The 70,217-nt window shown below is 51.8% G+C and overlaps 2 protein-coding genes across 2 annotated transcripts; one reads left to right on the plus strand and one right to left on the minus strand.

Moving 5' to 3' along the window:
• The first annotated feature begins 6,064 nt into the window (after positions 1-6,064).
• RGS5 (regulator of G protein signaling 5) lies at positions 6,065-37,296 on the plus strand. Its single transcript, XM_016210479.2, has 5 exons — positions 6,065-6,169; positions 23,962-24,090; positions 30,348-30,409; positions 35,204-35,370; positions 37,135-37,296. Exons 1-5 carry the CDS (start codon positions 6,126-6,128, stop codon positions 37,294-37,296), a joined length of 564 nt encoding a protein of 187 aa, XP_016065965.1. The 5' UTR covers positions 6,065-6,125.
• Positions 37,297-58,864: 21,568 nt separating this feature from the next.
• RGS4 (regulator of G protein signaling 4) lies at positions 58,865-64,875 on the minus strand. Its single transcript, XM_016210477.2, has 5 exons — positions 64,798-64,875; positions 62,208-62,312; positions 61,876-61,937; positions 61,328-61,494; positions 58,865-61,033 (listed from the first exon to the last, which is right to left on the minus strand). Exons 1-5 carry the CDS (start codon positions 64,839-64,841, stop codon positions 60,794-60,796), a joined length of 618 nt encoding a protein of 205 aa, XP_016065963.2. The 5' UTR covers positions 64,842-64,875; the 3' UTR covers positions 58,865-60,793.
• Positions 64,876-70,217: the final 5,342 nt, after the last annotated feature.

Genomic DNA, 70,217 nt, shown 5'->3' on the forward strand with positions numbered 1-70,217 from the left:
GAGTGTTTAGACATTCCTACCCGACAGTTTCGGGGTCTCACCTGGGAGTCCCTGAGGAAGGGTTTCTAGGTGGGGACGGAGTTCGAGAGATGGGTGTCTGCTGAGGTACGATGATTATCTTAACAGGTTACTTGAGCCATGAATCTTGTAGAACAGGAGGTAGTGTTGGAAAGCAGAGGGTGTGGATTTGAGATTTTGGGGGGGGTACAGTTTCCGGTTTTGACAGAATCCTGAGTGATTTCTTGATGGAGAGACAAAGCAAATTAGAAATGAGTTGAAAAAACCTTTCTGTGTAAACCAGGACTAGGCCCCTCACCCGATACTGATGTCACAGTGAATGGTGGCAGGAACTAGGGCACAGAGCTGAGGAAAATGGACCCTGCAGTCAAAGTCCTGGGGGACCAGGAGGAGAAACCTTCCCCGCCCACGTGGGCCAAGTACACGAGGGTCCCATTTTCCTCCCACCTCAGGGCATCTGGATGGCGTGCTCCGTCTCTCTCCTCTAGACCAGCTTTGCCTGAGGCTTCGGTCCTCACACTCACTGCCTCCTGGTTACCAAGACCCAGTGCCCACAGCCAAGGCTGTCACTGTGGTCAGACGGAGGGCAAGGAGGGGACAGAGCTCCCGCCGTGCTACCCAGTGGTTTCTGCCCCCTCCACTTGTGATAAAACCACGTGACCTCACTGATCGCAGCTCCAAGGGAAATTTAATTTTAATTTTAATTTTATAAGAAGCTGGGCATGTATTGCGGTGCCATTCAGCATCAGATTCTGTTTTGGAAAGAAAGGGTGAGTGACACACAGGCAGCAAGCAGCATCCACCCGTGTTCTGGGAGGGATGCGCGCTGGAGAGAGCAAGGACTTGCATTCACCTCGAAGAGAGAGTGCAGGGCAAAGCAGAAACCCACAGAACCCCTGGTCCCGAAAACCTCAGGTATGAGGAAACAGAGCAAGAAGGGGAAGAACCCTCTCATTGGAGCCATCCTGTTTCAGGGGAGTGCAGGGAGCGAGAGAGAAGCAGCTGAAGGTGGGAGCGCAAGCTGGGGTGTCAGACAGAGCCCCGGGCGGTGACCTGGGGGAGGGCAGAGGACATGGGGTTAGGTGGGAACCGAGGTTCTGCTTCTCCAGGCCCGAGGTACAGAGACTGAGGCAAGGTGATGCTGCTCCCTAAGGAGGGTGTGTGTGTGTGAGTGTGTGTGAGTGTGTGTGAGTGTGTGTGTGTGATGTGTGTGTATGTGGTGTGTGTGTGTGTGTGTGTGTGGTGTGTGTGTGATGTGTGTGTGTATGTGGTGTGTGTGTGAGTGTGTGTGAGTGTGTGGGTGTGTGGTGTGTGTGTGATGTGTGTGTATGTGGTGTGTGTGTGTGGTGTGTGTGTGTGTGATGTGTGTGGTGTGTGTGTGTGATGTGTGTGTGTGGTGTGTGTGTGATGTGTGTGTGATGTGTGTGTGTGTGTGTGATGTGTGTGATGTGTGTGTATGTGTGTGTGATGTGTGTGTGTGATGTGTGTGTGTGGTGTGTGTGTGATGTGTGTGTGTGTGTGGTGTGTGTGTGTGTGTGATGTGTGTGGGTGATGTGTGTGTGTGGTGTGTGTGGTGTGTGTGTGTGTGTGTGATGTGTGTGATGTGTGTGTATGTGTGTGTGTGGTGTGTGTGTGATGTGTGTGTGTGGTGTGTGTGTGATGTGTGTGTGTGTGTGATGTGTGTGTGATGTGTGTGGTGTGTGTGTGTGATGTGTGTGTGTGGTGTGTGTGTGATGTGTGTGTGTGTGATGTGTGTGTATGTGGTGTGTGTGTGATGTGTGTGTGTATGTGTGTGTGTGGTGTGTGTGTGGTGTGTGTGTGTGGTGTGTGTGTGATGTGTGTGTGTGTGTGGTGTGTGTGTGTGTGTGTGATGTGTGTGGTGTGTGTGTGTGATGTGTGTGTGTGGTGTGTGTGTGATTGTGTGTGGTGTGTGTGTGTGTGTGTGATGTGTGTGATGTGTGTGTATGTGTGTGTGTGGTGTGTGTGTGATGTGTGTGTGTGGTGTGTGTGTGATGTGTGTGTGTGGTGTGTGTGTGATGTGTGTGTGTGTGTGATGTGTGTGGTGTGTGTGTGTGTGTGATGTGTGTGGTGTGTGTGTGTGGTGTGTGTGTGATGTGTGTGTGTGTGATGTGTGTGTGTATGTGGTGTGTGTGTGATGTGTGTGTGTATGTGTGTGTGTGGTGTGTGTGTGATGTGTGTGTGTGTGATGTGTGTGTGTATGTGGTGTGTGTGTGATGTGTGTGTGTATGTGTGTGTGTGGTGTGTGTGTGATGTGTGTGTGTGTGTGATGTGTGTGGTGTGTGTGTGTGTGTGATGTGTGTGGTGTGTGTGTGATGTGTGTGTGTGGTGTGTGTGTGATGTGTGTGTGTGTGATGTGTGTGTGTATGTGGTGTGTGTGTGATGTGTGTGTGTATGTGTGTGTGTGGTGTGTGTGTGATGTGTGTGTGTGTGGTGTGTGTGTGATGTGTGTGTGTGTGTGGTGTGTGTGTGTGTGTGTGATGTGTGTGGTGTGTGTGTGTGATGTGTGTGTGTGGTGTGTGTGTGATGTGTGTGTGTGGTGTGTGTGTGTGTGTGATGTGTGTGATGTGTGTGTATGTGTGTGTGTGGTGTGTGTGTGATGTGTGTGTGTGGTGTGTGTGTGATGTGTGTGTGTGGTGTGTGTGTGATGTGTGTGTGTGTGTGATGTGTGTGGTGTGTGTGTGTGTGTGTGATGTGTGTGGTGTGTGTGTGTGATGTGTGTGTGTGGTGTGTGTGTGATGTGTGTGTGTGTGATGTGTGTGTGTATGTGGTGTGTGTGTGATGTGTGTGTGTATGTGTGTGTGTGGTGTGTGTGTGTGGCCCCATCTAGATGCTTCCGTTACTGGCCCTGTGGCTCCCAGGGGAGCTGTGAGTTTGAGACCTCGAGCTGTTCCCTTGGGTCGCGTGCAGACCCGTGAGGCCCATTCTCAAGGTTCACGGGAGGCTGCAGTCTGCACATGAGCACGCGGCCAAGAACGGGGGCTGGGTGACACTCAGCCAGGGCTCCGCCAGTTAGGCAGGTCGGTGTCGGTCTGTTCCCTTGCAGGCGGCACCCTTGAGCAGTGACACAATGTCTGGCCGCGGGCCCTTTGCTGAATGACCTCGTTTACATCGTCAGTAGCCGAGGGGGACTGACCGAGGCCCTCCACCCCGCGCCGGGGCAGAGAGCTACGGCAAGCTGTGGGTTTAAGGCACAAATCGCTGCGACCCCCTGGAATCGCAGCCCAGCACGTTAGACACGGGAGGGACTCAGAGGTGCCCCGACCCCCTCCTCAGGTGTGGGAGCCAAAACCGAAAAAGATGGAGGTCAAGGGTCGGAAGACTAACGCGCTGTCCGCGGGCGCTCATTCTCTGGAAGGGAGTTCAGCCTGAGGCATGTTTGGCTCACAGAGATCAAGAAAGGCTTTGTTTTTAAAATATCCTCCAGTGCTGCGTTGGATGATACTTGTAGTGAGAACGGGGACTACAGAATGTTCTTCCAACAGAAATTATTTATCTGGGAGGACACTGCTCTCCCGGGCGCGGGGCGGGCTTCTCACCAGCACGCTGACCTTGAGGACAAACACAGCGCTGGGCAATTACGCCAGGGCCGCCTCAGAACGGAGCTGCCTGTTCCCTCCGAGACGGGGAGGACTCCTTGTCTTCAGCACCTTCGAGAAGAAAAATCATGGGGTCTGGACCCGGCCCGCCCGACGTCTGATCTCACGCGCGCAGCGAGAGGCTCCGGGACGCCCACGGTGTCATCTTGTCCCGCGGCTGAGCGGTGTTTGGGTACAGGGGCCATCCCTGGAAGGAGTGGGAGTGTCTCCACAGCTTCCCCGCCTTCGTCTCCTCAGCGGAGAAGATGGAGGCCACCACGCCTCCCGTCTCCTGTCCCCATCTCTGTGAATCCCCTCGGAACCCCCATCCCGTCGTTCACCCCCCTCCGTCTCAGCTGGGCCTGGCCCTTCCCTAGCCCTGGCCGCGCCTCTGCTCAAGCCCGCGCTTCATCGCTCTCTCCCAGTCACCCCGAACTTCGGAAAGAGTCCTCTTTACTCACCTTCCTCCACTCCCGTTCACTAGCAGTTCTTACAATTCGAGTTCTGCACCCACAGTGTCATAGAGATTGTCATCTTCAAGCCACCCTCTCGGTCAACTGGCTGGAATGAAACCGCAACAAAGTAACAAAGTGTGCCCCCCCCCCCCCCCGCCTCAATTCAGAAACCTGGCGCTTTAGCCTGGGTCTTCCGGGGCACAGTCCGGGTTTAAACTGCTATTCCCCATCCCACCCTGCAGGTTCCAGCCAGCTGTCCTGCACAGTCACAAGCCTGACCATCACACAGCCCCTGACTCTCAGGACACGCCTGGGAGAAAACTCCCACAGGAGGTAATTCCACAAAACGTAAAATCCCTGACAGGGTGAAGACCATGAGCAAATTCAGTGTCGTAGAAAACAAATTAAAGCAAAAACAAGAGGTAATTTTGATAGTGAATCTTCCACCAGTGCTTCCCAAACAGCATGGGTGCGAACACTTAATGGCCACCATCTCCTTTAAGTCTCACTTTGCAAAAAGCATTGAGCTGCTGGAATTTTAAGGACTTTGCCCAGCGTCAGTTAGCGGCAGAGCTACCGCTTGGAGGAGGCACTCTATGTCTCCCCAGCCTGTGCTCAAAACCACCATGTCACACTGCCCTCCTGAAAGGCTACTGACATCCTTAAAATACAGTCAGTGTTGTTAAAAATGCTAAGGCGCAGTGATTCCACTTCTGGGTATTTGTCCAAAGAAACCTAAAACACTAATTCAAAAAGATATATGCACCCTTATGCTCATTGCAGCGCTATTTACAACAGCCGAGCCATGGAAGCAGCCCAGGTGCCTGTCAGCAAGCAGCCTGACAAAGGAGCAGCACATACATGCAATGAACACAGGGAGCAACAGGTATTGCAGAATTTTTTTTTTTTTATTTTTTTAAAATATATCTTTATTGATTTCATAGAGAGGAAAGGAGAGGGAGAGAGAGAAAGAGAGAGAAATAGAAACATCAATGATGAGAGTCATTGATCGGCTGCCTCCTGCACGCCCCCGACTGTGGATCGGGCCCGCAACCTGGGCATGTGCCCTGACCAGGATTCGAACCCCTATCGCCTGGATCCTGGGTTGATGCTCAACCGCTGAGCCACACCCGGCCGGGCTATGTAGAATTTTTAAAGATACAATGATCATAACCTTGTAGGTACCTAACAATAAAGCTTCAAAATGTACAAAGCAAATACTATGTCAGTTACTAGAAGATTTTGAAAAATCCATCTCACATTGAGAATATTAAAGCATTTCCATCAGGAACCAAGAGATAGACATAAAAAGTAAGTGTGGAGAAGATTTGAATAAAATAAATAGTCACAATAGTTACAGATGTGCAGAACCTTGCCTATATCTAACAGAAAGAAAACATGCTTTCTCAAGCATATAAGGAATATTTACCAAAAAACTAATAAACAATAAATTTCAAAAGAATTTAAAATTTCCAGACCACATCATCTTGACTAATGCAATTAAATTACAGGTCCACAGTGAAAAGTCTTACTTTAAAATTATACTTTCAAAAGTACAAAATCAAACAAAAAACCCCACATCTCTTAGTAATTATGGGTTAGGAGGATACTATAACGAAAATTACAAAATAGTATCCAAGTGTTGCTACATTCGTCTCAATATTTATAATTCATCCCCCGGAATCTCGGAATCTCTTTCCTCGAGGCCCTTGAAGTGCTATCAGCCTGGACCTGGATGTATCTGAGCCCGTCCTAACTGCTTCATGGCAAAGCCCACAGCTTCAGGTGGGCTCCAGATCCCCAGCGGGAACAGGTGGCCCTGCAGGTGGAGCCGCAGCCCTGTCCTCTGGGGCAGCCAGAGCCAAGGCGACTCCCAGCCCCCGGCCCCTCCTGGCCCCTCCCAGCCCCTCCTGGCTCTGGATTGGCCACCAGCCCCTGACCGGGGGCAGGGCCTCCTTATAGTCAGCCCGGGGAGCCTGCCCAGACACTCCGAAGTTCGTTAGCAAAGACTCACCCTGCTAAGACTGTGCTCACAGCTGAAGAGTCAGTTGCCAATATGTGCAAAGGACTTGCAGCCCTGCCCCACTCCTGCCTGGAAAGGTGAGAACTAGCTTGGCTTAAGCAGGGGAGATGCGGGAATCTGCTCAGGGAGGGTGCCCAGAGGGCCCTGCAGGTCTGGGGAAGCAGGTGAGACCGGTACCCCATCGCAGAGTGGGAGCTGCATCCCCCCCTATGAGCCACACAGAGGGTGTGAGAGAGCTGAGACAGAAGACAGACGCCCCAGGGGGCCCCATGCTTCCCGGAGCATCTTCTGCAGATGCCTGAGCCTCTGTGTGTTCAGTCTAGAGCACGACTCCACATCACTCTGCCCGGCTCCAATCCTGGCTCCCCTGCTTTCCTTCTTCGTGAATCAGGCACTTTCCTTAGTCTCTCTGCGCCTCAGTTTCCCTATCTGTAAACTGGAGCCAAGCGCGCCTACCTCCAGGCTGGTTGTGAGGATTCGTGGCTGTTCAGGAAACATCAGAGCACCGTCTGGCGCCCGTTCTGTCGGCCTCAGCCTGCGTCAGTGTGTGGGCTGCAGGAGGCAGGCGGGCTTGCGCTCAGGCACAGGGGCTTCTCGCTGTCCTTGGCTTGACCCCATTAGAAGGGCTCAGGGGGATTACTGGACAGAGAAAGCCCTTGGGCCACAGAGGTTATTTATTGGCTGCCATTCTTTTTAGGTGGATGGTGGCTCCTTGGACAGTGTTCTGGGGGGACCCTAAGTGTCTGGGCTCAGCAATTAGAACACATCTGATTTGTTGGGAAATTTAACTCAACAATCCTAGCCAATGTAGAAAGGACAAGAATGGATCTGATTAAATGTGGGCCGAGCCTTCGTTATATGAAGGAAATGAAGGTGACCCCTGAGCATCCCCACTCCGTCCCTTAAGGCAGGGCAGTGTTAGCCTGAGAAGGCTGTGCCTTCCAATGGGCAGCTAGGGCTTCTCGTCTCACAACCTCGAGTCTGCTTTTTGATGACTTTTACCCTAGAAATAACCTCCAAATCATGTTTACAGAGATGCGTTATAGCAAAGGGATTTGTCTCCAATGACACTGGGACTGAAAATAATCTGACTCCCTGTTGTCAGAAGCATGGATTATTTTTAAAAGATACACATAACAGCAACTAGTTAAGTCATAATAGCTAGACTGTAACTAGGGGGTGATGTTGGCTGTTGGACGGGCCTGGGGGGGACAGGTGTTAATGGGTGTTAATGCTGGCTGCTCTCAGCCTGTCCCTCTCTCCTTAGAAAGCCTGGGAAACAGGCGAGAGGCACCCAGGGTTCCCTGAATGTGAGGGTGCCTGATTAGTTCCCTCTCCAGTTTTGCAACTCTGGGGATTCAATCCACCCCTCTCGGCTTTAAGGGATGCCTGTAGCCCACGTGTTGTTGAAATCGTCCTGTACTTTCCTGTAGTGGATGGATGGATGATGGATGGATGATGGATGGATGATGGATGGATGATGGATGGATGGATGGATGGATGGATGGATGGATGGATGGATGGATGGATGGAGTACCTTATTCTTTGGGGAACAGTGGACCCTAGAATGGTTGGGACATCAGTGTGTCAGGCATCTTGTGGTCCCGTGGCACACTACCTAGCATCCAGTCAGTCATTACTAGATGTTTGTGCAAAGTTGGGTGCTGTTACTGATTTTGCCCTATATGTTTTTGTCAATATGCATCCTGCTCACTGAGACACAGGGATGGAACATTTCCTTCGTTGGTTCCCCTCATCATTTTATACCTGATTCACTCTCAACATTAATCAGCACTTTCTGTATCTTTTAATGCACAGTCCATCCTTATGCTCCAGGACATGACTAAGGTTCACATGAAATATTATAGAGTCTGGAGGAGAAGCTCCTTGTGCATTGACCTCCGAACCTTTCGATTTCCTGGAGGGTAGCAGACTCCTGCCGACACTGTGTCCTATTCCATGGGTACATTTCTCAGTATCTGGTACACTGGGAATGGAGCCATCTTTCCAGCTGCGATGCTGCCTGAGTAGGGGGCATGGGATTGGGAGCATGGGGCTGTGAGCACAGGTGCACTCGTGGAGAGATTCTGAGACCATGATCCTAAAAGAAAATCGACATTTGAATTAATGCTTCCAGATCACACCTACCTTTCCTGACTCTGCTCTCCGCCTCTCCTCCCCACACCCCACCTTTCATTTCCTCTCTCCAAGCTCCTAAGGGAATGGGGTGTGCCTTCATGCTCGGATAAAGATATTTAAAATCCACATAAAATAAATTAGGGCAACACACAGGCATCATAAAACAACCTGTTTTTAATGGCAAGCTCTACTGAAGAGTTAAATGGCAAGTTCCTTGGAAGCAGAATTCGGTTATAAAAACCCGATTAACATGTTGTCATGCATCATAGCGGAAAGAATGCTGGTGAGGAGCTGACTCAGTTTCGTCAAGATCTAAATTTGCACCCGCGGGCAAGTGATTTCTCTCTCCCAGGATTCTGTCTCCTTGTGCAGTCAGGACTGTCGGCCTCCCAGTTTGCTAATGTTCCTTCCACTTCTAACTTTGTTTAAATAAAGTGTGATGCATTCATTTCAGTGACTAGCAAGAGATGCGATTAGAGGGAAATTTTCGTAAATAATGCCTCTCTACAAGATTCGGAGCAGAAAAGTGGATTAATGAAAACTCACCAAGAACCTATTGGTGCTGAAACCACAGCTGGGCAGAAGCCGTGGTCCCAGCGCGATTCACAAGAGAGCCCGTCTGACTCCTGGACGGGCGCCTCCTCCTGGATGTGCTCCTGCTTGTGTTTAGAGAAGCGCTAACCCAGGGCCAGCTCTGGCGCATTTAGAAAAATGATTCCTTCTTTATATATTTAGACTTTTGAGACTATTGCTTTTCAACACTCACAGTTGACCTCCCATATTTGTATATATTTAAAGAGACTAATAAAGTAAACTTTTGAGCAACAATTGGCACCACCAGCAGTTGAAACCTGTGCCAGGGGTGAACAGAGTTGAGTCACCTGAAGGTTTATTTTTGCCAGTGATTTTCAACTTCTAATTTTAGCCTTCTTTTGAAATTATTTTATTTCCAGAGTCTGAACAAGTTTAGTTTTTAAAGTGAGCGCTGATCTTTGGGAAAAGATGAGTATTCTGACCTAGGAAGTGTTATCATTAGGGTCCCTGAAATGTCACCCTAACACCGAGCAGCCAGTGCAATAATCTTTGTCCATCGGTGTTGGTAAGTCCTGGTCCCAAGTTCACGGCCTCAGCTGGCAGGGCGGCGAAGGGTAAGGACATAGCTTTGGGTAAGGACTCTTCCCTGGGGTGCTGACTGAGTGCCACAAGCCTCACCTGTGCAGGTGTCTCCCTACACCTGACTTATGCTGAGATCATACTGGCTGCTGGTGGTGGGGTGTGTGGTCCACGGTTCACACAGGCTTCTGGCTGTGTCATGTGTGGCGATGCTGGGAGTTTCAGGATCTGACCTCTGTAAATGGGGAAGGGGATGCTTTTTTTATTTTACTAAATGTTTGATCCCCCCTTCTCTGACTTATGTGGGTCTAATGTGGACAGTTAGGAGGGTGTCTATAAGCACAGCCACTACCTAATGAATCTTCTTTTAATGTTGTTAAGCCACAGAGAGGCCATGGCTCCTGGGCCTGCCTTTTCTCCAGCCATGAGCATATCCTTGGCTCAACTGCAGAGAAGAGATGAGCATTGAGTGAATTAAAGACTGTGGCCATGAACTTGAACCAATGATAGCTCAGTGAGAACGGACCTGGGATCATTTGAGAAGCCTAAAGACAAAGAGTGGCAGAGCCCTAAATGGGTTTAGGGTCACTTTCTGGAAACAAGTTTTCAGTAGCTGAGAGCCTTGTCACAAATGAAGTTGCAGATATTTCAGTGGCACTTTGTAATGTGGAGAATGTGATGAGCTGGGTAACAAAATTAGAGAGTAGTCACTTACAAAACCTTTGTTTCAATCCTTACTGATGATACAACATTGACTATTTCTCTGAGTTGCCTTGCAAACCTTCATGCTTGTCTTAGGTGTGAGGACAAGGACATTTCAGCCCAGTTTGAGAGAAAAAGAAATTAGCTCTGTGCATTGGATCCCCTGTGAAGGAACAAAGGCACCAAGGGCTGGGAAATCAAGGGCAGTGGTCCTGGGGGCTCTGGGAGCTCTGGGTTCAGGGAAAATTTTGCCGAGAGTTACAGGGGTGATGCCTACCTAGACTCAGGTTGGGCCCTGAAGGTCTGGGAAGTCAGCCAGGTCCAGGCAGAAAGGGGGCGAGCATCCGGCCCCGGTGGCCTGCTGCGCAGCCTCGGGCCTGTGCAACATCTTTGCCCGGTCCACACATCCTCTCCCCGGCCGGCCAGGGGGAGCGGCCAATTTCCCATCACAGGCCCCTCCCCGCAGCTCTGCCGATGCACGTCCACTCCTGATCTCAAGAGTCAAGAGGTTTGCTCAGGGGAAAGATTTTTATCACCTTGGCCTAAAAAATCAAATTACCAAGAAGACAACCTAAACCTGGCACGTAGCAGGCACTGGATGGTAATCGAGGGTGGCAGGCCTTCAGCTGTTGGCAGACGTCACCAGCCTGAACTGCTCCTCGAGTGAGCTGTGCTGTGTTCTCGCCAGTCCCTCCTCCTTCGGGCTGTGCTGAGTCACCACATACCCATCAGAACATGGTTAGATCCCAGACCCTGGAGTCTGGAAGGACCCCCAAAAGGTTATCTAATTTGTTTTCCTTTCTTTAGCAAGGACTATGCACTGTTATGGCACAGATGATATCTGGGAAGGTTGATGCCTCCGGGGGCCAGTGTTAATGGCTCCTGCCTTGCTGGCCGGAAGGCAAAGAACCTAAACTTTAATTAGTCCAGTCGGGATCAGTCATGAGAAACAGGAGCCAGAGTGGCTGGAGGCCAGAGGCTCCAGGTCCCGCCTGCACTGCCTTTCAACGCCACGTCCCCACAGGGTAGACAGTGAAAGCCTGGTGCTTGGTTTTTGGCTGCCTTAGAAGGTGATTCCTAAGATGACACGCGTTAGGGATGTTAAAGAGACCCGGAGTAAGGGGGTGCGGGTTTAGTCCACCCTCCGCCTTAACGTCACCGCGGGGCAGCAGTGAGGTGGAGCCAGGGATGTGGGGTGGGGGCTCGCCAGCCACTCCGCCCCTCTAGCCTCGTTCCGTCTGCAAATGAGGACATTTATCTTGTTGGGAGAGAAGCTATAAGAAATGAAATTACGATAAAACATGCTTCTTTGTTATATGCTTCTTTGTTATGCTTCTTTGTTATAACCCCATCTTTTTTAAATAACAAAGGTGAGTTTGTGAGGCCGTGCAGTATGTTCACTATTTCATCCACAACTCTTTCAGCAGTTCTCTCTTTTTAAAAAAATACCAGCTCTTTGTAAAACATGAGCAGACATTGAAAACCATGACCATACTTAAACATTAACAATTCTTTAATATCCGTAAATATCCCGTCAGCATCCATATACCTCAAGTGGTCTTTCTGCAGGTGGAGGGTTTGACTCAGGATGCACGCGGGGAGCCCATGTGTTTTCACTGCTATTAAACTTTATTATTATCAGGTTGGTAAACACTAGCCATTGACTAGTGTCCTTTCTACAATTAATTGGGCTCCAATTATGTAACTTGCAAAAGCACCTAAGGATCTGTAGGGAAAGAGAGAGCAGTGCTTTTATCTGTTCTGGGGACGCTAGCCACTCTAATTTGGAGCATTTGATAGAGCAGGTGTAGGAGGTGTCCACTGTCACTAACTGTGTGACCTGAGGGGTTTGTCCCCAGTGCTGTCACTTGCCCTTCAAGTCCCCTTACTCACTGCAGAGAGCATGTCATCGAGCCACCCCCGTTTCTCTATAGGAATCTGTTTACTTAGCTCCTTGAACCTGCCCACCCCCCAGCAGAGAGGGGACCCAGCCCTCTGCCCTGAGGTCCTGCCAACCTGGTATTCATGCAACCACTCTACCCCCAACACTGAAAGGGTGCCCCGAAGGTCTCCACCCAGGCACAGATACCTACAAACCCAGGGGCTTTGGAGATGGGTTGAGGTGAGGTGGGTTCAGTCTCTTAAATGTCCCCAAACAATAGGCACCTGTCTTTAATTTCTTCCTTCTTGCACATATTCATAGAACAGACTTCTCAGACACCAGTATAACTGGCTCTGTAAACAGGGGGACTGTCCTGAGTGGGACTCAGGAGTTTGGAGCGGGAGTCTGGCTTCTGCTCAGTGCAGAGGGCCGTGGCGGTCAGCTGCCCTGTCCAGGCTCATCGCCAATCCACAAAGGAGGTGCTCAGTGATGACCCCTGGTACCTCTCCAGCTTGTCCACTCTATTGTTCCTAATTTGGATGCCATGTATCTTGGGGAAAGATTGCATTTTTCTTCTAAATTTGTATCTCACCCACGTCCGATAGGAAGGCCAGGGAACCAACTTCAGGATGTAGGCTGAAAGTGTTGATTAAAATGTGTGCTTCTCCTCCCAGTTCTTTGGATCTCAATGAACTAAATCAGGAACTAAAGCATCTGTCTTTGAAATGCTTGTGACAAATTCAGAATCAACTCCCTGTTTGTGAAAAACATATGTTTATGTGCAGTAGAACATGACTGTTTTGTTCCAGTGAATTCCATGAAAGGAAAAGACCATCTCAGGTTCTTGTCATGCTCGAGGGTGATGTCCATCCTTTCAGATACCGTGGATTCTAATTGTCCATGATTCCTACACTCTGCTTACAGTTAACCTAGCTCCCCAATAAGAGTGTATGTTCCTTGTGGGCAGGACAAGGGTGAGGCGAGGACAGGGATATGCCGGCCCTTGGTGGCAGCTGTGTCCCTTTGTTCTCCATCCTGGAAAGGGTGGCCCACTCATGCCCAGGAGACCCATCCTTTGCCCCAACAGTGAACAAGTTCTCATCCTCGAGGCTGGAAGGAGGGGAAGCAGTGTCTAGGCATTTACATAATTAAGCAGTTTTCATGTAGCCGCTGAGCAGACCCGGCGGGCCCCACAGTTCTCCACGGGTGTGGAGACTGCTTCCGACGGCAGGAATCCACATCTGGCGTATAGAATCCCAGCAGTTTCCCTTCTCGACTCGGATGGGGACGTGTGGCTTGCCTCTGGACCAGGCTTGGGAAGTTGGCCTTCCTGGAAAATCTGTTGGGTGGTCAACACAGTTGTAGGAGGTGCGTGTCGTCAGCAGGCGATGCCCACGTGTCCCTGGCCTTACTCACCCCGACCACAGTGCTCCCGGAAATCCCCACGAGGTGTTTCTCTGCAAGGCCGTGTCAAGATAAAATAACTTGGCTTGAAATTTTATCTCCTTCCAAAAGGAAGTCTTTGACGGCTGAATGGGCTCAGCCAGGCCATCTTTGAATGCTCTGGACGGGGGATTCCTGAGAAGCAGGGTGGCCTCATGCACACAGCAAGTGAGGCTCGGATCACTCTGTCCCCCACGCGTTTTCCTTTCTCCTGCCCACTGCTTCCCAGACTCCTCTCAGCAAAACACCGAGCCCCTCTGGGCAGAATCTCGCCCACATTCACAATTCTCCATTCTGGGAAGGTGTTGGAGCTCTCCCGCTAGAACCAGAGCTGCAGCGTGAAGTAATGATCTGTGAAAGACGGTGCACTGCGCTCCGCAAGTGCTCGCGGTGGGAGTGCAGGTGCTGCTGTGGCCAGGCCACTCCTTTTTGACATTTTCTTGTGCAGAATATTTGTTTTCTGCTGAGACACTCATCTGGGGGACTCAGGAAGCTTAGAAAGAATCAGGATGTTCCATTAATAATGTAGTCGGCTGTGTTTTGGCAACTTATTTTAAGTAGTAATTTACAAGACATACTTGAGCCAGCATGATGGGGGGACCCACTAACCCGTGTCCCTGGGGCAAGGTCAACAACACAGGTCACACCAAGGACGTTCTCAGAGGAGCCGGTCATCTGAGGTCTGGGGCAGGCACTTTCCAGTCTGACTCTGCTTCCGAATCCCCCAAGTCTCAAACACAGACGTCACTTGAACACACGTGTGCATGCCCATGAGCACAGCACTCACGTGCTGAAACACATGCTCGCACGCACACGCACACACACGTGCACAACTCCACTTGATATTTTTATGACTTGGAAAAAAGATGGATTGAGACCCTCGCAGAAAATGGAACCAAGGTAAAGACGAGCCTGCGCTGAGCCTTTCGTTTCGCTGAGATGGACGCGGGTTGCGGAGGCTGCTTCCCTGCCTGGCAAACACCTGTCCTGTGCGCCGTTTGCATTCTGCATTTTCTCTGTTAGCTGCGATCGAGAGGAAGCGCTGTGAGCTGGGGTTTCCTGGACCTCCTCATTGATGGGCTCTGCCAGTGATGTCCTTTGCCCTCTGTCTAACGTGCCCAGCCCAGAGTCACAGCCTGAGGAGAGGGGCAGGTCACAGGACAGTTCCTTCTACAGGTGGAAAGCAGGTCCAGACTGTGGGCGACTCGTCCAGGACCACAGTGACAGCTGCCTCTGATTCACGGTCTCCAAATATCACCTTCACTTTATCTTATCTGATGAACTTTAATTTGTGGTTCTCCCACTGACACCATCTTTCAAAAGGTTTTGATGACCAAACTACAGTCTTCGAGAAGAAACGACTTTTCGTTTCTACATACCAGACAGATGCCTAAGCTGCTACTAGACAAGTGTCTGACCGCCTGAGAGGTGACTGTGTACAGTAATTAAGAGCCCAGGGGCCAAAATGAGATTGGGTGGGACTCCTCGCACGGTCATTTCCTGGGTGACTTGGGGAACTCCCCTAACCTCTCTGGCCCCGTGTTTCTTCTCATCGGTGAGATGGGAACAACACACACCCTGCCTCATCGATTACACGAGCAGGTCGGGCGGGCTCCGTGTTGAGTAAACCAGAGGGAGTCACCGGGAGCGAGTGCTTTCCCTTTGCGTGTGGCTTTTCTCAGTTATCTTCATGTTGGGAGACCTCGCAGCTCGGGTTTCAGAGAGGGGCCGGGGCACGGACTGGAAGTGTCTCCCTACGGAGCCAAAGAGGCGTCGGATGGACTCCAAGGAATAGCCCTGTGCGAGGGACATCGGAAAGTAAACGAGACACCGGGTGACAGGGTAGGAGAGAGGGGTACACAGCTAACCCGCTGAGTCTGGGTGACGAAACAAATGGGCTGCTGGCAGAATGTGGCGGCCGGAGGGGAAGCTTGTCTTAGGAGGCAAAGGAGACGAGCTTATTCCTGTGAACTCTGACCTGCTCCTTCAGGGATTCTCAGTTGGTGTCAGGTCAGAATCCCTTACCCTGACCTTCCTGGACAGTTTTATAGTTACTAATTTGATTTTTTTTAAAAAACCAGCTATAGCTATCATATGCAAGTCTCCAGGGAGTAACTCAGCATATGCTGCAAACTGAAGCCTGTAAATGCAGCCAACATCTGTCCCATCTGTGTGCAAATGTGAAGACTGGGGACACTGTGGATTCGAGCTTCTAAGCGCCCGCTTTGCCTTTTGGGGGCCGGGAGAGAAGGAACAGGTTAGATAAAGTAGCTGGTCCAGGGAGGGAAATGAGATCACTAAACGTGGAAAAGGAGACCTTTCAGGAAAGGTCAAAGACTGAAGGTGATCTGTTAATAGAAATTAGAATGAGATTGAACACAGGAATCAGCATGTCCTGTGGTAACCACATCGGGAAACCAAAGCTGCGGGGCAGGTGGTTTCCTATTGCTGCTGCAACAGTTGCCCCGGGCCTGTGGCTCTCAATCAGCCCAAACTGACCCCTACGCCCGGGGCCAGGGTAGAAGGGTGGGTCCCCATCCCTTCCCGAGGCTCTGGGGAGAAGCCCTGTCCTTGCACCTTCCACCACCTGAGGCCGCCGCCTTCCTTGGCTCATGCCCCACCCCCATCTTCAAACCCCCCATCAGCCAGCAGCGCCGGGAGGGAGGACGTGGGCTCACAGCCGGCCTGCCCCAAAGGGGCAGGGGGAACGTAGTTTCTGCCTTGGGACCCGCTCCTCCTCCTGTGCCTGTTTCTGTGCCTTGTAGACTGTCCTCTGTCTTCCCAGGTCGCAGGTCGTCCCAAGGGTTCAACTGGATACTTTTCCCTTTAGGAGACACTACTCTCCCTTTTCTGTGGGGTGTCCCTGGCCCCCTCTCTGGTCCTGCTCCCCAAGTCCTCAGGTCCCTTTTCCCTGGTTGCGTCTTATGTCTGCTCGTCTCCTATCAGCTGTGACTTGCGTCTATAACACGTAAAACTAACTCGCGTTCGTCTGAGATCTTTGTGTCTTCAGCCCCGGGGGCTGCTCAGCCCACAGAGCCCTGTTCACCCTCTTGCTGCCCCGGGGTGACCGTGTGCTGGGTCCCTGGACCTGTTCCCACGCCGCGCCCAGACACGCCACGCGGGGAGCCCGCGTCCCCACCCCGCTCCGGAGGTGAGGCTGCGCTGCTCACCCGAGGGAGGGAGGGAACTCGGCAAGAACACGGGCGAGAAGGCGCAGGGGGTGTGACCTGTCACAGAGGCAGGGACCCTGAAAGCGTCTTTGGAGTCTTTAGAAAATGTTAGGAAGACGTGGGCTTCTGTGTTAGGTTTGGGAAGGACCGGCGGGAGCTGGGAGGGAGCACTTGCTGTGGGACCCAAGCCAACGCCCGCTTGTCCCCTTCACTCCGTGCCGGCCAAATCACACCCCGTGTCCACCCTCAGGGGCGCTGACCCTCTGTGCTTTAACCTCTCGCAGAACTTTTCCGTCTTCCTCGTATCTCATCTCCCTTCTTGCCTGACAGTCTTCACTTTCAACTTAGGGCGGGTTCGATATGATCTTGTCCTAACCCCGAAGGGAGGCGTTGTCGGCATCACTGTGTTACCAGTGAAGCGCAGAGAAGTTAAATGTCACGTCTGGCCCGAGGCTGGACGGTCCACTCCACGCCCTGCGCTCCGGGGCGCTGCCTGCCGATCCAGGGCTCTCCCCCACCGCTGCTGGGCCCCATCCCAGTGAGCGAAGCATAGAGTCTTCTTTCTAAGAAGGAAGGCTGGAGGTCAGGAGAGGCGTCTTGTTAACTTTGTAAAACATCCTCCACTCTCTCAGGGCGGACACACAGTGGTGGCTTTATCAGCGTCTGATAAGGGAAGGACTATAGAGACAAATGCATGACGCAGTAAGTAGACAGGTCTTCAAAACAGATCTTGAGACCAAGGAGATGCTGTGCAGGACGTGCGGGCGGGAGAGGAGAGATGGTTTGAAATGTAATTCTGTCCTTCAGACAAGAAGCAGTCGTCTCGGGTCATCATTAGGATCAACAAACCCTCTTAAAAATTTGGCAGAGGTAAATGTTTACCAAGTGTCCTACTGGTTGGGGGCAGCAAGTCCATGTCTATCGCAGCAGTCCACGTGAGAGGACACTGACACTCTGGGACTTGGCTTCACTCAGAGATGTCACCCATGTCAACGTTAATTAAGGTCTCAGGGAGTTTCATTCCCCTTTCCCTCTCCTTCTCCAACACCCTTTATTTCCCTTTCCCCCCTTCTTTTGTATTATATAGAAAACAAGTTACATAAAGTAGGGCCACACAACTGGAAACTGACTCTAGAGTCCCTCTTTGTGATTTAGAGCAGGGTGACCAGGGTCTGCTCAGGGGCGGTCCTCCCAGGCCTCGGACAAGCTCCCGTGGGAACTCCTGACCCCTCCGCCGCTGGAACTCAAAATAAACCATAAATTTCTGTCTTCCTCAGCGTGAGGACCATCTTCCCACTATTCATTATCCAGCTTCCAAATTGAATTACCAAAATCCAGAAACGCTGCCAACGACATCTGGAATAAGACAGGGAATCAAAGGTCAAAGGGACAAAATGCCTCTGTCCTGTCTGTCTTGTCCCCTCGCTCTTTCCTTTGTCACCCCAGTAACCCACCCTGACTGACGAGATGTCAGGGACAGTTCATAAAACCATGGGAAACTGCCATTTCCATGGGAATACTTGTGTAGAGAGTGGCTGTGCTTGGAAAAAACAATACTCTTTACTTTTTTTTCTATTTTTAAATAGCAGCACAAGGCAGGGATGGGACAGAGGACTCTGGGCTGTGCTGGGCTCTCGGTGACTAGTCTTCTCTGTGCTTCAGGATCCATGATGGACACTGTTCCCAGGCCCCTGAAAGGAACTTATCTTTCGTGTCAGACAGATCTGCGTTGTTCTAGTCTGTTTATTTATCCGTTCAGTAAACACTTATTAACCAACACCCACATGCAAGACGCTGTGATGGGGATAGTAGGACAAAAATAACTGAGCAGTAATGGAATAGGTAACATTTACAGACTATTGACTGTACCAAGTGCTATTCTAAACTCTTTAATGCATTCACTTATTTAGCCTCATAACATCCATACACATAAGTGAGGTAGAAATTATATCATCACCATTTCCCACAGAAAAATAGAGATTTAGAATAGAAGCAACTCATCGAAGTCAGTCAGCTAGTCAGGGAGAGCTGGAATATAACCCGTGTGCGGGCTCCTGTGTCTGCCTCCCTCCCCCTCCCCCCTCCATCCCTTCCTCCCTTCCTTGTTTCGTGTTTGTCCTGCTCAACTAAAATATAAACTCCACTAGACGACCTTGTCCTTTTGTTTCACAGGGAATTTCAAAACCTATCATAGTGTCCAGCACTTGGCAAGCATTTCATAAACATATTTTTAATGTGTTGATAAATAAGTGAGCAAAAGGAGACGCTACTAAGGCTGAAAGCAGAGGTCAGGAGGTAGGTGGAGGTGAAAGGTTCTGATAGGCCCATGTGCCGGCACTTCCAGGCACGTTGGATGCACCTGCCATTGCCGATGTCATTTCTCAGTGTATTATAGTTTGACCTGGATCATTAGGTAAATAATCACCAATATGAGCAAAGGCCTAAAGCGCTTCCAGGTAATGATTTAATTGTGTTTGGACACAAAGCTGTCATTTCTAGAGTTGTATCATAATACATGAATAATAAAACCATATCAGTATTTCACATTTTCTTCACATTTCATTTATCTTTCCTGGGCATTTGTTACATTTGTAGGAGCCTAAAAAGGTCCTTTTTACTCCTGTGGCAACTGGTTTTGTGGTTTTCTGCAGAAGGCAGGCAGCCACCTGGCGCGTCTGCCCTGCCGCCACTCCCTCGCCTGCACCCCCCCCCCCCCCCCCCCCGCCCCCAGCCAGCAGGGGGCACCGGCAAGGCAGACTTCCGTTGGACTGGAGTGATGGTCCTTGGCAAGGGATGCCTGCGGACCCCTCTTTTGGGAATAGGTTGTCTAGTCCCTGCCCTAAGCTTCCCACCTTCCCTCTACCTTGTCTTCCTTCTTGACTATTCTCAACACACGTCTGGAGTCGGACGAGACCTGCCATGGCGATAGTCAAGCCTCCCAACCACAGTGCCGATCTGTGCCTTAGAGCTGCTTCTGTTTGAGTCCTGACGAACCCTGGTCCCAAGGTGGATTCTGATCTGATCTGACTCGGTGCCTCTTCCCGTCAGAGCCCGTCCTGCCTGGTGGGAGGCACCGCGGGAGCATGCTCAGTTTGAGCTCCACTGGTCTACTTTGAAACTGTAACGGACAAAAATTGAATTCAGCCGCATCAAGTCCTTGTGGTCATTTAATGATTTTGCCTGTCCCCAGCCAACCCAATTAGAGACACTGAGCTCTTGATGGCACACCCCAGTATTTCACACGCCCCGCCCCAGAATGTAGTTTTTCTATAACCTAGCAATTCAGTTCATTCATTTTATGGATTCATCAATTTTATAGAACCAGTCTTTAGGGAGGGTCAGTTCAATGCCAGGCCCTGGGCTGAGGCTGGAATTGTGAACAGAACCCATACTGACTGTGCTCTTGGGGCTGGGACATTCTCCGGGGAGAGGGCTCCAGGGCTCCAGTGAGTGCCGGAGACAGGAGGGCCGTGAGGGAAATGCAGGTGCTCTGGCCGTCCCCCTGCACGGTCTCCGTGTTATCCCACGAGTAGGCCCAAACCCCCAGAAGTCAGGCCCTGTCACCATCAGCGTATCCCATCCGCTTGTATGGATAGCCAGGAAATATCCAGCATACAACTTGCACATGTGTGTCCAATGTTCGGCTGTTGCAAGTATCTCCAAGGCAAGGGACATCTTTGTAACCTTCAAAACACCGAGCACAGGACTTTATAAATTGTTGGTTGTTGATCAATTTTGCTTGAATATAATTGTATTTCTAACAATTCAGCTGTTTCTGTTTTGAGTGATCTGGGCTGTTTTCCCATGTGCGCTGTGAGGTAATGACTTTCTCCCGTTCCTGTTAGCAAGGAGGAGCGAGGCAGCCCAGGACCTTCCAAAACGTGATTCCCGGTCAGCGTGCCCTCGCAGGGCATGGATTTAAACCTGCACAATCCTACAGTTACCCAAACCCTGTTCAATTTGAAATCAGTCACGTGGGTGGAGGGAAAGCGCTATCTTCCTCTGAACCTGTTATTAAAATTTCACCCAGGTGCTTCCAATTGATTTTATTTCAAAACAAGCTTTTCTTTGTCAACAAAAGGGTAAGAAGGTGTTGGTAAGAGGAGAGGAGATAGAAACAGTTTCTTGTTGGGAAGCATCAGTGTCGTGTGGCCAGGAACACGCCAGGCGGGTGACACCTGCCGGAGACCCAGCCAAGTCATTAGCACCTTAGACAGTTTTCTTCTCTGGATGGCATTGCTTTAACATAAAATTCCCGTCGGACGCACTCACATTTGTTTTTAAGGGGAAGATACAGTAGCCGGCCTGAGCTCCAGTTGGTTTGATCTTCCATCAGCGTGTCTCTCTCCCGTGCTCGTCAGTGTGGCTGTGGAGGGGAAAGAAGGGAAGGAGGGCAGGTCTCGGGAACTCTGGAACCCGGGAGCAGCAAAACAAATGCAGGAACACCGGGTCCTTGCAGAGGAGGGGAAAATATTTCAAGTGCTTTCGACTTCAGCTTTGGTTACCTCTTCAGCCTTTAAACCTTCCTGTCTTGTGCGATGCAATAATAATACCTGTCCTCTGTATTCTTGCAAATCCTGATGGACTCCCAATGGACGTGCTCTACCTTTTCAACGCCTGGAGTTTGAGCCTATCCTAAGCCCGGAGTTGAAGCCAGGGAGAGAAGTGTTTTCCAAGGGCTGCATTCTTCTGTCCCTATGTTCCCGCAAACATGGGCACATGGCCCCCCAGTGCTCTGAGTGTCTGCGCCCCGAGGAAGTGGGCCCTGCCTTCCTGTAGCGATGCTCCGAATGCCAGTGGGTGTCTAGATCACCCCAAAACCCATTTAAGCAGTGACACAGGTGAAATTGCTCTAGGGTCTGACTCATTCTGGGTTTGAAATGTTTCTGTGGGATGACTTGTTATGTAACCTCCATGTGCAGACACTGTTGTTACAGGACACAGCGTCCTGAAAGTGAGCCACAGAAAACTCTGGAGCAGGTGGAGCTGGTAAGAGGATGCACTCTGCATGGAAGCAGACTTTGAAGGCAGTCATCCTAGGTTTTCCTCTTTTTTGTTTCCTACCAGAATTGCTGTAGGCTGGCACCCCACAGGGGTCCCCATCACCCGCCCCTTCAGCACAAGGGGACAACACAGAATCACATGTGCATCCCTCTCAACCACGGGCACGGCCCCTCTCCTGCCCCAAAGGCCTGTCCTTCCCTGTCCCCCAGCTACTGGCTGCTCCAGCCTTGCCTCCTCTTAGAAGCCCCCTGACTTGCCCTTGTCCCCACCGGTGCTCCCTGCCTCCCAGACATCCCCCCTTGGGAAGCTTGGGGAGACTGTTTGTAAGTTGCCGACCTCAGTGGACTCCGAGCTCCTTGAAGGCAAGGACCACACCCTGCGCGTGCCCGCCGCTTACCGCGCGGTGATCGCAGGTTGACCGGTGAAGCTTAAGGATGCCCTCCCTCGTCCTCAGTGCCCTTCATCTCCAACCCACCTTTCCAGCAGCAAGTCACACCGATTCTCTCTGCCTTGTACAAAAACGGTGGTCCAAAGGAAGCTGGAGAGAAAAAGGGAAAAGAAACAGAATGGGGGGAGCAAAATGAAAACCCGGAGGACCACCAGACCAAGGCCAAGCCTGTGGGACATGTTCCGTAGCTTATCTTTCTTTAAACATCGGCCAGTAAACGCCCGGGTCGCGGCTGAACGTGAAGACAGGTGCACACCCGGGTGGCGGGTGGAGCCAGGGGAGCGGGCGTGCAAGGACTTCTTCCCCGGGGCAGACCCTGTGGCTGGCCCCAGGGAGGGATGGGCAAGGAGGCCACGTTGTCCTCACGACTTCTCTGAGGGTGAACTATGTCTTCAGCCCCAATTTCTAGGCAGAGGGAAAAACCAAATGGATAATTTAAGCAACGTGCAGAGCCTGCAAACTCATCTCGTGTTTCCCGTAAGTCAGTCCAAGCTTCAGCCCTAACGCTTAGCCCTGGAGAGGGTCCTGGGGAAAAACAGACGCAGAAGGAACTAAAAAGGGAGACAGCGTGACTTGCGAGTGACTAATTCCAAGCCATAGCTTAAAACCCTATTTATAACTCCAAAGGAAACGATGGTATGATTCAACATTATGACTCGTATACATTACACAGTCAGTTTTCTTATCTTTCCCTAATATCCATAATTGCTAATCTTACGCGTTTTATTTGCTTAAACCGTCTCCACATGGACAGATGCGGAAAGTGTTTATAGGAGCAAAACCCTCTCTGGCCACGACGGGAGTCCTGTCCCAGCTCTTTAAGACTTCGGTTATACTTGGCTTTGACCGGGAGATGAATGTTAGCACATTTGTGAGCAACGGAACCAAGATATTTTTAGTTCACTTTGGCAAATATTTTTAATGTTGACAATGTTGCCAAGCACTGCACTACACAGAGGAGTTAAAAGGTATTTAAGACTCAGTTTCCCCTTCAGCTTCTCAAACAGACACATAAATCAATGACCATAATACGATAAGCTCCGTGTTAAAGGCACTCAAAGGTGTCCATGAGTGACAGCGACGGTGACGGAGGCTTTGTGGCTCTGCCAATATACACACTTGTCTCTTGAATCGATGTCTAAGATTTGCTGGGTGCATCCTGAATTCAGACTCGTGATGAAATCATGGACAACTTCGCAGGTTAGTTTTGAAACTGGGCATGAAAACAGCCGCACCCTCTGCTGGAGCTGCGCCCAGAACTCCGACCACAGGGACTCACTGGCACGTGGAAGATGGAAGAAGCAGAAAGTGCCAGAGTCCTCCCACCAGCAGCTGAGGCTTGTCCCTGGAAGGCTCATGGCATGAGAGATGCTCCAGGGCCATTTGGGAACAACAGGCCAGGGGCTGGGGAGAATCAAACCCACGCAGATGGGCACCACGCTCCAGACAGGGTCACTGTCAGGCAGGAAAATCTAGGCTGCAGCTGGCAGTGGCTGGAGAGCACGTCTACACTGACTGCCATGTGACAGGTGAAGGAGCTGAGGTCAGGCACTAAAATTCGATTATTTTTTCAAATGTTATGCATCTAATACTGGCAAAGCTGGGGCCAGCCCCCTCGGAAGCCTGGGAGGCAGTGTAGGGCTAGCTCCCTCGGTGACTCCAGAGCCAGACAGCCCGAGGTGACCTCATCCTTCACTGACCGGGTTCTCCAGGTGAGTTATTTAAAGCCTCCATCATTCAGTTTCTTCACCTGTAAAATGGGATAATACTATAGTACCTGCCATGTGTAAAATGAAAACAGGATCAGGATGAGATAATGCATATTAACCAGGGACGTCACAAGAGCTCGATAAACATCAGTGTCCCAATGTCTACATTAGTGTCCTGTTCATTGTTTCTGACCCAGAAAGAAACGTCTATCCAGGTCTGTGTGCTCATGCCGTGTCCTCGTCCTGTCTCTTCTTTCAGGGCCAAGGAGATTAAGATCAAGTTGGGAACTCTCCTCCAGAAGCCAGACTCGGCTATCGACCTTGTCATCCCATATAATGAGAAGCCGGAGAAGCCGGAGAAGCCGGAGAAGCCAGCCAAGACCCAGAAGTGAGTCTCGAGAGTGGGCCGCACCCCTGTCCCCACAGCAGCCAGGCTCCGAGCTCAGCCCTGCCTGATTTGCAGACCCCCTCTGCTGACTCACTAAGCACGGAGCCTCACAGAGCTGCCGCGGATCAGCCTTGTCTGGACTCTCCTGAGTCTGGAGTGTAATTCTGGGTATGGGCAGGATCCTTAAAAATAGAGAAGCCCACTTTCACACCTTGTGGAGAGACAGCCAAGCCTTGTAACATGGCACCAGGGACAGGTGACCATTTCTGACCCAGTTAATGCTGCTCACAGGTGCTCACCTGCCCAGGGCTCTCCAAGGCTGCTGCTCCCCCAGAAGGGAGACGCCAGGGAGATGCTCAGATCAGGGCAGACAATGTAAGCCTCTTAGTCTCTTCTCCAAGGTATTGTGCCTCCAGGTCCGTCAGAGGTAGAGAGGACTTCCTTGCTGGAGGCAGGAATGCTTGACCAGATATTTCAACTTAATGAGCAATTTTTCCCAGTCCTAACCCAATATTCCCGACTGGAATCCTACAGACCTGCCTCCCTCCCCCCACGCGTGGCCGTCCGTGCAGGAGGGAAAGGCTTGCAGCTCGCCTTCCCACTGGCGCTACGGTAACTTAACAACACGGCATCCACACCGTTGACCTTTGCTCCCCGCTGCATAGCCCGTCCTTGCTGGGACACTGCCACCCAGTCTTCCCACTGAACACCCAGGAAGGAAAGTATGAAAGAGATAAGCCAAATGTACTCAAAGTCCATCACCCACCACCAGGGCGCTTTGAGGCAATTACAGGAGTGTGAAAAATACAGTAACCCCTTCTAACCGCCGTTTCCTTTTAAATTTAGCATTTGTATAAAGTGGCCCATCTTTTTCTTTGGCCTGGTTGGCAGAGAGATGGGTCTACCTCTGTTATTTTTTTCCATCTGCCCAGGTGGATATTTCCAGTCTCCTGCTTTCATTACTTCAATGTGACCCCCAGCCAGAGGGATTGTAATTGAGTTTTCTGCTTTTAGAATGGGGATGTTAATCCCCTGCAGGGTGGGGGCACCAGGCTCCCATGGAGAAAACGACAAACATTTCATAGTGGCAGCTGGTCAGAATCTGTTTTCAAGTAAGAGACATGCAGCTTACTGATCTCCTGGAATTCGTTTTAAAAGTAAACACACCCCAGCTAGGCATGGTTCAGTGGCTGAGCATCGACCTAGGACCCAGGGGGTCTCAGTTCCATTCCTGGTCAGGGCACATGCCTGGACTGTGAGCTGGATCCCCAGTCGGGGGCTTGCAGGAGGCAGCCCATCAATGACTCTCATCATTGATGGGTCTATTTCTCTCTCCCTCTCCTTTCCTCTCTCTGAAATCAATAAAGACATATTTTTTTAAAAAATTAAAAAGTAAACACAGGACCATAGTTCCCACTTTAGCTCTCTGCTGAATATCCCACAAACACAGGAACTATGGGGAACAGGGATCCAGGCAGAAAACCTGGGGCTATTATCGGATTGTTTTCTTGTCTTCTGACCCTTCTTCTTGCAGAGATTGGAACTGTTTTGGAAAAATCGTCCTGTCCCTGGACACTGCTCTCAGCCCTGGCCGCTGGCCGCCCCTAGTGGGCCCGTTTCCCAGCCCTGGGGCCCCCAGGATGTGCTGTCTGTGTCAGCTCATGGCCTCCTCTCCCCACTTTAAAACTTCTCTGTATTGTTGTTACTCATGTTCATCTCCCAGAAAAATTAACTTTGGAGGGTAAAGTAAACCTAAAGGCATTTTTAAGCCCTTTCATCTTTTAAAAAAAAGCAATGCCTTTTTAAACAAGCATTTTCCATTTTTGAATTTATTTGTATTCTTCTCATAAGGAAAAAAATATTGCGCCATGAAAAAAAATAGAACAAAGTTGCCTCAGTCCCTACCTCCAGGCCGGCTCCCTGCCAGTTCAGAATGCTCCCTGCTCCAGCCCCTGGGCCCCTCCCACCCAACCGGCCGGCGCCCCCCCACTCTGAAAAATGCTCTGCCAGCCCCTCACGCCCATCCTTTCTCTATTCTTTTTTTTTTTTTTTTTTTATATCTTTATTGATTTCAGATAGCGGAAAGGAGAGAGAGAGAGAAACATCAATAATGAGAGAGTCATTGATCGAGCCCACAACCCGGGCCTGTGCCCTGACCAGGAATCGAACCCCGATCGCCTGGATGCTAGGTCGATGCTCAACCGCTGAGCCACGCCTGGCCGGGCCTTTCTCTATTCTGTTGGGTAACTCTGGACTTGGAAGGTCACTGTTCTAGCATCTTTTTTAACTCCTTCTCAGGTTCAAACTCACCCACCGAAACTGGCAACTCCAAGGCCTTGCCCTCTGTTCGCCCTCCCCCAGCATTCCCCTCGGCCCCCCGGCCTCCTGAGCACCCTCTTCCTGGCCAGCTCGCCTGGGACCCCCCACCTCCCTTTCTCCAGGCCGCTCTTCCTGACCGTCTCCTGGGAGCATCGGTCAGACGGCCACAGGCCCTCACCTTGAACAACACCCAGGCTAGGAAAGCGGGTAAACCGAGCCTGCAGTCCCTGTTGTCATGGCCTATATTGTCCACCGTGACAACATGCACATCCTCACCGCTGGGTCTATATTCCCCATGCTCCTTCCTCCCTGCCATGCCACTGATTTTAACTTCATTTGTGGTTGTTGTTTTACCACTTAGTTACTCTAAATGACCCCGTGCATAGCAGCAGCTGGCCTGTGAGCAGTGACGGAATGTGCCTGTCCGCAGACTGACCGGCTGGTCAGCGGGAGCACCTGCCCCCAGACTCACTGGTCAGCGGGAGCGCCTGTCCCCAGACTGACTGGTCAGCGGGAGCGCCTGTCCCCAGACTGACTGGTTAGCGGGGGTGCCTGTCCGCAGACTGACTGACTCGTCAGCGGGAAAGTCTGTCCCGAGACTGACTGGTCAGCGGGAGCGTCTGTCCCCAAACTGAGTGGTCAGCGGGAGCGCCTGTCCCCAGACTGACTGGTCAGCGGGGGTACCTGTTTGCAGACTGACTGGTCAGCGGGGGTGCCTGTCCGCAGACTGACTGGTCAGCGGGAGCGCCTGTCCCCAGACTGACTGGTCAGCGGGAGCGCCTGTCCGCAGCCTGGTCAGCGGCACAGCGAGCACTGCGGAAGGACGGAGCTGTGTGGACAGTGTCTGGCCCACAGTTGGCATCAGAAAGCAGCAGGTGCCTTTACCTGAGCCCCATCCCCGGTGGGCGCTGTGGGCCCTGGGGTGGGGCTCAGTCCCTGTCCAAACCTGAGACTAGTCCTGAGCAGACGGCTCTGCGGGGAAGCAGGGGAGGACAGAGCAGCACTGATGGGTGACAGAGAGAGACATGAATTGTTTTTCCTCCTGAGAGCAAGAGCATGTGAGGACATCAGCAGAAGTATTTAAATAGGGCAGAGACTGCAGATTTCTTAAAGGAAAGAAAAGCCCTAGTGCTCAGAGAGGTTGAAATACTTTCCCAAGTTCACAGCTAGTAAGTGTCAGAGCTGTGGGGATAGTTCCTGGGCTAAAATCTTTCATATCTAAGTTTGGGGTTATGTGTGGCTTTCTTCACCCAGACTCACTGTGGGCAAACGGAACCATCGTTAATTTATGCACTAAGTGGCCAGGGCAGGTTAAGCTGCAGGGACAGGCCACAGGGTGAGGTGGCAGGGGCTCTCGTGATGGGCTGCCCGCAGGTGCCTCTTGCCCGTAGGTTCAGTGAGCGCAGTGAAGGGAGAGACAGTCACCTCCTGGACCAGGTGGCATCTATACCAGGTGTCACGCAACACCCAGCTGACTGTCTGTAAGGCTGATTTTGCCTTTCATTGGAGCCGGCTTCCTTCCCGCCCCACACCGCATGCAGACTCCATATCCAGCTCTGTGGTCAGCCATGACCTTGCAAACCAGGGTATTTAGTGGTCATTTAGAGCTGCAACTGTCTTGTTTCCAAAGAAGTCAGACTTAATGAGGGCGCAAGGTTCTGAGAATCGGGACGGGGCAAACCTGTGTTCATTCCCAGTTGCTCATCACAGCCGTGGGCTTCGTGCTGTGGGCTGTGCCTGCTTGTCTGTGTCCTTGGATCAATTTGCACTAATTGAGCCCTTGAGCGGGCTGTGCACATGTCCTTTTGAAGAATTTAATCTTGGCTGTGATGTGTGGCCGACAGTGACGATCAGCCGGGTTCTCGCAAACCCTCCGGGACAGGTTGGGCTGGGGCGTGTTTAAGTCGGTTGCAGCTGCTTGTTGTTTGTTGCTCCTGTGCCCGTCTGGACCAACCACGAGACAAGGACAGGGAAGGTGATGTTGCTTCATGAGAATATTTACAAAATCAGGGAGATGAGCCCTGGCTGGTTTGGCTCAGTGGTTAAAGCATTGGCCCGCGGACCGAAGGGTCCTGGGTTCGATTCCGGTCAAGGGCATGTACCTCAGTTGCAGGCTTGACTCTCAGCCCCAGTCGGGGCGTGTGTGGGAGGCAACCAATCAATGTTTCTCACGTCAGGGTTTCTCTCTCCCTTCCCCTCTCTCTGAAAAGCAGTAGGAAAAATATCCTAGGGTGAGAATTAAAAAATAAAAAATCAAGCAGATTCGGGGCATGAAGCCGGCCTGTTCCTTTCATCCAGTGATTTAACGCCCCGCTGTGTCTGCCGAAAGCCAGCGGAGACTCGGTGGGCACCTGCTACATGCAAAGCATCGACCCGCCGCAGGAAGTGCAGGTGTGGAGGCCGTGTCAGGCGCCAGGCATAGCATCAGACAGAGCAGGACAGGGTCTCAGGAGAGCCGTTAGGAATCAGGTCCTCTTCTGGTTAGAAATTAAATGAGACAGAAAAATTAAGCAACACCTTGTAACCCCACTTCCTGTGCTTTCTCCCTCCTGTGTTCCTTCTCACGGGCAGGGGAGGGAGTTCACTCAGTAAAATTAAATTTCCAAGAAATGAGCATTGCATTTTTTATCTGTGACACCTAAGCTTCTGGCCAGGAAAAAAGAAGAAACCCCTAACAGTATTTCACCTGGATTGTTACTCTTATATTTGGCACGTTCAACCTTCAAATAGTAAAAACTTAAAACTTTATGAAAAGTCATAGAATTAAGACTTGAGGCAGAGAGGTGTGAACGAATTATTCATAGTACTTTAACTGAAAATTCCACGCCCCCCCCCCCACTCCCTACAGAAACAGAGGCCAGAGCTGAGCCCGAGCAGCAAAGTGTAGGGTAGAATTAGCAACTGTCTCATCAACCTTCACTCTCATCTGAGTAACTAAAGCCCTAAGATATAAAAAGCAGGAACAGGAATTTTCCTGGATTATCCAAACAGGAGGTAAATAGAGCTAAGGGAAGTCCGACTTAGGAAAACACCTTTAACTGACTTTAATATTCTAATACAGGCCTTGCTAGGCTGTGTTGATGTGACCTGAGAAAGTCACATCGTAACCTGAGCATTAGATCAGGTGAGTCCTGGGGAGCACAGTCAGCCTACCTCCCAGTTAGCCCAGCCCAACTTGACCCTGTCCCTTGGCGACGAGAAAAGCAGAGGTTAAAAAGAAATGGCTGCAGGGTTCTGCAAATGTAAGTGTTCCAATAAAAATAGCCACAGGGGAGGTTATGTGCTGGCTCTCACCGCCTCCTTGGAGTCAGTGTCTGGAGCCTAGAGCATTTGTACAATGTTCCTGTTCTCCATCCACATAGAACCCCATTGCTTCTCAGAAAGAGAGATGATTTATAAATCACTAGCCTGCCCTTTGGGCAGGAAAGATGCACCCAGATTTTTAAAATGTAGACTCACCGTGGTCACGTTTCCATTACCCACCTGCCTTTCAGCAGCCTGGAGGCGGCGGTGGGGAGAGAAGGTGGAGTCAGTGCCCTTCCCTGAGTAACCAGGTGTTGACAAGCACTGGTGAGACCGCGAATGTGGGCTCCATCCACATGTGGACCCCGGATGTCATTCAGTTACATTTAGGGAAAACAATGTCACGACAAAGACAAGAATGTCAATACACAGCTCCCTGACCAATCGACTCCACTTCTAAAAAGGGGCAGGCCTAACCACGTTGTCCAGGAAGGGGTGAAATGTATAAAGTAAACATCTGGAAGCAAACCCAGCTGGTCACACCCAGCTGTGAGGAGAATAACTCTGACTCCCTTGTGCTGAGGAGGGGCCTCGGCTATGCCATGTCTAAGAAAACGGGGTCCAAGTCGCCGCTGGGGGCTGTGTTTAACTCCCTTCTAATGCTGTGGCCTTTTCTGTCTTGATTCCTGGTCTAGGCCTTCTCTGGAGGAGGCCCTGCAGTGGCGTGACTCCCTGGACAAGCTCCTGCAGAACAACTGTAAGTCTGGACTGCATTTTATAAGGTCGAGGAGGGACAGGGAAGACACCTTTCTGTGGCCTGTGTCCTTTCCCCTAATTTTGACATGTCTTAAACTTTCCAAAGTGATCTCCACCAGGGAAGGTGCCAAGGGGGTGCAGTGGAGAATGTGAAGGTCCTGAGAACCCAGTTTACAGGTCATGTCCACTGTCCTGTTCTCTTGTGTGCATGTGTCCTGGCCCATTGATACTTTCATTGCCCTTTTTTAACTGAGCCTTGTGATGGGTCATGATGTCCCCAGCCCCAGTTTCCTCTTCTGGCAGCTTGCCTTTTATAGGCTCATTCCAGGTGTGACAAAGGTGTCAGCGAAAACTCCTCTCCAGGCTAATCCCAATACGCCTCAGTGCACCTCCCCTAATCCATGATCCTTAGCATTCCCAAGGCCGATGGTATCAAGTGCCAACTTCCAATGTTTAAGACTCCCCATGGTCACTGTGGGGCTGGTCTGCCATCACACGGAAGTGTCCTCCTGTCCCTCCATTTTCCACACTTGAGCCCTTTGTCTGGAATGCTTTGCATTCGTATATTTTTTGTTGAAATCCTCCCTCTCCTATCAAAGCAAATGTAAATACTAATAAATACTAACTGCCTGGTCTTCCTGACCATCCAGAATAATTTTCCTCCCCCTGAGTTTCCAGAGACATTGTGTATACATCTTCTATGCCACTTACTACTTCTGAGTCTCTAGTCAGTGTTTGCTACTTTGCGTGCTCTTGGTAGCGTTCTCTCCTCCTATAGATTACAAACCCATTGACAGCCAGGACTTGCTTGGGCTTTTGACCTGGAAAATTTCACAGCAGGAAGAGCACAGTATGGGGAAAGTAAATATTTGTTGAGTAGTTCACTCTAAAAATGATTCTACTTAAGATATTGAACCCATATTTCTCTATCTTCCCCACAATAACAGAATAGAAAATTTTGCTCGATGCTTTGTAAAAATAAGGATTTAAAAAACATTTCTCACAGGATCTTCATGACTAATAGGCACAATAGATAGCAAATAATGTCTGTTCAACTATAAATATGAACATTTTTATGTCTTGGTTTTGGCAGGTAAGAGTTTGCAGTAGACTCAGTATCTTATATTTGGAGGCAGAACACCAGCTCTTCTGATTTGGAATTTTCTTAATCTTACCCATTTTTTATTCTCTTTTTATTTTTTGTGTTAAACAGAGTACCCTCCCCTGACACCTATGAAGTGTCCAATAAATGTTTACTGATGTAATGGGTGATAAATGAATTCATTTTGCTTCTTGAACTCAAAATTCTATGAAGTCAACTAAACATAAACATATTTATGTTTAGCAACTGATTTATTCATTGTCTTACACAGTGGTTTTGGAGCCAGTAGCAACCTGACAGGTGACATAGTGATACATATGAATGCTAAGTACCCTGGGGCCAGGTATTTATTGTTATTGTCAAGAAACCTGAGAATTAGCAGAACTATTTCCATGTTTTCTAAAAGAAGAGAGGATAATTTATTCATGTGTCCATACGCAATCCTTTCCAGCCAGGCAAATGCTCAGGGCTATACGTGCATGTGTCAGGCTCTTAGGGGACAGAGTATTGGGATGAGAAAGGTGGCAGAAGGTAGGCAGTTAGTGTCAACACCATAGCATTTCTGAGTGACTGAAGTCTTTCAGTTTGCAAACAGATGTGAGCTTGAGGCCAGAGATTCTACAGTAATATTTTCTACTTCTCAGAGGGGAAAATATATATGCTGCTACCCTATTTACATGAATATCAAAAGTGACCTCACTCATTAGGGCTGCCCTGGGGTTGTCATGGGGGCCACAGCCCAGAGTGTTCCCCAGGGGAGGACTAGATGGGTTCATCTGCTTCCAGGCAGTGATGCCTGAGCAGGTGTGTTGAGAGGTGTCTTGCCTGGGGATTGTCGGGAATGTGGGTCGGGGACTCCACCGGGGTGTGGAGGGGGCCGGGGGCTAGGTTGGGCAAAGAAGAGAGGTGTGTTCTTTGCAAATTAGAGACACTTGGCCTGGAGTCTGTTTGACTCAGACCCACGAGGACTTCCCAGGAGTAACAGAGAGCGTGTCTGAGGAATGGGCCTGTAGGAAGCCAGAGGTTAAAAAGGTACAGGGGTGGTGTCAGAGGGCCCGCCTAAGGGGCCTCCAGAGAAACCTCAGAAGCCAGATGAGGAAAGAACAGCTTTAAACATCTCCCAGCCCAACTGAGCATAAAGCCATTTCATGAGTCTGTTTAGAGCATGTCTGTCAACAGAAAACGTTGAAATAACTGGAATTCAGTGAAAGGGTGAGGTGAGTGTGCAGGCTTTGTGAGCACTCTCAGGGAATCCTGGTGCTGTCCTTGGGGCATAAATAATGTTTGGGGGACTGGGATTTCCTCCCTCCCTTTTACAGAGGCAGAAAAGCTGGGAGTGCCTGATGGAGATGTGGAGCTAGGGGCCGTAAACTGGCCACAGGCTCATTCTGTGAGGGTTTCCTCCGGTCTTGGTCTCGAGCCAGGGGTGTGGGAACTCACCAGACTGTGCTCCCGCTCTCACGTCCTGGCAGTTAGAAAGTGCCTGGGAAGTTTTCCACTTCTACAGACTACCTGACACCTTTGTTTAAGAAACAGTGAAGCCGGGCCGGGCATGGCTCAGAGGTTGAGTGTCAACCTAGGATCCAGGAGGTCACGGCTCAATTCCTGGTCAGGGGCATGCAGGACACAGCAGATCAGTGATGACTCCGTCACTGATGTTTCTCTCTCTCTCCACCTCGGCCTTCCTCTCTCTGAAATCAATAAAGATATATTTTAAAAATAAAATAAAGATAAACAGGATCTAAGAGATATAGACAACAAAGCAAAAAAATTAAAAAGGAAACAACAGTGAAAACGAGCCGCGCAGAGAGAAGCAGCGTGTTTCTTCTTTCAGCACCTGCTCCGAGAGCCCTGAGCTGTAGCAATAGGGCAGGAGATGCCGGCTGGGAGAGGGCAGACGCAGCTCATTCCCCGGGCGCAGTTCCAGATGGTTTCAAAGTAATGTTTCTAACTAGGCTTCTAGAGAAAATTGCTCATCATACCTGGCCTTGCCCCCAGGTTGTTAGGTGCTCAATGAGAACTGTTTTTAGGGTAAGTACAGGGAGGGGACTGAAATGCAAAGTGTCTTGTTTAAATCCAGATGTAGCTGGTGGCCCTGGCCCACATCCATCAGCACAGAGCCATCTGTCTCCTTAGAGTTGAATGTAGTTGCAGGTACTTTGCAAGACACGGAGACCATGAAGACACATAGAGGATAAATGGACAAAAGGACACCCTGCACCCTGGTTTAAGCACCACATGTTTTCGGAGCATGTTGTGTAAAATCTGTGTGCTCAGAGTGACTAATGCATGGACAATTAGAGTCTTAAAAAGGAGTGGGAGGCAGATTCGAGGGAAAGGGAAATAGGTGAAATTAGGTCGAAGGAAATGAATTCAGTAGAACTAATAGCCTGAAGAAGGGTCTGCTGAGGGGGACAAGTGAGAGGAAAACTGGCCCCCATGTCCTAGTGACAGTCCTGCCTCTGCCCAGGGAGGTGCAGGGACCCCAGGCACGTCACCGAGTCTGCAACTGTGGACAGTCCAACAGCACTACAATTTTCTGTCTCCTTTACAAACCTTCCTTCCTTCCATGATAAATGGGCGTGGACTCTCTCTACATTCAGATTTATGAGAATCTTTGTTTTAAATATATATTTATATACATAGATACATATTCAGTCAGCCTCAAAAAGGAAGGAAAAAATGAAGATAGACAGTGGTTTCTCCTTTATTTCTCCAGTGCCCTCTGCACCCTCCCAGCCTGCTACTCGGACATCTGGAGTTACGGCTGGAGGGGTAGGAAACACACTAATCAGCAAACAAATGAAAGCGCCAGGCTGAGAATGCCCAGGGCATGTTTGCAGTAGGTGTGCACCTCAGGTATTTTCAGCTACATGCTGAGTCTGCAGGAGCAGCACACTGTGAACGGAATCACAACAGCCACAAGCAGGTTAAATCTATTACATTTTAATACCGATGTTCTCTGCGTGGTGACTTCCTTGGCCCCTCCCGCCCATCCCTCAGGCCTGAGACCCGGTTGCCTCCTCTGTTTGGACCTTTCCATGGTTTTCCTTCACTGTGTACTTGTTTTTCTGTGTTTCTTCATTTTCTTCCCACTTCCCCCAGAATCTGTCAGCTCCATTTGGCAGAACCCTGGCTACTTTACTTACCTTATGACTCATCACAGTGCCTGGACTGCTCAAAAATCATCTATAGAAAGAAATTAAAGGATTGTAAGGGCTTGTACATGATAACCAACATTCATATTACTTACACTGCCAAGCCAATTTCAGAGGCACCGTTTTCTAATTGGAATCCAAAATTAGTAGGAATCCAGAGTGGCTCTCAGGGTCACAGCACTCCTGGATGCCATGCACAGGTATGCAGACACCGGATTCACATCCCAGCTCTGCCACTTGCCAGCTGGACCTCTCTGACCTCACCTGTAAAATGGGGTATTAATAACACCTGCCTCTGAGGCTCATAATGGGAAGAAAATGAGTTCACAGAAACCTGTGACAGAAATCTGTAGTGAGGAAGCCTTGGCTACACAGCAGGATACAGTGATAGATGATAGATAGACAGACAGATAGATGAATAAATAGGTGATAGCTACATGATAGGTGAAAGATAACAGAGAGATGAGAGATAGACAGACAGACAGATAGATGAAGGATGGTAATTTTATTTCCTCAATGACCCTTTCCTTGCTAGATGGACTCGCCAGCTTCAAAAGTTTCCTGAAGTCCGAATTCAGTGAGGAGAACCTGGAGTTCTGGATCGCCTGCGAGGACTTCAAGAAGACCAAGTCCCCTGCCAAGATGGCTGAGAAGGCAAAGAAGATTTATGAAGAATTCATCCAGACTGAGGCTCCCAAAGAGGTTGGTCCTGCTGGGTCGTGGGTGGGCGTGGTCCTGAGGAAGGAGTCCCGTCAGGGATGCTGTTTGCAGCCAACGGCTACCCCAACCGGGAGTGGGTCACCTTTCTTGAGCACCTGCTGGGTGAAGAGATGGAGCCATGTGGCCAGCAGATGTGAACCTGAACCCTGGTGAGACCACGGTCGAGCAGTGCGGTCCCACGTCGGCAGCAGGTGGGGATGGTGCCGGCTGTGTGATCTTGGATGAGTCAGCGTCTCTGATCTTAGCGCCTTCCTCCCTGAACATGGGATGAAGAGACGATTTGTAGGGTTGTGAGGGTGGAATTAAACAGGGGATGTGAAAACACACATCTCATGTCTCAGCTGAGTAAGGCCTAATGAATATTCCCACCCCTTACCGCTCTCTCTTCCCCTTCCCTCCCCTTTCTTTTTCCTGAAAACTCCTTTCCCTTCCGCCCTCCTCCCTCCCTTGTCTTCCCCGGGCCTCTGCCATTTATGCTCCCATTGGGACAGCAGGGTCCCCGCTCATGAAAATCAGATTATTACCAGATACCAGTGCTGGAGATGTTAGAAGACAAGACACCATTAATTGGCTATTGAAGACAAGATGTGTGTTGATTTCAAAGAAGATTTGGGACAGTTTGTCTGCTCTTTGTTATTTATGAAAATGGAGCTGTAAAGCTCTGTGGAATCCAGGACGCCCTCAGCAGGAACTGTGCCTGGTGTAGTCCTCCCAGCATCCCTTTTCTCTTATAGGTGCTCTAGACTCTTTGGTTATGAATTAGTCATCACTAATCCTTTTTGAAGGTATATATGTTTGAGTGGATGGACAAGTGGTTTACCTAATACCGCAGGTGAGCTTCCCCATGACTCAGGGGTGGAGGTCAGGAGCATGCTGTGTAGGGAGCCTTGGGTCATGGTGGAGAAGACAAGAGTCCTGCAGAGAACTGGTTCCATCTTGCTATAGAAATTAATTTGGGGTCCTCTCCAGATCTTCCCCTCTGCTCCTCAGCCTCCTACCTGTGTGCATAGGTTAGCACCCCCCGTTTCCGAGGCCGTTGGTGCCAGGACATTCTATCTCGGCCAACACGAGTCTCTACTTATGATGTGATCAAGGACACTAATTTCATGATACATCTGACACATGTTTCCCAACTTCACTGGATTCCCCGATTCTAGCCTGCCTTCCTACCAACTCTGTTCCTCTTCATGGAATTATAGGATTTGTTGTAATATCTGCTACCAGTGGCCACCCACCCAGTTCTCTGAGCTACAGGAAAGCACGTTCTCAAGGCTCCTTACTCAAAAATTGGTGTTAGCCTGAAAATAGGAGACATTAAAAATGGAATTTCAAAATAGATAGCACCCTGGCTGAGTTACTAGAACAAACAAATGGTGGCCCCCATTCTAAGGACCTGTGGGTGCTCATTAAACGGCCTGCCTCCGGATGAGACGGATGTGCACCTGGATTCACATGCGCTCATTTGCTCTGTGGCTTTGAGGAACCCTTCACCTTTACACACACGTATACGTTCCCCTGCCCTGTAAAAGGAAGGGCTGAGTCTTGGGGTCCAGAGGATCCAGTGGGGCATGCAGTGTCAGCAGCTGGGGGAGGGTCTGACCCCCGGTGCGTGTCCTGATCTAAGTCACACACTCCTCGGAGTATCGGTGGCCTTCCCCACAACCTGGAAGCAGAAATGATGGTTCTCACTCTTTATGGGAAGTCCCACTCCCCCACCCGGATGGTGACGCTGTCTCCTGCCCACAGGTGAACATCGACCACTTCACGAAGGACATCACCGTGAAGAACCTGGTGGAGCCCTCGCTGAGCAGCTTTGACGTGGCCCAGAAAAGAATCCACGCCCTGATGGAGAAAGATTCGCTGCCCCGCTATGTGCGCTCCGAGTTCTACCAGGAGCTCATGAAGTAGCCTGAGCGCCTTCCCGTGAGTGACCCGCCGCAGCCGCCGTGGCGGGCAGACGGCAACCTTCCCTGCACCGCTTCGCTCCAAGACACCCGCCCGGGGAACCCCGGGGTTGCCTCATCATGTGGCCCACGCGATGCTGGGCGGTTATTGTCCAGACAGCTTCCTCTCCCGGTTTCTTCTTCCTGCCCCAGTTCTTAACTAATCTGCTCAGTGTGCTGTGGTCAAACCCGATCGGAACCACATCCCTGTGGCACAAGGATAGGCCGTGGTGACCGCACTGGCCCTGGGCCGCTGCCCGAAGGGGAGCAGAGCCACCTGCGTGGCTCTGACGAAGGCGGGGGGGGGGGCTCTGTCGAGCGAGGTAATTGGCCTTGTGTGTGGTCTGCACTCTGATCGGGGCCACCACTGGCCTAATGATTTCTAACCTTGGTTAGTAAACGGTGGTAAGAATTCTATGAGGCGGCCACTATCAGATTTCTTAAGCAAATTATTTTAAATGTTGGTCTTCCCCTTAGAGAACCTCCGTGTAGCTGGAGACTAGAAACAGCAGACACGGCCAGGAACACGCTGTGTTTCTGTGCATCGCCTGTGAGCACACTCAGTGTCCACTCTTCCTTGTACCCCCTCAGACGCCCCCACAAAGTCACTGAGCCCCGTCTTAAATCAACGACCTGAGCTCAAAAATGACTACTTTATAAACACATCTCTGCCCCCAGCATGTGGGCCCAAAGATTCCATTTTCACATTATTTTAAACCAAAACAAGTGTAAAATGCTAAAATTTTTAACTCCAGAATGTAAAATAAAGCAATTGCTATTTCTCTCCTCAAAATCTAGCGGCTGAGTGCCACGACGGGGAAGCGCGTCAGCCTGAAACGGCTGCCGGCCTGAGGAGCTGCCTGTTCCAGAAATGGCAGTTGTCTCAGAAGCACCAAATTATCTTTGGGAAAATTGATTTGACTACACGTAGGGGTTTCTGAGTGAGAGAGCTTTAAAGTACCCTGCGCTTTACAAAACGGTACAATTGTTCGGCAACCCTGGTTCCCTCCTGTCCCACTCCCCGGGTCAGTAAGTTGTCGCCACGGGGCACGCGGAGCCCTGACAGCCACGCATCGCTAGCAGCTCACACTTTTAATTCAGTATTTCACTATTATACGTCTTGCTAGGATTATCTTATCTTTAGTAGGTTTTATTAGATCGAGTCACTATTGACATGACTTAGTAATAAGGAAAATCACGTCAACCTCGTGAGAGGCTGGCCAAGAGGAGGCAGCCAGGTGAATGAAAGAGAAAGTGCTGGAAAAGGCAAATAAAACCCTGAGCTGCTCCGCAGATCATGTTGCTTAGTCCTGCGTGTCCTCTCCGGGTTCGCTGTCGCTCGCACTCCCCGGCTTCCCGAGCGTGCAGCGCCCCGCTCGGCCGTTTCCTGAGAACGGGAAGTGAAGGGCTGTGTCCTGTTTTCCACCTGCAGGCACCAGGCTGTCCTTGGGTTTTCTGCTCTTGTTCCTCCAAAGGCTGGCAGGCTGGTCCTGAGCCTTTGCGGCCACACCGAGTTCTGCACATAGGCGGGACTGTGGGGCCCACAGACAGCACGTGTCACTGTGGGTGAGTCTGGTCACATTTGTCAATAAAGCCCACTCCAAGGAAACTCTGTCACCAAGCCATGGTCAGCTAGGCCAGGTCCCACCGTGATCATGAAGAGGTTGTCACCAGGGAGGCGTAGCACTGGCAAGCCCCTCGGGGAAAATCGCCGGCCCCTCCTTCCCCAGCATCCATGCCCTCCCTCCCCAAGCAGTTTAAAATCACAGGCCTTTGCTCTCCGGTGCTGCTGGGAGTGCTAGGAACCAAGACTCCAGGCTGCTTCTTTTCCTTTGGATGCCAATACATTTTAAAGAAAATTTTTAATTTAACTAAAAATTCAGATATTTTATACACATTATTTGAAAGAGCTACATGTTCGAAAAATGCCCGGAGAATTAGCGGATATTCCAGAGTTCACCCAGAGGGGCCATCTAACAAAGACTCGGGGTGACTACTCACAGGTGGACGGCGCCCTGCGTGGTGGGTGGACCTGTCGGTTCAGCTTTTCATAAGCTGAACCCTGGAGGCAGGGGCAGGAAAAGCTCGCGAGGGCAGCTGTGAGGCCGCAGAACAGCGAGCGCCTTCCAGGCAACGGCGACATAGGACACAGCATGTCCTGTGTACGTGGTTTTAAATGTAAAGCAGTAGACACACGCGAAACTCTCACTGCACTTCAGCAACACAGGGAGAAGGAACAGAAATACAGCCCCCAGTGAAAACAGCAAACCCGTCAAAATTGCCCTGGGAAACTTCTTTGAAACCTTTTGGAAGTGTTTTTAAACTTAGAAAAAAAAGGAAAACTGTGTTACTAGAGGTCTCCATGGTAACACAAAAGAAGATACAGTCTTTCAATTCTGGGAAATTAGAAAAACTTCGATGACCTTTCTGGGAAAGAAAGTCTGTAACCTCTGCGTGTCTGTGGCTCCCCCTGCCCCGCCCGAGGACACTGCCTGGGAGGGAGGGGGCGCTGTCCCCCCAGCCACGGTGGACCTGGGATGTAGACAGGTGGTCAATGGGAGCAGGGGTATCTGTGTCTTCTTCTTGGGGAAGCCTAGGGTTAGGCCAGGAACGGCCTTAACTGCGTCTTTCTGCCTGGGTTTGACGTAGGTTGAGGTTGGGGTCAGACTAGGACCTAACCTGGACCAGAAGAAAGAGGCAGACTATGGACTCCAGAGCAGAGTCGGACTGTTCCATGTGTGTCTGCCAAAGCACACAAGCACCCCTACGCACATGCACACACACATACACTCACACGTACACATGCATGTGCATGCGTACACAGGCACACACGCACACATACATGCACACAGAAACAAATGTGTATACACACGCACATGCACACACATGCGCGCACACTCACACACATTCTCTCTCCCAGACAGACACCTTCTGAGATCCAGACTCACGGAGGCAGTTCTATAACTTTGCCTTCAAACCAATAGAATCGAATGTCTGGAAACAGTCTCTGCCCCTCCCGTGTGCCCTGTTCTCCACACGGCAGTTGTGCTTAAGTAGGCTTCAGGTTTTAGTGTGTAAAGAAAGAACTCGGTAAGGACGTTGCTTTTATTTTTATCTCCTGCAAAGCCTTGGCCCGGCTTGGCTGGTGTTCACTCCCTTTCAACAAGATGGAGTGAAAGAATAACAGTTGTCCAGGGGTTTCAATAAAAACCTGACCAGTCCGTCGAGAAACTAGCAAGCACCCGGCTGGGCTTCATCAGGCGGCCTGTCCCACCACAAATTTGATCACTTGAGAATCACTTGAAAGGCTAATTATTTTTCAGGGAAATAATTTCAACCCCTGAAATCATTCCCTCCAGCAGGCCACTGACCCTGCTTCCTGGGAACGGAGCAGGTCTGGGGGGAAGGAAACGTGCTCTCTCCGGTCCTTCCTCTCGCCTTTCCCTCCCTCCGCCCGCCCTCCCCTCTCTGCCCTCCTTTCCGTTTCCCCTCCACCGAGGCGAGGCCCAGGGCGAATGGAGAGACTGGAGGGGGGCAGGCGAGGAGGGAGGCAGTGCTTCGCTAGGGAACCTGTAGGAGACGCTCCGGGGCTGAGAAGCAGCCTGCTCCCGTCGGCAAGGTGGCAGGAAGGCATTTCTTGACTCAACACAGCCAGATGAGAAGCTTCATTTGAAATCCTGGGGAGTCTTGATTAGAGAAAAGAACATTCTGGAGGGTCCACTGTTCCCATTTGGCTTGTATGTGCCAGACAGCAGAGGGTGGAGAACTCAGGTTCTAACACCCAGGTGCCCAAACCAAGGCCCAGGCACCCTACAGGTCCCGGGAGTGAGGCCCCGATGTGTCTCCCCGTGTCCTGACTCAGTTGTCCCTGGTCGCCGGGCCTCCATCCTGTCACATTGGTGTGTATTGGACATCTGCTTGCCACAAGGCTCGTGGTTAACAGGTTAGTAACTGCTGCTGGTGTGACACGTACTTTCACCCAGGGAGGTCCTGTGGCGGAGCAGAGTGACAGACACCCAAGGAGAGGCTTTCCCAGGCTCAGCTGTCCATCCTGGAACCAGAAAGAGCAGCTCTTCCAGCTGAGGGCACAGCTGTAGCTTTGAATGGAAACTCGGGGCAGAGAGTGAAGGCAAAACCCCAACCCCTGTAATATTATCCTGACCTCACAGTTTAATACTAACTTACTTTTCCAGCAGAGAAACTACAAATCAAACTCTTAACACTCGTATCAGCTTAATAAACCTCGCGCCCATTACCTCCTTTCTCACCTGAGGGCCCCGCTCCACCTGGGCCGCCTCCCCCTCCCCTCCGAGAGGAGACATCTGACATGGTTGGGTCTAAGCACAGTTACGTGAGAACAAATACACTGCGAGCACTAACCTCCTGCCAGGACAGTGTAAAGCTGCGGGTATGCGAACCCATGGGGAGCGCTGAGAAATTGGTCACTGGACAGAAGTAATCTGGATAATTTGTGCCAAAAGTTCTTTTCAAGTCACAGTATCAGGGTTTGGGGGAACTAAATGTTTTTACAAAGCTGCAACTCACAGCTTATCATCAGGAGACCCGGCCCCCAGGGATGGGGTAGAAACAAGGGTTTGGGGGACCCACTTGTCAGCGCTTATCCCATAGGGTTTCATTTGGAAGAACTGTGTTTATCTTCTGATTTTGTGTCTAATACATTGTGTACCATGAGACTCCTCCTTCGTGGTAAATAGAGCACCACATGCTTGTCTGTAACCACAATCACATGTTAAATTAAATATATATCCGTGTTGCAGCCTCATGTGAGTCCTTCCTGACTCCTGAACACTATTTGTGCGAAGCCCTTCCTTCAGATGGGCATATCCCTTCGCTGTGGCCCTGACAGCAGGTGAGGCCTAGGCCAGCAGGGACCGTTCCCATCTTGACAGTCATCACTGTCTGCAGCCCTGCACGCAGGTGCGAAGAGGGAGCTACGCTGCGGACCGCTTTCCCTTGGATTCAGGGGGACTGGCTGTTCCTATTAGGACGGACTGAGCACCGGGTGTCCCGCGGCTCCTGCTTGGCTGGCCACCGAGCTCAGCCAGTCCTCTCTCCTCTGCCCCGGGAGGAGGGGAGGGGTCTGAAGTCGGTGCCACTGTGACCAGTTCAGTTCTGTGACCTTGGGTTTGGTGCCCTGATCGATTAGGTGAAGGCTGAGGTCATACAGGTAGTGGGGGAGGAGGTTTGTGCAGAAAGAAGCTGGACCAGGAGCAGGCTGAGGGAGACAGGACAGTGAGGGTCCCTGTGGAGACAGAGGGGCCGATGGAGAGACGGTCTGGTGCGTCCGTGTTTCTCACCCTGCAGGGTCCCTGAATCGTTTCACTACTTTCTCTCCTCTTTACTTTCATCACCTGGATGAACTTCCTCAGGGAGTTTCCATCAAGAAGTGCTGTTAGAGCGAAGACCACGGCCGCTCTGTCTCGCCCGCGGAGAAGTGAGGCCTCGAGGTCACTGTGCGAGTCACTGTCAGGGTTTAGAGGTCAGACTGACACCTCTCAAGCTGCTTGGTCCACTAGACCAAGGGAACCCCGAGCACCCGTCGAAACATGGGGATTCCTGGCTCAGACTCGAGTCAAACAGGCTACCGCACCCACCCGAGCACCAGGGACCCGAGCCGAGTCTCCAAGCCGAGCGTCCCCGGAGCAGTCCTCAGGCTGCATGTTCTAAATCAGCACTGTCTGGGGAATTATTTTGCCCACAAATCTCTTTCCAAATACCTTAACCCTTTGGTTGGCTTCCAAAGCCTCGAGTGCATTCTGCACCCGAATCAGTCCCATCGCCACATCGCTGGCCCATGTCCCAGGCTTTCCCACTCTTCCACCAAATCCTACCTTCTCAGTGCCTGCACTTATTAAAGCAAGAGAAACACAGGGAGGGATTTTCATGCGGCGGCAACACCTGTGAGGAGGCAGTCTGTGCTCCTGGGCCTCCGGGCCAGCTGCTGGGCCTTGCTGATGAGCCACGCTTCCAAATCAGGCCCCTACCTGAGAGTGCAGGCGGGAGGTAGGCAGGCCAGTTGGTGGCGCCTCGTGACTGCTGCGGGAAGGAGCTATGACACTGTCTGTGACATGTGCCACTTGCCTCAGATGCCCTGGACCTCCGGGCTTCCAGGCAGAATTCTTGGAAAACATAACAGTCATCCAAAGAGGAATCGGTGCGCAGAGCCCTTAATGAGTAAGGCTGACTAGGTTGGTGTTCCCTTATTTCTTTTAAGCGAGCATTTATTTTGACTGCTTTCTAAATAGCAGCCAAAACCACAGCTTCCATGTTTACTTGAGTTTCTCTGACAATTCTACTGATGAGGAGAGGAGATGGTGAGGAAAAGCAGCTGAAGCTCACACAGTACAAACGCTCCCATGCACCCAGGACGAAGGTCCACCCTCCTCCCTGCACCTGCCGATTCTCCAGCTGAGACACCAGCGAGCTGGGGGGTCCCCGGCCACCCCCAGGCACACACCCCTGTCCGTGTCCCCTGAGGTAGCTCTGCATCCAACACCCTTGTCTTTGCTCCTTTCCTGTGTAAGTCGTTCAGGCACTCTCAGGTTCTTCATCCCTGCACATCCCAGACAATTTGCTAACTGATGAAAAGAATGAATTGTTCTTGGTTATTTTATGGCAGTGGCTGCTGTGACTTCATGTTAATACCATCTGCCTCTCACACTAGGGGGCCAGCAGGGCCTGGGGGGAGCTAATCCTACCCCTTTGAAACTGCACTGCATTCCTCTAAAAAGGCTTGGCGTCTGGGGATTGCGTGTTTCTTATCTCAACAAATCTCCCCAGCCCTGTCCTTCTAGAAAGACTAAGAGTCGGCAGAAGGAGCCAGCGCGTATATTTTTAGCGCATGTGAGAGACCTTCTGTTTCATTCGTCAGCTGTCCACAGGCATCTGCACCATGAAGATACAGGCTTTTGAATCCAGATGAAAGCATTTATTCAGCTCCTCAGACACACGAGACGCGCAAGATCTCAAAGATACGGAGGGCACGTTGTGATAAAAACCAAATCAGCATCTCTCTGAAGAGTAAGTGCAGACTTCAGAAGACATGTGTGGGTAATGCTGGGCTTTGGGGTGGAGGAATGGCTTTTCTACTCACAGCCCCCGCGCCTGTGGCTCGCCTGAGCCTGTTTGCCTGTCTGCAAAAACGGGGCTGCGCAGAGGTCCTGTAACGAGCAGTGATGAGGAGTGAATGGGCTTCATAACCTACAAAATAAGGCTTTTTTTCTCAGCCTCATCTGGTCCATTTGCTTCCTCCTGTCTCGCTGGGCAGGACATGACCAGAGAAAGTGAGCATTTCCTTCGGTGGCACCAGGAGAGCGAGCAGTCACAGGTTTATTTCCATCCCGCTGTCCCCTCCACCAGCCAGTTCCTCACTGTGGCCCGAACAAACACCGTGTCTTCTTCCTCAGGGTCTGTGTGTCCCGAGTGTAGAATAGAGTTTAGCCAACTGACACAGGATCCTGACCAGCTAACTGGCCCACCAGATACCAGTGACCTCATGCTCCGCGGCCTCAGAGCGACGACCGTCTGCGGAGCTCCCGCCTCCAGATCCACCGCGTCACCATCGTGACTGCCTTCCGCTTAGAGTAGGTCCCGTGTTCCCCAGGACACGAGAGGCTCATGGGGTCCTGAGGACGCGGCGAGTGACGCAGCCAAGGCCAGCGGGACGGAGCCACGCTCAGCGGCAGCGGCTCGCCAGGGCTGGTAGGACGTGGATGGTCTCGAAGAGCACGTGTGCTCCTCACGACGCCCGGGCAACGTGTGTGTGCGATGCGTATAGGAAAATACAGGTTTTCTTTTTAAATCCTTCTCATGGAGTTCACACTGGTGGAACCAGTTCACCTAGGCGGTGAGAGGATGATGCAGGCTGTGGCCATGATTTTCCTTCAGCCCATGGTCAGACCTATTCCCAAAGCCTCCATCTGGTTCTTTTGTTTGAAAAGATGTTTCACAAAATAGAAACACTCATGGGTGCAGAGAACAGGCTGGCAGCTGGCAGAAGGGAGGTGGCTGGGGGCTGGGTGAAAAGGTGAAGGCATTAAGCAAAAATAAAAAACAAAAAACTCATAGACACAGACCACAGTATGTGACAACCGGAGGGGACGGGGTGGGGGAGGTGGCGGAGGGTACAGGGGCGATGGGAGGAGACTTGACTTGGGTGGTGAGCTCGCGACACAACGCACAGCGGTGCGTCATAGAATTGTACCCCTGATTTTATTAACCAGTGTCATCCCAATAAATTCAATTTTTAAAAAAGATGTGTGCTGTCGGACTGCAGCCAGCAGGGCCCGTCAGGCTTCCTGGGGTCTGGACCTCATCTGCCTCGAGGCTGCCCTTCCATGGCTCGCCCTGCTCGTGGCGACGCTCAGTGTTGACCAACTTCTCCCCTGTGCCTGCTTCCTTTAAACTTCCAGATCCTTTCCACATGTGGTTGCAGTCACTCGCACGTTCAGTCTCTCTTTAAGCACAAGGTCACAGACTTGCCCCCGAGGACATTGTCCTGAGAAAAGGGTGGCCAGGCAGATAAACACAAGGACCCTGGCCTGATCCTCATGGGTCTCAACGCTTGTGACCGACCTCTCTGTGGCACCTGCTTCTGTAATCAAAACGCTGTGCTCTGAACTCTGAACCGTGGGTCAATGTACACACATTTACCAAGTCCTGTGGGCCAGGCCCCTGCTGGAGAGGATGCAAACGGACAAACCCAGCCCACTCTCCAAGGGCTTGGCACGCAGTGGGGGGACATGTGCCTGCAGGTCCCCTGGCGCAGGGCCTGGTCCTCACTTCCCTTTGATGCCGCGCACACCTGACATCGTGGCTGGAGGAGTAACGCCCAGCTCCTGACTGGCAGCTCGGCTGTCACGTTAACTCCGTGGCCCCGGCCAGACTGTCTGCTAAGACCGGGAGCCACATCGAGCGCACGAGAGGAGCGCCCTCAGTTCTTTAGCAGCAGCTTCTCGATCCCAAAGATCCCATAGGGCTCCTAGACTTAAATTCTGTCGAATTTTTCACAAGGAACGCCACCCTGGGAACCTTCTGGAATGCAGTCCCTCTCTCCTGGAAAACTGAGTCATGTGTCATCAAACTTCTGCACCATTAGCCTCATTGTCAGAACATCCTGTCTCTCCTGAGTCACTTCCACATGAAGCGTGTGCTACTATAAAGCTATTACAGGTCAGTAAAAACTCTAGGTGTAAATGATGAAGGATTGTGCTACATAAGTTAGAGAAATGAAAAAGGAACCATAATGCTATCTGATCTATCAGCCTTCCAGAAAGAAGTGCTATCACCTGAAGTGCCATCGCCGGGCTATCATCTGGAAGACCCTAGGGTTTCCCCACCCTAAACCATGTCACGAGCCACTTCCAGGAACTGAAAAGGTTCCCCGACTGCAAAATGAGGAGGGTTGGCTGCCAAGGCCAAGGTGCCGAGTGCAAAGGCCCAGCTGGCGTCGGGTATTGGGCGCAAAAGGGCTGTGAGCGTGATGAACGACAAAGCATCTGACAGAACTTAATCACCTTCGCCACCGCCTGTAAATGCAGGGGCTCCTCCCAGCCGGGGAGAAGGTGCCTGAGAGCACGAGCTCCCCTGCCCCAGTCCTGATCCGAGACTCGAGTTTCCACTCTGCCTTCCTCAGCTCAGGCTTGTCCTGTTGGCGCCAGCGGCACCGGGCAGGAGGACCTGGTCTGGGATCCTGACCCGGAAGGTCGGCGACAGGCGCCTGTGAAGTGTGAGCTGTGTTATTATCAGCAGTGTCCCGGCCCTCAGACCCTGGGTTCAGTTTACTCGCAGTGCCGCTCAGAGCAGACAAAACAACTTGGGAAAAAGAAAACTCTGCTGTCACGGAAATTGTTTCTACTACATCTGCCAGAAGCGATGAGATAAACCAGGACTTGGTGTCTCAATAGGCAAATCAGATCGATGTTTTATTTTAAGAAGGATAAGGAAAAAATTCCACTTGTCATAAAGAAAACAGGCAGCTCGCGGCTCCGTCCATCTTAGGGAATCTGCGCCCAGGCGAGTGAACGGGGGTAAGATTTCCAGGACAAATATTACTTCTCACTGGAAATGGGGCTCCTGTCTAGACGTCTCTAAGTGGCCGAGAATTCTGCTTGATGTGAGCACCAAAACGTCCACTTGTGTTTATAGTTTTCTAAGGGGTTTTATGTTTTCTTAAACGTTTCATATTTCCTGCCTTTTTAAAAAATGTGTGAGAGGCGTGCGGCAGGGATGGGAGGCACTTTCCCTCCCCCCGCTCCCCTCCTGCCTTCCAGATCCTGCAGAACGTAAAGGCCTCCCTTCCCCTGTCGGTAACACCTTTGTGCCCGAGGCAGCCATGGATGTGCCCTCTCACATTGATGTTTCTCTCTCCCTCCCTTCCACCCTCTAAAAATCAATGGGAAAATGCCCTCCAGTGAGGGTTACCAACAACAAAAAGAGGCGCAGGAAGTGCCAGGGGAACACAGAGATAAACGACCACCTCCGTCCTGGGGGATCTGAAGATGATTCCCAGAGAAGGTGCCTCTTAATTATTTAAAAAGTGACATTTTAGAAAGTTGCCAGGCAGACAGGGAAGCAGCTGGGCATGAGTGTGGCTTCACACCAAGTCTGACCAGGCAGGAAGCAGGGGGACAGCGGCTGCTCCAGGCCATACACTATCCAGAGAAGCCCGTCACCTTCAGCAGAGTGGCCCATGGGGTCACTCTTCTCTCGTGCCACAAATATAGGGTGTCCAAAAAAATGTATACGCTCACTTTGAATAATTATAAGGCAGAGTTTATTAAAATACATTTCCTTTTCAAAACTGAGCTATCAGCTGTTACAGTGTGTATACATTTTGGGGGACAGCCTGTATTTATCAAAGCTATTCTGTGACGTGTCGGCCACCTGCTGTCAGCCCAAAGGATGGCATCAGCTTCTTCCATTTTCCTCTGCTTTTCTTTCTCTTTGGACAACCTCCTATCCCGTGGTTAGATATCGGCCTGTTCTAAGGACAATGGTATCTGTGCAGCTGAGGGATGTTTTTGCGGCTTCCTGGGAGAGAAGACCCCAGAGAAAGGACACAGAAGAGGCCTCCACGCCTGGGAGCCCCTGACACTCGCCTCGAATCGTGGAGATTAACTCACTCTGCGGATGGAAGAAAAGAGAGCCAGGCCCGGGACGAACAGGTTCTATCTGATTTCCAGTCTCAACAAACATAAAGGCCCTCCATGGCCTGGGAACCGAGACCTGGTCCCCGTCCCTGCTTTGGCCTCGTGCCTCCCCCGTCGCTCCTCCCTCCAGTCACGCTGGCCTTTATCGTCTCTCCGCATCCGCTGTGCATCGAGGGTGTGCGGGGCAGGCGACCCTGTAGCTGATGCCTGTGGAAGCAGATGAGCCTCGCCTGACCGTGGGGGCACCGTGGGAGTCCCCACCTCGGGCTCAAGGCCAGGCGGGAGTCAGACGGAGTGTCCTAGGATGGGAGCGTGTATTCTGTGCGTGGAAGGGACGGAAAATATGAGTGAAAGGTACATTGTGATCATTTAGATCATTTGACAGCCGCTGCTTGCTTCTTTCTCCATTTCACTGTAGGCCAAGCACACCTCGCAGCGCGGCTTTGGCTGTGGGAGGCTGGTGGATGGCTCGTGAGGAAAGGCCCGAAGCGAGTCTGCAGGAAGCTTGCGGCTGCGCTGGTGCAGTCGGCCTTGCCGCCTTGCGCTCTGCCCTCTCCCTGGGAAGATCGTGCATGAGCTGCCCATGGCCAGGGAGGGCAGGAGGGGGGGATGTGGAGACCTGGGCACGTGCAATGCAAGTTTTGGAGTGTTTTTCCTGCAGCCAGAGCTAAGGGATGTAGAAATGGGAAGTCATGTCCTGGAGAGCTCCCTGGGTCAGGAAACAGGACACTCAGCAATCAGAAAGTTGCTTGAGGTACGTATTTGAAGTTTAAAGAGAGTTTGAAAAAATGCTATAATATTTCCACCTGCCAGTGACCATGTGATCTCCAGTCGTAGCCTCCGGTTTTAAACAATACAAATCAACTTTGACAAAGTCAATGAGGCTCAAAGAGAAGGCCTCAGAAGTGCTACAGGGGTCCCTCGGTTTCCGAACGTCTCCATGGGCGAACATCTCGGGTTATGTGCACCATAAACCCGGAATAATCAGCCTCGGAGGAGTTCAAGACCATGGACGATTCAGAGGTCTGGGCAGCAGGACGTCATTGGCATTCTTGTCCTCAGGGTTCAGGTGATCTGAGCCTGGCTGGGGCTGTGTGTCTAACTGCTTGCAGGGGGGGGGCCACGCTACGGGAACAGTCCCTCTGGGAAGACAGGGCTCCAAGGGAGGGTGACGGCTTGTTAACAGTCTGCTCACATCCCAGTGGCCTAGATAAATTCTTACTCTCTTATCCTCAGCATTTTCCATTGGCAAGTGACCCAAGGACCTCAGTATAAAACGTGACATCGAGTTCTATTCAGATCAAAACAGCCAGGTTTTCCTAAAAGAACTATTTTGTCATTGCAGCGAATGATAACCCGTGATGATGGAAATTTATCAGGCATTAATTGTTAGCGTCCGCTCTAGAAATGGCACCTCGGGGTTTGCACTTAGGCTCCAGAGGGTCTTTTCTTGAGGTCCCCAGCACCGCACCATCACTTACGGGCCCGTTCAGAGCCCCACACAAGTATGTCACCGATGCTCTCCTGGGGTTCCACAGCCCATGGACTGATTCTCGGGCACGCCTCTCGGTTCTCACTCGCTTTCTTTAATTCCAGTATGAACAGATATTTTTGAAAAATTCTTTACAACTCTATTCCCTGCCCATCTCTGGATATTTTTCTTAATGAATTGTGACCAGTCTCTGAAAAATATGAATTGTGTTATCTATAATTTTTTTTCTTGTTTTTATTTTGTGTGTGATTGTGTTCTTAGGCTGCAGGCAAGGGGTTCTTTATGTTTTGGGAGCAAGGATATAAACACCCATCTTGGGCATCTAGAACATTGTCTCTACTCTAATTATTTTGTGGGTATAAATGTGCAGAACTTTCTGTCCCTGTTTGAGGAACGGAAGGATGATAATTTGCTCGTGGCTAAGTGACCAGGCAGCCGGCATTTTTCCTAAACTCACTGGTGAGTAAACAGACTCTGCTCGTCTTCATTCCACCTCTGCCCCACCCCGTTCCGACTCAGAACCGATGAACCAGATGCAATAAGAGAGACTTCTCAGAGCTTAGTTCCAACTTCAGTTTGTAGGGAAATAAGCTCCCTCCCCCAGGCCCCCACTTTGCTTCTCTCTCAGTTCATCTTGTTGCTGATGACGGGAGGAAGGTGAATTTTAAGCCTCAAGGTCTTAAATAGAACCATCCTGGTGATCAGTACATCTAGGTCTTTGTGGTAAGAATACTGGCTTTGTCACTGTCACCTGCTGATGGGAGGTTGAAAAACCAGCCATTTTTTGCTGATGAGGACAATGTTCCTGAGAGGTTCCCCCCACTTCCGAGTCAGCATGCTTCACAGAGAAAAAGAGCTGGTTAAGGGAAAGCCTGTCACCTGAGAACAATGGATGCAACTGGCCATGTGCTTGAAATTATTTGGAATGGCCCAGTTTGGGGCAGAAGCTAATCCAAGTGAAGAATGGCCATATGCAAGAGAGGCTCTCGTACGAGGTGCCTCCTGGAACCCTGGGGCCGCTTCTCCCAGGGATCCCCGAAGGGGAGTCAGCCGAGGGACTCACCTTGGACTTGAGCTGCTCGATGTAATTTCACTGACCGGCAACGAGTGTGTCCATTGGAGCCAAGTGGTTGCCCCGCGCACCCCTTTCTGATTTCAATGTGCACTCTGCACAGTCCTCATTGCTGAGGCTGAGCCTTGAACAGCTCGGCTTGAACTCGCAGGTCCACTTACACACGGATTTTACTTTCCAATAAACACCTAAGCCATTTTCTATTTTTTCCTTTTTTAAATGTATTTTCCATTTGCAGTTGGCATACAGTATTATAGTAGTTTCAGGTGTGCAACACAGTGACCAGACGTTTCCATACCTTACGCAGAGATCGCCCGGTACCTGCCCTGCTTCAGTCCCCAGCTGGGCGTCCGCGGGTGCAGAAGGCGGCTGCACTGGCTTTTATTCCCCGGCTGGCCGCTCTTTTCTCTGAAATTCTATTTCACAAACTGACCGGGGATTAAACTAATTGACTTTCCTCCCTCTCCCCTTCCTTCCTTTTCTCCTTTCTCTCTCCCTCCCTCACCTTTGTTATTTCCTTTCTTTTTAATGTTTTGCATTCATTTTCCCTTGATTCAGAAAGCAACCATTTGTTGACCACCCGCTCTGGCCCTGCATTAGGTTTTCCAGAAAACTATCAGGGCACCGCAGAGCTTAGGGAGTCTGGCCGGCGGGAAGAGGTGCTTGCAGAAGGAGCATCTTAATTATCCTCACTCGTAAAGTTATCTACTTGTGAACAAATGTCCCATATAAAGCACTTGGCCATTTGCTCAATTGGTTGGAGCATCGCCCCAACATGCCCAGGCTGTGGGTTCAATCCCAGGGCACATTGACAAGAATCAACCAATAAATGAGTAAATAAGTGGAACAATAAATCAACATTTCTCTCTCTCTTTCTCTCTAAAGCCAATAAATAATAAAAATTTTAAAAAGCACTTGCTGAGCCCGGCTGGTGTGTCTCAGCAGTTGAGCATCGACCTAGGATCCAGGAGATCACTACTCAATTCCCGGTCAGGGCACATGCCCGGGTTGTGGGCTCGATTCCCAGGAGGGGGCCTGCAGGAGGCAGCGGATCAATGACTCTCATCATTGATGTTTCTCTCTCTCTCCCTCTCCCTTCCTCTCTCTGAAATCAATAAAGATATATTTTTAAAAAATAAAAATAAATAAAAAACACTTGTTAAGCTCTAGTCTCTGTGCTTACCACCCTCTCAGAATTCAAGGGGTTCACCATTTAGGGGTGCTCAATTCAGGCAGGAGTCCTGGTTGTCTCAAGGTAGTTTTATTTACTTACAGGGAGTAAAGGAGATGGGAATTCACATCCGAACTTCTGTCTCCCCAAGGGAGGCTTAGCCAGCGCTTATATACACACTTTGATTTCTTCTTTGCAGGTGGCTACATTTACCTGGTTAAGTTCATTCATTACAGCTGTGTCTGCAAAACACTGAGCTACCTTTTAACTTCTAGCAAGAACAGCATTTAGTAAGAACCCAAGCGCCTTGTCTTATCTAACACTATGGGGTACACAGAAGAAACCTTCCATGTGGGATCTACCTCGAAAGCCTGACTCTTTTTTTAGAGAAAGTAAACAAGAAATGAAAAACATCAAAGACTGACACAGGCAGTATAGAACTGACTTTATTTTAACCTCACCCAAGGATATGTTTATTGATTTTAGAGACAGGAAGAAAGAGAGGCGTCAATTGGTTGCCTCTCCTAAGCTCCCCAACCAGGGACCAACCCACAGCCTGGGCATGTGCCCTGACTGGGGATCGAACCTGCAACCTCTCGGTGTACTGGACAATGTTCCAACCAACCGAGCCACACTGCGCAGGGCTAGAATTGAGTTTTGCTAAAGCTGAGCATGTTGGAGACAAAGAAGTGAATGACTGAGAACAGGGGAGGTCATGAATATTTTTCCAGAAGGGCGAGGCTTCAGTGGGATTAGCTCTGAATAGCTTTATTAATCTGCTAATAAGCCCACGGGGGTTATGTTTAATGTTATGCTCCAGATGTTTATGAAAATTACTGTGTCGAATGCCCTCTCCTGGTCCCCAAGTACTGGGAGCAGGCTACTCGCCTGCACAGCTCCTATGTCCATGTCACAGGGTGTGGTTGTTGTTAAGTTTGATTTGTCACCAGGAAACAGATACAGAGAGTGGGAGACATACCCCTGAATGGAGACACCAACCTCAGACTCCCGGTTCTGGGCTGGGTCCCCTAGATCAGTGGTTTCCAATCTGATTACTTAGAGTGTTAAATGTACCCCCTTTTTTTTTTTAACAGCACCCATCCCCAAAACACCAAATCTCTGGAGTTGGGGCCTGGAATCTGTTATTTATATAAAGCTCCCCCAATTTTTGTTTCGGACAACAGTATTATTTTGTTCCGGGTCCGTTATCTAGGACTAAATATAAGTTTACATAAAATCACCCCCAAAAGCTGGTGCCCCTTTATGAGGGGGCCGCTCTGCAGTGACGATTGAAAGCAGCATGAATCGGAGAAACAGACAATAAGAGTCATTGAGGCCCACAGAGCTCGGGATTTGAACTGACGTCAATTAAGTCCCAAATCTTGCGATTTGGGGCACACAGCTCAGCCTCACTCCTCTGAAGACCTTCGCTGATCTGCAGAGCGGAGCCTACGGGGAGAACGGAACGGCATGAATGTGTGAAGCAGGGGTCCCAGCGCAACGTCAGCCGCGAGCGAGAAGGGTTGCTGCTGTTGTTTTGTAAATATGGATGCAAACATCTACCTTTAACATTTGCAAACGGTTTAATTTGCTTTGCACTGGTCTTTCTCCTACACTGACAATTACTCATCAGATGTCCTATAATACCTCATCCTGAGAAATAAATATCACGGGGGCCTATTTTCAGTGCCGAGGTCACAGAACGCCCGCCCGTTCCTGGAGTATCTGGGTGCTGAGGGGCCGTAAGTCAAGGAGCAGGACTGCGCTCAGGTGTGGGCACTGCCCCACCTGTAGCTGTTCCCGGATGTCAGTGAAGGTGTGGAAATTAAGAAGCCGGTTGGGCCCTGGCCGGGCGGCTCAGTCGTTGGAGGGTCGTCCAGATACACCAAGGTTGCAGGTTCAAACCCCAGCCAGGGCACATACAAGAGTCGACCAATGAATTCATGAATAAGTGGAGCAACAAATCAATGCCTCTCCCTCCCTTTCTCTCTCCCTCTCCTAAATAAATAAATAAATAAAAACTTTACAAAGAAGCCGATCAGGATGGACAAGATTCTGTTGGTCATCACGCAGTTGCATGGCCTAAGAAGACTCATGTTTTGAATTCATGTCTGAATTAAACGAAGAGGCCACTTGTTGCGTCCTGCGCTTTTGTGCCTGGCTGGGAGCCGGCCGTGCAGAAGGCAGGACACACTGGTCTGGGCGCAGCTGGGTTTGGAAGTCCTGACTGTCACTCCGAGGACAGGACTAGGTCCTGTGGGTCAGGGGAGGAGGGTTTGAAGGAAATGTGGATGGTTAGAAGGAACAATCAGAAGCAAGCTGCTTGAAATTTTCAAGAAATAGAGGAGACAGGTGGACACAGGAGCGCACTGAGACGAGAGCACCGTACGGGTCAGCGAAGACACTGCCAGGGGGACATCTGTGGAGCGGAATGTCAGTTTGTCTACTTCTCTGTGGCCACCAGGCAGGCAGTACCTCAGGCTTGCGTGAGAGGCAGGGCAGCCGAGGGCACGGGCTCGGGGGCCAGGCTGCCCTGGGGCCACCCCGCTGCTCCGCCATGCGCCGGGCTGTGCGGTGGCCGGCCGTGCTTCCTCTCTGCATCCGTTACAGGGGAGCTGAGAAACGCCAGCGCCTTCATTAAACAAGTTAGTGCTCATAGAGGGGCCCAGCGGAGAGTGACGAGAGATGGGGCTGTTTCATGCTGTGGGTATAAACAAGAAGGCTGAGCACACAGGGGCGCCTGGTTTTCCCTGCCCGTCATTGTGAGTTTTCATTGTATAAAGCAGAGGAGCTCGCCGTTTGCAATCTCGTGGCTTCCTTGGTAAACTCCTCTTTTCTCTGCAGTGGGGCCCCAACTAGCCCTTCCTCGCCTTGGTTATTTTGCCCCCACAAGGCCGGACAAAATATCCTTCTGTTCTCCACCGGGAGAGGATGGCAAGACAACCGTGGACTCTGAGCACTGGGCCAAGCTACACTCACGCAGAACAACACTCAGGAAATGGAGGCGCTGGGTGGTCCCTCCTGGCTGCATCAGGAGGAGGTGCCGCCCATCGGCCACCTCTCAGCAGATGGCCCCCTTCCTACGTGAGGCTCATCTCCAACGCGGGTTGTACGAGGTGAGACCCGGCGGAAGTCTTGAGACTCGCGGTGTAGTTTGGGGGACAGAGAGAGCCGCCCGTCGGGACAGTGAGCTTACCAGGGCGGGCATGGGGCCCTCGCAGCAGCCCGGTTGGGCCAGAATCGGGAGCTTCCCACGTGGGTAGGTCTCGGTGGAGTTTAAAGTAAGTGTAGAGGCGGCGGGTAAATGAGCGACGGAAGACTGAGGGGCCGACATAGGGGCAGCCACGCCCACACACCTCCGGAGCTTCGGATCACCACGGCTGCGCGCAAGGGCGAGGCCAGATGCTCTTCGGGCTCGGCGCCGTTCTGGAACACCAGCCTCTGAGGCCGGCGCTGCACGTTTTCCACAGCAGAGGGAGAGATCAGATGTGTACCTTAGAGCAGGAGGCCGGTCTTGGGAGTGAATTAGAGGGGCTCAGTCTGGGCCCAGTGAGCCAGACCACATATGAGGACCTGTTGTGTCCAGGCCAGGGAAAGGCAGGGGTGGGGTGAGGCGGCGGCTCCCAGAAGAGTTCTGCAGAGCCAGGGCCCCTTGGGAGTGTGGAGTGACTGAGAAAGAATCGGGCGAGGGTCTGGAGTTTCCCGCTGGAGGACCATCTCCAAGACGGACTCAGAAGAGACGCTGACCTGGAGTTTGCAAGCTGGCCTGACAGTGCTCTTTCTGACCCTGCAAAGGTGCGATGATTAGCGTCAGGGCCAGGGCAGCAAGCACACTGAGTCCTACAGCAGGGGACGCGGTGCCTCTAGCACGGAGGGGGCAGAGTTGGGGGCCTTGTATCTGCTGTGACAAGACCAGACCCACTTCTGGTAATGCACTGCTGCCACTGAGGCCACATCTCTGGGATGCACAGAGAGGCACAGAGGGCCAGGTGGCTGGTGCAATAAGCTGGGGGCTTGATAGATAATACTCATGAAAGAAATCAACAGGCTCTCGTTTTACTTTCCTCAGAAGCAGTGTCCCCAAGTCAACCCTGGACAGTCACTGCTCACCCTTCCCACTGTTGAGCTCTCTGCTTTTTTGCACAAGCTCTTGCCTTGACCAGACTTGTGTGGGGCAGTCCCCCTTCACCCAGGCCTGCGGTCATCACCAGCGTCCCTCCCGGAGGAAAGGCCAGAGCAATGTGACCAGACCCTGTCCCCATCCAGCGTCCTGCCCTGCATGACTCCTGCAGTGGCCGGATCACCCCGAGACCCGGGGCACTGTCCCCACCACAGTTTTCTTCTTCAGGCATTAAAAATAACTTCAAAAAAAGACTTGCTCTGGAGAATGGTTCAGGGTCTGGCAAACTTAGAAAGAAAAAACGTAAAAGTGATTCTTAGAGAGGAGCCTGACCCCGATTGTAGCCCCTGCTGCCAGGCTCCCTTTTCACCGGCCCCCAAGGACCAGGGACCGTACCTGCCCCAACTCAGGTGAGACAGAGAGAACCAGACAGCAGGGTGCCCAGGGAGGGCACCAGCCACTCCCAGAGCCTCGCTTTCCTCCTTCCGCAGGACAGCATCCTCATTTCCTTCCCCTCTGTCTTTCAGTGGTCTGTCTTTTCCCCTCCCCTCCCCTCGCCCTCCCCCCCCCCCCCCCGGCCCCTCTCTCCGCGCTTTCTGTCTATTTTCTCCCCTCGATCTCTCCCTGTTTCCTTGCCGCGTGGTCCGCTCCCTTCTTGCCCACTCACTCCCCTTGGTGAGGCCAGCAACACGCGTGTGGGCTTGGGAGCCGCCTCTCTGGTTTGACCCCAGCTTGGCCGCTTCTTTCCTTTGATCTTGGGTCCACTTCCGAGCTTTCCTAGGTCACCTTCCCCTGCCCGTCATGGACAGGTACTAAGAGCATCCAGTTCAGAATTTTGCCCTAAGAGTTAAATAAAATAACATAAAGCTCCCAGTGTAGACGTGGCAATTAATGAGCATGAGGAAAATGTCAGGTGCTGTGTTCTGGTTTCCTTGGAAACCCAGTTCTCTCTCCAGTCATTTTACCTGTTTCACGGAGCCTGAGAGGTGTGGTGGTCCCGGACCTCAGTACCCAGGAGGGCCCAGAGGTCCTTCGTGGCTGCACAGCCTGGAACCCCGAATCTCCAAGGCTGCCCCAGGAGATGCGAAAGCTGGCAAAGGCGTCCGGGCTCCATCCTGACCACACAGGTCTGCAGAGACGGGCCCTCGTCCATCAGCCTGTGGATTTCTGGTGGGTGCACACGTCTCCATCCACACCCCAGCTTTGCTCGGTGGTGGCAGTGTGACTTTGACAAGCCCCTAACTCCTCTGTGCCTCCATTTCCTCCTCTGTGAACATCAGCAGAGGTTTTGCGGAAGCATTGCGCGCGATTGGCACCTACATCTTAGGGTTGGTGTGAGAACTAAATGTGCTGTTTCTGTAAAGTGCTTGCGACACTGCCTAGCATATAGCGGGCAACACTGTTTTCAAAATGTGGTCCTTGGTTACCTCCAGGAGAAGTGTCAGCACCTGTTATTTTTCATGCCCTTCAGTGGGCAAGGCAGAGCCTGGAGAAGAGAACTCCACTAGGCACTGAAGGTGGGAGATGGTGTGATGTCCACGGAGCGGCCAGTGTGCCCTCTGAGAGCCGGGCACACTTGTCCTGAGGGAGGCACCAGAGCCTCCATGTGTTGAGCCAGGACTGTAAACATTTCCTCTCAACATGTAGGCGATTTGGGTTCCTTTGTGTCTTTTTCTCTGGAGATGGTCCAGAGCTTTCATCAGATCCGTCAAAGGATCTGTTACTCTAAACAGTTTCAGACCCTGGGTGCCTGACCCTGGCACAGGGACGCTCACGGTGGGAAAGGAAGAATTCAGGAAGTAGGGGCTCGGGGCGTAAGGGACACGGGGCCCATGACTGAAGGCGAGGGCTGTGTGCCGTTTTCCAGGGAAGAGAATCTGGAAAAGGGAGGAAAGCAGGCTGAGCAGTCAGGGGTCCGCCCCTCGGGCACCCACAGCCCCTCCACCTCCTCCACCACTGCTGCTCCCACCTGCCCTCCCCCAGGCAGGTGACCTGAGGCCAACTCCACCCATGCAGACCCGCTGAGCACCTGCCAGGGAACCAGCGGGTCTCCGAGCCAAGGCAGCCTGGTTCTGGGACCAGAGGTCCCAGAGCGGAGACGGGAACTGAGAACACACAGTATTCACTTTCTGCTTCTTTCCCAGACTTGGTGCGGGGAGAAAAGGAGGCAGCGGGCCCTTTTCTGCAGCCACCACAGTGGCTTCTCATGGTGTGTGGCCATCGCTGCCCAACCTGCTTGTGCAGAGTGTAAGAAGAGCGTCTTCACCCTCCTTAGGAAGCACCTTGCTGGCCGGTCACGAGTACACCCGTGTGTGCGCTTATATTAAGTATTAAGTAATTTTAAGGTCTGAAAGCATGTAGAGCTTTAAAGGAGTGCTCTAGACTGTTTCCTTAGTTATCTTTGTTTAGGCTCAGATTATAAGAAGTGCAAGATATGAGCCACTTCACTGCTGAGCACCTATTTCGGCCACCCCTATAAATATAAGATATGACAAAGTACATTTAGGTTTATTCAGATGCTTTCATTTAATATTCAAGTGCAGGGAAGTAGCCAGCTGCACCATTACAGAGCGAGTCCTGGTTCAAAATAGTCGGTCAGCAATTGAGACTCGAGTTTCCCAGTCAGCGCCCACCATGGGCAGGCACAGGAGGGGTGCCCAGCCCGTGGGCCGGGACAGGCGCTCTCTACGTCAATGCTGATGAAGTAATAGCAGTACTCAACTGAAAAGCACACTGGAAAACATTACATAAAATAATTTACTTCTCATTCGGAACAACCCTGCACACCCGTGAGGCAGCTGTCCGTGGGTCCGGGACAACCCGGAGGTCCGACGGTTATAACAGAGTCACACACTTGGGCCCTGGAGTCACCTAGAGAGGAGGCTGTGGGCTTGTATGTAACACAAGAGACGCTGATGGGGACCCAGAGACAGGCAAGAAACTGCCAGAGACCAGGAGGGTACGATGAGACCTGCATCTTTAATACGATGGGTCCGTGGGCAGCGCTGTGGGAGCCGCACTTTGAGCCCAGGCTCTCGGCTTCAGTGCACATGGCGCTCACGGGGTGACAGATGCGGAGGGACCGGGCACGTGGGTGTTCACAGCAGTTGTTTCGGTAGAGTAAGAAGCATGTGACTTCCCGGCCACTCATGAACCGCTCAGGAGACATCCTGCACCTCCATTTATAAAGCAATACAATAATTAAAGCATCGTACAAAACAACATCATAAATAACACCATGAGAAATCTTCAAGTATTTCACGTGCCTTTGGAAAGTTCCTAACAGCAGTTCCAACAAGTGCCCATTTTCCCCCTTCCCTCCCACTCCGTCCCAGAGCCCCGGGGGCCCGCCGCGTGGGCCACAGCAACACCCAGGGCTTTGGGGCTTGTGGAAACAGTTCCCTTATAAAATGTCACCTTTCCTGGGGGCTGGCTCAGAGTGGAGGCATATAGCCTAGAGCCAATGGAACACAAACAATGTCACCATGAACTAAGCAGCCTCAGGTGAGGGCTGCATTCTCAGGAAAACACAAGATGAGAGGAGCACCTTGGTCGGGAAAGGGAGTGGAGAGCAAACTCGGAGTCCTGTGCCTTCCGCAGCCGAGCCTCCCAGCACATGGAGCCTGTGTTTCCCCACAGTCCCACTACCCACGGCCACCTCCCAGCCCCAGCCCGCCCAGCCGCAGATAACCAGGTGCCAACCCCCAGGCAAAGTGGGGAGGCCCGCAGCTCAGGGACTCATAAGTGTGTGAGTGCCCGCAGCCCAGGACAGCCCTGGGAGGCAAGGATTAGACTCTGTGTGACATTCGCTCCCTAGAATACTGCTCAGCGGGCAGGCTGTCTCGGTTAAATCCGGATGCTTCTCCAGCGAGACCCCAGAGTGTGACAGCCACTTTCCCCAGGTTAGCTGGCAGGGAGCTGATTCCCTTTGTTCCGTCCATGTGAGTGTGTGAGCACTAGTGATGAGCTCCTGGGTCCCTTCCATCACTGTCACAAGAATGTGTGTGCATGCACGCACACACGCACACACACGCACACACACGCACGTGTACACACAATAGGTCAACCTCACCCGGACACCTAGAGTCGGCAGGAGGTGCTAGCTAACAGAATCCATGAGCCTGTGGATGTCACAGGACATGGGCCCACCCACCTGAGGTCACACTGCTGGGTGGAGAGGACTGCCAACAGTCTCTAACACTCCGGGCCTCTCGGGCTGCTGTTTGGAACCTTGCCCACATGGCACCCTAAAAAATGTGGGGGAACTGGACTGGAAAGAGGGCCTGTCCTGATGAACACAGAAGCACAGACACTAAATCTAGGCAGTAACACGTGGGAACTAGGCTATGGTGGACATGCCCCTGCTGCTCACAGACCAGTGAGTGGCCTCAGTTCCAGCACAGTCTTGGCCTTTGGCCCTCACCGCAGCATGAGAGTCAGGCACACTGGGGGGCCAGGGAAGGACAGTCTGCGGGACGCTTGGCCCCTTTCTGCTTCTCGGGCCACCAGCCGGAAGGGCTGGCCAGCTCGAGGTAGAAGTGGGACTTGAGGAAGCGGCGGTAGGGGTCCTTCTCCATTAGGTGGAAGATCTTCCTCTGGGCTGTGTCGAAGCAGGTCGCCGTGGGCGCCAGCAGGTTCCGGCTGGTCTCCGCCCTGGTGCCAGAGTCCAGGTTGACCTGAGGGGTAGAGGCTGCTCGGTTAGACACCTTAGGCACCACACCCGGGGGCGGGCGGGAGGCTCTGTACCAGACCCTGAGAGTGTGGCGCCCCCTGTGCCCCAGGGGTGGGAAAGGACTTTGGGCTCCACCCTGGGACGGGTGAGCCACTACATGGGGCCGTATCTTCTGTTCTTTCTCACAAATGGGAGATTCGTCAGGAAACTCAGCTTTTCCTTTGATTCAGTGGCCTGCAGAGCGGGCCACCCCCAGGAAACTGTGCCAGGACCCAGACTCTGTGCCACGGAGACCCACCTCCTTGGTTGCCTGGACCGAGATGAACTCATCGTAGATCTTTTTGGCCTTGGGACTCAGTTTAGAGGGAGACTTGATTTTCTTGTACTCCTCACAGCTGATCCAGAAATCAATGTTCTCCTCGCTGTATTCCGACTTGAGGAATGCTCTGAACGCCGCCAGCCCGCCTGGGGCAGGGAGAAAGAACCGCAGCTGTCACCACGCTGGGCAGCAAGGCCCAGGAGCCAGAGGGGATAAGGCAGGGTTCGAACCATCCCTGCACCCCCTTTAGTGGGGTCCCTTGGGGTCAGGTGATCTATGTTTGTATCTATTGGATCCCAGCTGCACCCTGTGCTCCAGTGGGTTTGGGAAAGAGAAAGAGGTGGATTCTGCAAGAAATCTCAGGATTTGGAATTTTTCCTCTGCCCTTTCCCTCACGGTTTCAAAGCTCGGGCTCAACGTCAAACAGGCTGACTCTCCAAGTTGGAAGCCTGTCTGCCATCTGTCCTGTGAGATAATGTGTGGATCCAGGGCACCTTCACCCCACCTCTGGGGGAGGTCAGACTTACATTCATGATTAATCAGGTTTTCCAGTGATTCGGCCCACTTTTTGACTTCCTCTTGGCTCACCCTAGAGAAAAAGAACAAGTTGAATACCGCAATCCAAAACGAGGGAAGGAATTTAAGATCCTGAATAAAATGCAGAGATTTTATTTTCTGACATAAGATGAGGCCTGCTGTTGATTAGGGCTCCCGCCCCCCCATCGTGCGGACATTTCAGATGCAGCGTTTTCTCCATGAAGACGGACCCTCTTATTCAAATCTAGCTTAACTGGGGCATCGCTTCCTTCTGCTCCACTATGTCCCTGCTGCTTCCCTGCAACTCCCCCCAGCCTCTCACCTCTGACCAAGGGCCAGCTTGTCTCTCCTGCTGTGGGGGGCGCTGTGCTCGCAGGAACCCGGCTTCTGCAGGAGCACCCCCAGCCGGTGCTTCATATCTTTTGCGCTGCACAGCAAAGAGGAAAAACAGAATAATGGTCATCGGCTCCCTTTAAAAGTCACCCTGACTGCAAGAGCAGTCACCGGGAAAGGGCCACAGGTTGTTCCCTTAGGAAGCGAAAGTGGAAGCACACAAACTCCAGACAAGGCGCCCCCACCTGTGCCTCTGCCTGGGACTCAGACAGAGCCCACAGACAGCCGGGCCCTTTCCCAGCCACTGGGAGGCTGACCCTTCTGGCCACCCAGCAGCCTCTCCTGCAAACCTGTCATTTTTGTTTTCACCAATAGCACACAGTGGGACCTCAAAGAAGTGTACTGAAAACTGGCTGATACTGGAACAGTTGCAGGAACTGGGAAGCTGCAGGGACTGAGGAGGGGCACCTTCCTGCAGCGCCACCTCCTGGACAATAGTTGCTATTGCCACCACTGGCTGCTGGTCTAGGGGCCGGCCCCCTGCTCAGGCACCTGGGGAAGGTGGCCTGTGATTCCAGCCTGGTGGGAGGTGGGCCGCTGACCTGCCCCAGGTAAGTGGCCACCACAGAGGGGCTGGACAGTGAGGCATTGGCTCTGCAGCCCCAGTGCCTCAGGCACTGGCTGCAGTGCAGGGACATTTACACCTGAAAGGACACACTGGAGGCTTCAAAACAACCCAGAGAGCCAGCCATCACTCCAGCTCCGAGGAGTCGCTGGATGGGAACTTGGAAACAAGGTCCTTTCAGCTCAGCCTCCTCACTCTGATAGTTATCCCTTTGCTGCATTTCCTTTATTATAAAAGCCCAGAAATAGCTTCATAAGGGAAATATCATTTGGGAAGAAGTAAATGGCTAGATGTTCCTACTCAGAGGGCAAAAACAAAGCCACGGGCATAAAAAGACATTGTTTTGGGAAGGCTGTGCTGTTGGCTGTGTTTCCCCAGAAAGCTTGAATTTCATGATGTCTGGGGCTGCCCTTAAAACAGTGCTTCCTCTTCCTTACAAGACTGTTCCCTCCTCTGCCTCCCCACCTAGCGGGGGCGCCAGCTCCTCCTTAATGGCAGATGTCACCACGAGGGCTGCGGTGACTGAGTCAAAGGTGCTGGTAAGTGGACTGTGTTAGTCAGAGCAGCCCGCTGAGCTCTGGCAGGTACACGCAGTCATCTCACACAGAGGTGGCAGGAGGCCCATCCTTACAACACACTGCAAACCCCGTGTGACCCTGAGTCTCAGGCACGGAAGCCGGGATGAAGGTGCTGGACTCGGTGGTCTGTGGTTCCCGGGAGGATGGAGACCAGCAGCCCGCCCTGCACCATGGGGTTTACCCCCAGGCTGGCTCCTTGGGCAGAGCTGCAGTGCAGTCTTTCGTCTGCCTCCCACAGTAATCAGCAGAGCCTAACTTCCTCCCACCTCTGGGTTTTGCATGATTAATTTTCCATGAGAGTTAACTGCAGCTTGGAGCCCTTGGTCCACTGGGTTCAGAGGCACTTATCTCACTTTCTGCCAGACCCTCCTGCTTCATGTCAAAGCACCAGGAAGAACGTGAACAGCCTCCGACTCCCGAGTGACCGAGTGACCAAGCGCCTGAAAGGCGAGCATCTGGGAACGCACAGATCACTGTGCTTCCTGGGAGATTTCCAACTCAAAATTTACGGTGATTTCTACTTGCAGGGAAATGCGAAGAGGGTGCTTCGCCTACAGACTGGCTTCCTGCTTTCCACAGTGAGATGAGATGAGCGCATGTAATACGCACAGGTTTTTATTTTACTTCAGCTAGCTGGTACAGGAGCATTCTCTGAAAGCACTTATTTACATCTTTTTTAAAAAGCCAAAGACACAAGAGTAACTGCCTATCTTTATGGTTGCTGGTATTTTTTAAAAATCAAGACACAGTACATGACAAAACAAGGTATTTAAGGCGAGACCTTCCACAGAGCTCTTAGCCAGCCTGCGATGACCAATCCTTCGCAACCACAACCCACACGGGACCCTCGGGGAACTGGAGGGAGGGGCAGAGACGTGAGGATCTGGCCTGGAGCTCAGTTTATCACATTTGATCATAAGAACATGGACTATGAACAATAAAAAAACAAAAAGAGCACAGACTGTGGCAGATGCTTCGCCCCACACAGAAGCATACAGCCTGGGGGGGTCAGACCTCGCACTGGGGTTCTTCCCTTAAACAAGTCCTAGGGTGTCTGCCCTCTGCCGTCGGAGAGCCCAGGGCGTGAGTCTGCACACAACATCCATCCCGGCTGAGACACCACAGACCACGCCAGGTCGTCCAGACCCTCACCTCGCGTCTCACTGAGGCTCCCAACAGTCCTCACAACCCGGGTCCGTTCCAGCAACACAGGGGCTGCCCGAAGCGGGGAGCACACCCTCCTCCACAGTTTCTAGCTCTCCTTGGAGGGAAGCTGGGGCGCTGGGGCCCTGGGGCTCCACTGGCCACAGGGGTCCGCATCCCACAGAACCAGGTAACAACCGTGTGTAACAGGGTCGGGCTGAAGGTCATCTTACCTCCGCAAGCAGGAAGCAGGCAGCCCAGCTAGACCTTTGCACATCTTTGCAGCGGACTCGAGTTCGCAGGGAGGAAGGAGCTCGCGGGGCTGGGTGGCTGTGCGGGGCGCTCTCACCTTTTCTGTGCAGAGGATGCGGTCTGGATCCCAGCTTCCCGCAGCCTGCAGGTTTTGTCTTATTTAAAGCCCAGCCACCGCCGGGCAGCCAATCAGCAGCGCTGTGCCCCCCTCCGGGCCTCCGCAGCCTCTGTGGAGATCAGGAGGCGGGACTGGGCGGCCACAGCGCCGTGAGCCGCAGGAAAGCATGTTGCAGAGCAGAGACATAGAGAGCAGTTCCCCCCGTGTCTCTACCCATGTCTGAGGCTTCGGATTTCTAGAAAAGGGGGAAAAAGGGCTTAAATGCCACAAACCATGGGGTTTACTCATTTTCTATAAAAACAATGTCAAGGGAAGTTGCCATCAGGAGGGAGCGGTCCCAGCAGGAGCTCCCGGGCTTAGCTGGGGTCGACCCTCGCCACGCTTCCTTCCTTTTATTTGGATTAGAAATAGCGGGTCCCCCTCTCACCCTCCCTGTTTCCAGGCTGGGGTCTGCAGAAGTGGCCTTACGGTGGTCACGGTGACACAGGGCTGGGAGGGGCCGCTGGAGCGCTGGCCCAGAAGAACAGACCAGCCGCATCTGTGCTCCGCTCGACTGTGGGATACTTTTCTAGAACTTTTTCTCAGAACAGAATTCAGCCCAGCAGTGACGACCTCTCTGCCTCCTGCAAAAAGCTGCAACACAGCAACAGGGACCAGAGGAGGGAGGACATGAGCAAATATAGGGTCCCTTCCTTACGTGTCTTATGAATTCTAAGTCTACAAACCAGATTTCAAAATATTGAGAGAAGGGGGGAGGGAAGTATGTAGTTTGCCTTGCGTATCGCCATCTTCAGAATGAGCATGAGGTATTCAAGAAGCACCTGCAAGGTGGTGCCTTTTGTACACAATAGGATGAACTGATTACTTCAAAGAATCGAGCAGGTGTTTCAACAGTGTCGCTCCCAGCCCACGGTGAGTCCAGGGGCAGCTCCGTGCAGCAGAGCGGACGCTAGTTTCTGTGTCGGAGCCCAGCAGCTCTCTCCTGAACGTAGACAGGCCCGCATAGGACACGTGAGCTACACGTCATGTGTAAGAAGCAGACATCGCGCAGGATGGATGGGTGCCTGTGCACCTGAAGGGGCCCAAGAACACAGAAGGCAGAGCACTAGGACTCGTCCCCACCACATCCAAGACCCGAACACCCCACAGGGACCCCGGCTCACCCGGCCACAGCGAGCAGAGCAAGGAGGTGGCCGAGATATATCAGAGGGTGGGGGCATAATCTCCAGAAGATGCGCTTAAATGATAGGAAAAGTCTCCTGTGAAGACGAACTAACATTTACTAGATTAGTTAAGGGCAGCTTTTCCTTGAGGGGCAGCCGAAAACACACGGGTTCCTCCGGTGGCATTCCAGAGGACGGCAGCGCCAGGCAGATGACAGGCCAGCAAGCCAAGGGGAGAGCTGGGAGACGAGCCGTCAGAAGTGGCATCAGAGAGGAGAGACAACGAAAAGGGAGAGAGGGGCCCGGCCGGGGCGCGGCTGGGTGGAGCGCAGGCCTTGCACCTGAAGGCTGCAGATGCCTAGATCGTGGATTCAGTCCCTGGGCAGGGCCCATGCGGAGGTGGCTGATCCATGTTTCTCTCTCCTTTCTCCCTCTCTCTCTAAAATAAAAAACACACCCTGTGTGAGGATGAAATACGTTGAAAGGGAGAGAAAGGAGGCCGCCGAGAGAGTGGTCGTTCAAACCGTTAGACCTGAGGCACGTGCGTGAAGACCCAGCAAGAACGTGATATCTTGGACTGAGATCAAAGAGAAGCCTGATTTGTCCTGCGTTAGATGAAAACAGCTCCAGCAGACGGGCCCGACGGGATTTAAGGTGATCTAGAGGAACATCTTCATTTTAGCAGAAAGGAAACAGATGGGAGGTGCATCCCCAAGGTCACAGCTTCTGACGGACAGCCGGTTTCTGCCAGGAGGTCGCACGGATTTCCTGCCATGCCGCCTGTCGCTTGGCTGTCTCAACAAGTCAGATACACTGTATCAGCAGAGGCTTTTCCAAACTGTAAAGTGCTCGGCAGGTTTTTTTGATTGTGAGATTAAACACGGTAGGACACAAAACACAACATTAATTTAGTGCATTTCATTCACAGGGGACTCACTCTTTCTCCTTGGGAGCCGAAGCCACAGCCGGATTCACTGCCAGGTTCACGAGTACCAGGTCCTTCTAACTAATCCGTCGAAGCATTTCACATTTATTTACTTCTTTAATTATGATTTCTTGCTTTCTTAGGCATTTTAATACTTTCAAGAACATTTGGGAAAGCTTTCCATAGTTGGCACAGTTTTCACTCTGGGACCCGACTGCGTGTGAGGGGGCCAGGGTTCGTCCAGCGTGACACCGCGATCATTCCCACCCTCTCTGACATAACAAGGCATTAGGCGCTATTATCTATGATGTGTCATTCCTGGATGATTCCGGCGACATGGGAGGGCTTGGTTCTCCAAAGGTCTCATTTTTATTTATTCCTTCATTTCAGACATGTCTTCTGAGCTCCAGCTCTGTGGCAGGTGCCATTAGTGTGGGGAACATGCAGGCAGAACCCACCCCCCCTGGAACTGGTCAGAGAGCAAAGAAAGAATTCCAGGCTTGGACCCATGCCCTCAAGAAAATCGACAAGTGATGGGACAGAGGGTAACTGGATGGCAAAGGGCAGGAGGGGAGGAAGTGGTGGAGTGCGGAGCAGTGGGAGGGGCCAGGGAATACTGTTCCAGATCGAAGCTGAGTCGAGCGAACGTGCTCTTTCTCTCTGTATCTGTCGGGCAGAAGGGGGGTGGGCGCGGCTGGAGCACAGCACAGGGAGACCACACAGACACGCCAAGGCAGCGGCCGTCCTGCAGCGACCTGAAGGCCATGGTCCGGGGGCTCGACCTCATCGGTGGGATGGAAATCCAGGGAGGAGACCGGAGCAGGTGCGGGCACGAGCTGGCCATCTGGCTGCAGCGGGAGGATGGCTGAGGGGAGCGTGGAAGCAGGCGGACCGGGAAGCAGAATCAGCCGCTGGCCCATGACTTTCTATGTGACAAAATGGGTGTTTATTTTGCAAATAGGTAATAGATACTACGCTCTGGTGACCTAAACATGAATCGGAAATGGCCTGTGCCTTTCAGGAGCTCACGCTCACATGGAGAAGACCTTGAAATAACTGGAAAACAGTAAGTCGAGTGCTGTAACCATAAACTTGTTTATACGAAATTCGAGGGGTGTACAGAGGACAAGGAATAGCACAGCCTTGGAAACTGGGAGCTGTGTCTTCACAAAGGAGACTGTTAACAATGGAGGGAGACTTCACAGGTGTACACAGAAGAGAAGAGCATTACAAGAGGGGCCCAACAGGAACCGTCCACGTCCCTGGCACTAATCACACAAGCCACTGGCTTAAGCACTTTGTATTAATGACTCGCTTGTTCCTCACAACTCATCCTGAAAGAAGGTCCTAAATGATCCCCATTTTACAGATGAGACATACAGGGTTTAAGGAAGTTACCTGAGGTTACAAGCCTACTACACAGTGGACAGGAGGCCAGCTCCAACAGTCGGGGCTCCACTCTGAGCATCCCAGCTGCAGGACAGTAAAGGATCAAAGTGCCTGTTTGGAGCCCGTGGAGACACTGAGTGTGGCTGTGCATGTGGGGGAGGGCGCTGCGACCCAGAGGCTGCTGCCTGTCACACTGAAGTCCACATTTTACCCTAAGGTTGCTGGGGGCCAGCCAAGGTGAAGAACTTGGGAGGCACGGTAAGGAAGAGACGGGACGAGAGAAATGCAGTTTGGAGGCTACTGCAATAGTCCATGTAAAAGATGAGTGTGGTAAAAAAGAATGCTGGCCAAGACGTAGTGGGGGTCAAATGTGGTGACACACACAGAGGCGCCGCTCACATGTAAAACGCCAGACCCACAAAGGCTATCCACGGCCCTGTTGCTCTTAGCGACTCATAAGAACAGCTCAGGTATTAAGATGCTTCCTCTGGACTCCCTCAAAGGATGGGTGTCGTTGTCCCATCTTTCAGACAATGGACCTGAGCCGCCAGGAGTTAAGGAAGCTGCTCCATGGAGTCACACCTAGGAAACAACAGCAAGACTGGCACCCTCTCCCGGGCAGCGTCACCTCTCATGCAGCGTGTCCGGGCCAAGCATGCACGTCCCTCGTCTCGGGGCTGGCTCCCACAGGAGGGAGCCTGTGTGGGTCCCTCCCTCCTCCGGGGAACCTGGACGTGGAGCCGGCCTCTACCTCAGCGTGAATGCACCTGCCCAGGTCGGCTTTGAACATCACGACTTTAGTCTTCACTCTTCGACCCGCACAATGTCACTAAAGTGAGTCTCAGGTAAGGAGGAGTGGACGACTGTAGAAGTCTCGTCAATTCACGTGGCCGTCCTGCCAGGACGAATTTCTCTGACAATGAACCTCACTTTCAAAGCTGCGTGTTTTTAAGTTTATAATTAGACATTTGACTTAGGCATGAGGAAGTCACTGTAGCAGTTTCTAAGAAGGTCAAGTTGAACGAAACACCCAGACCTGGGAGCCCCTGTCTGGCTCTGCCTGCTCTGACCTGGGTCACCAGGGAGGGCCTCGGGGACACGGCTGGGAGACTGTCATGGGAACTGTAACAGAGGCTTGTGTGCATACAGCACACGACTCGCCCTGACCAACCTATGGGGACACCTGCCCCCATTTCAAAGGGCATGACAGTGGCTGACAGTGGCAGGAGCCGGGGTTGTCCCTCCATGAGCTGCCTGCCCCCCAGATGGTTTCGGCAGGAGCGTCGACAGCTCGCAGTGAGTCATGAATGTCCTGCCTTTTCCCCTTGAACCAGCCCCCTCCCGCACCGCGGCGTGAAGCACCCCCTGCATCGGCTCGTCTGCCTGCACATCAAACTCAACGTGCCCCAAATTGCAGTAATTTTCCCTCTCAAAGCGACTCTGCCTGCCCGGCGCTCTGTTCCCGACAGTCCACTTTGCTCTTCTCCGCACCTGGCTGCCCCGTGTGGCCACCCGCCTGTCCCCTGGAGCACACGTCTTCACGCCTCCACCAGTGACCTCTGCCTCCCGTGGGCCTGGACGTGGGACTCAGAGCGGAGCTGCGGCAGCTGGGGGGCCACGCCCGCTCACTCGCCCTCCCGCTCTCCGTGCTCGCGCGGGCAGAGCTGAACAGTTGCAACGCAGGCCACATGGCTCACGAGGCTGAAACACCTACTGTCCGCGTTTACAGGAAAAGGATCCGCGGCCCGGGCCTGCAGCACAGCGGCGCGGTGCTCGCGGACTTCTCCACAGCTCTGCTTTCTCTAC

Source organism: Miniopterus natalensis, chromosome 19, assembly GCF_054644295.1.
Source record: "Miniopterus natalensis isolate mMinNat1 chromosome 19, mMinNat1.hap1, whole genome shotgun sequence".
Lineage (NCBI taxonomy): Eukaryota > Metazoa > Chordata > Mammalia > Chiroptera > Miniopteridae > Miniopterus > Miniopterus natalensis.

Coding starts and splice junctions, on each gene's coding strand:
- RGS4 (XM_016210477.2), bottom strand. CDS start 64,841: ATGTGCAAAGGTCTAGCTGGGCTGCCTGCTTCCTGCTTGCGGAG. Junction 62,313..64,797: donor CCTGCTTCCTGCTTGCGGAG/GTAAGATGACCT, acceptor TTTGCTGTGCAG/CGCAAAAGATATGAAGCACC. Junction 61,034..61,327: donor CGGTCCAGGCAACCAAGGAG/GTGGGTCTCCGT, acceptor TCTACCCCTCAG/GTCAACCTGGACTCTGGCAC.
- RGS5 (XM_016210479.2), top strand. CDS start 6,126: ATGTGCAAAGGACTTGCAGCCCTGCCCCACTCCTGCCTGGAAAG. Junction 24,091..30,347: donor AAGCCAGCCAAGACCCAGAA/GTGAGTCTCGAG, acceptor TTCCTGGTCTAG/GCCTTCTCTGGAGGAGGCCC. Junction 35,371..37,134: donor AGACTGAGGCTCCCAAAGAG/GTTGGTCCTGCT, acceptor TCCTGCCCACAG/GTGAACATCGACCACTTCAC.